Source organism: Lutjanus erythropterus, chromosome 2 (assembly GCF_056507025.1).
Source record: "Lutjanus erythropterus isolate fLutEry1 chromosome 2, fLutEry1.hap2, whole genome shotgun sequence".
NCBI classification, from domain to species: domain Eukaryota; kingdom Metazoa; phylum Chordata; class Actinopteri; order Lutjaniformes; family Lutjanidae; genus Lutjanus; species Lutjanus erythropterus.
The window spans coordinates 23,444,223-23,507,857 of NC_139318.1; the positions used below are offsets into that span (position 1 = coordinate 23,444,223).

Consider the following 63,635-nt stretch of genomic DNA (forward strand, 5'->3'; position numbering starts at 1 on the left):
ACGCTGAAGATTCAACCCAAAACAAACAGAGCAGGGAGACGTTTACCATTCAAGGACTTCCATGAAACCAAAGTTCATCGGGTCGCATGAAAGCACTCACAGTTAAGTTTCAAACCAAGGAGCAAAACTGAAATATAAACACCATCTTACAATTCACAGAATTTATCACTCTACAAGTTTTAGCAAGCTGAATTTAAAACTTTTTTAGACCTTTTAAAACCATTATGACTGCAATTGAAGACTTATTTCATATCCATACAGTCGAAAAAGTACACGCAGTTTCCATTAGTGGTTATTAGTTCAATGTTGGTTTTGTTTTGTACTGAAGTTTTTATAGCACAATCAATACATTTTTTCCGCCAAAACACATTTAAAAGTGGGACTGAAGTTAAATCCAACTTTCAAAAGTAACATTAACTTCATAATTCATTTTTTTAAGTCCTGTCAAACTTGTATTTAAGACATTTTAAGACCTAAAATTCAGCAGAGGAGGCAAAAGTAACACACTCTTTGTATAGACATAAAAAAAAAAACTAAAAGTGAAAGTACTGATTCAATTCCTTTACTCGAGTAAAAGTGAAAGAGTACAGGCTCTGAAATGTACAATAAGTATAAAAGTAAAAAGTAGCCCTCTGACACTTCTACCAGCTGTTTCATCATATCAGGTCGTTTTTGTCTTGTTACATATTGTGTACAATATACATATTTATGTCTTTTATGTTATTTTTGTTCTGTAACATCTTTTTGCATCTTTTTTATCTTCTTACATCTTTTGTCTTGTTATCTCATTTTAATCACTTTTGCCTTATTTGTTTTCATTGTTACATCTTGCTTGTCATTTCATTTTTGTCTTGTTATGTCTTTTACGTTAATTTCATCTTGTTACATTTTTTTGTCCTGTTACATCTTCTGTTCCATTTTGCTACATCTGTCACATGTGATATGCACTGATGGATACACCAAGGCATCGTCTTTTTAATGTATTATGGTAGCGTGCATTTAGGTTGAAAGTACTCTTGATGTTGGGAAGGCGGTGCACAATGATTAAAGTACAAACCTGTTTTGAAAATTTAAGGAGTAGAACGTACAAATATTTGTGATAAAATGTAGGGGATACAAGTAAAAAGTTACTCAGATTAAGTACAGATACCAGCTCTGAAATTTGGATTACTGGATTTAGTCTTTAGCTTCGGCATTGTAGCTCAACCCCTGGAGATTAATAGTCTTATAAAGTTTTTGCAATTCTCAAAACACTGTATAGGATGAAATGGAGTGGAAAGTGGATGACTAGTCAGGTCATGGAGTTTAGTCTTACATCTAGGACAAAAACTACACCTGCTTGTCCTTGCAATTCAGATAAATGAGCACAGATAAAATGCTGGCTTTGTTTTTTTTTTTCCTGACACAGAATTTGCTACTGGCTGGTAGAAACTACAAGTAGGATTCCTTTTTAGGTACAAAGGTCAAGGACCTTGTCCTCACCACAGTGCGGTGGTCTCACTGTCAAGTACGCTCTGTTGTACACAAGTTGTCTTTTTCCAGGAAAAGTGGGATAGACATCATCTGTTAAAAGTCAGACCCAAGACTCCTCCCCATTTGGCTGTACACGAAGACTGTGTTTTTGTTTTCAGCCTGCAGATGTAAGGTCTTTTGGAGTTCCCTCACATATGTGTGTGTGTGTGTGTGTGTGTGTGTGTGTGTGTGTGTGTGTGTGTTTGTGGCCTGGGCTGTGTGAGCATGCCTGGGTTTTGCAGATGTTTGAGAGAGTGGGAGGAGTGTATATAGGTCCTGTGTGCTCCCTCTGTGTTATGTAACAGTTCAGTGAAGACTGACTGTATCTAAACCCCATGACATTATATTGACATGGAGAACAGGCTGTCCAGAGGTGATGTTTCACAACCAATTTAACACTAACCATCAAAATAACAAGACTCTAGTTGTAGAATGCAGAATGTTTTCTGCTGCTGGAAAACACAGCACTTACATATTGTTAAACTAAAACTGGAACCCTAAGTGCAAGCAAACATGAAAACTGTGAAAAGGATAATATATGTTTAGTTTCTTGTTACCAATGCTGATAACTAGTCTAAAATTTGGTTACAATGCCTACGTACCTTAAACAACAACAACAACAACAACAAAAACATTTTCATGCTTCATGTTAGCTTATAACGTCTCTTTGCTTTGTCCTCTGGTTGATTCATTAGCACTCAGTAGACTATGCAGGTCACTGGTTATCATAGTCTGCTGACCTGTATGACTGGGAGAGCTGCACAGATTCTCTGGCAAATTTAACTCTCGTGTTGGCCCATGTGAACACTTGTGATTATTTGTGTGTGTGTGTGTGTGTGTGTGCGCACATGAGTGATCAACGGATCTGATACTTGAAAGCAGCCAATCTTGCATACTACTAGACTGATCAGCCTAATTTTTTAGAGATGCACCAATTCCAATTTTCTTGGCCAATCCGATTCCAATTTCCAATTTTTTAAGGGCCCGACCTGCCTATACCAATTTTGGCTGATTACGATTTTCTTTCTGAGAACTACAGTTGACAGCATTTACAAACATTTTTGCAACTTTTCTTGTAAAATTTAGTTGAATGTTTATAATAAACTTCTCACTATTAAATATTCATTAAAAACTATTTTACATTTTCTCCAAAAGTCCTCCAGGTTACTGCCTGCCAGGCCTTACTATATTTATTTTATTAATATTATGTACTAGAGGGAACACAATCATGCATCCTGCGAAATCCCACGAGATTCCATGAGATTTCACGAGACGTGATTTCATGTGATCTCATGTGAAAGCAGATGTAAACAAACCAGAGACTGACACGGTACAACGGTTTGCTGTGGTGAAGAAAAACTGACAGAAAAGTTAAATGAGTCTGGATGAGAAAATGTTTGAGGAGACGCATCATCACAGGTTGTTTATTCTTCAGCCAGAACAGAAGGTGAAGTTTTTTAACTGTCAGCCTGTGAACAGCAGTCTGCTGCTGGCTAACATTAGCATGAAGAGCTAGACAGTTTACAGCTGTTCTGCAACATCATCAGCTGCTCAGCAGTTGCGTCTCCTTGTAGACAGTCTGTCTTCTCTTTATCCTGTTCTTATAACCTATCGCTAATGCTGACTTTATGCAAGCTGTGTCTGCTGAGTGTGTGTTGCTGACTGGCTGGTCAGTGGTCAGGGCTGGTCATGCTGAAAACCATCCAGTTCCTGTCTCTGGCTGGTTGATCGCTGTACCCCTAATTTTTTTGTGCACATCCATGACTGTATCCTGAAGGTGCTCTGTGATTCAGAATTGTTCTGGCAGTTGTGGTGGCATTGCAGTAGGTGCTTCATCTGACACTCTACTTGTAGCCACATTTCCATTTCTCTGTGGTAGTTTCCTGGCCTGGGAGCCAAACAAGTCTGCCAAGCTCATATTTTAATTTGTTCTGGCAGGATAATAAGGATAATACATGATAAATAAAAGATTATAATGTTAATAAAAGTTAATAAAGTTACTACAGATAATGTACATTTAGACTGATTAAACAGACTGATTAGTCTGTTGAGTGTAGCAAAGCAGCAAAGACGGTGACAGGATAACCTGCACTTGACCCACGTGTGCGCAGTCTGATTGACATCAACCACAGCCCTGTCATGACAGCCTTCCTTGCTTTCATCACAGCCAATGGATAAAAGCCAGATTCTAGAAAAGTGTTTGTCCAGCAGTAGTATGACTTTTGAAAACTAGACCCAACGAAATGTGGGACATGGTCTCAGTATGTGGGACAAGGGATAAAAACACTGTGCAGTCCCACATAAAGTGGGACACCTGGTCACCCCAATAGAGAGTTTAGAAATTGTGGGTAAGAGAGATGGGAGAGCCACGCAACAAAGATGTCAGGACAGATTCAAAATGGGGATCTTGCAATTATATGTTCAGTGTTTTAGAACCAGAGGTAACCAGAACACTTCAATGACATTGTAATTTTGGCCTAAATAACTAAATAAAACACACAAGAAAAGAAAGTGAAAGGTTATTACCATCATAGATCATAGATCAATCAGATTTCCTGTCAAAAAATGTCTCCAAGTTTAAATTTAGAGTATTTGTTGTGTTAATCAAAACTTTAGCTATCTGGTTTTTATTCAGGTGCCTATGGTGGCATGTGACTGAAGCTGAGCTTAACTTTTCCAGAAACCTCAGTTTAAAGCCTCTGGAAACAAAACAGACTTCAAACTTGGGCTGAGACAATAGAAATATCTCCCAATTCGATGCTAACACAGAACTTGGGTGCCGATTCAATATGCTTTCTGATTTTACAAGTATTTTTAATTAAATATTATGATTTTTTGAGATTTGTGTAACGCTAGACCATGGGAAAAAGTTGCATCATACTCTTTTATACATATACTTTATACATATAAAAATCAATTCAGCCATCAAAAAATTCAAAAAATGTAGGATTTGTAAAGTAAAAGAATCATGACACTTAAGAGAATCAATTTCTTCTCCCACCCCTACTTCTGACTATGCAATTTAAGGTCTTATATTCATGATACTAAGCATCCAAAAAGTATTACAGATGAGTTTCAATCCAAATTCTAAATATTGTCATTTAAGATTTCTAACACTTTCATGATATTGAGTTTGACTTGGGCATAATTATGGTGGGACATTTATTACAAAAATTAGACAATAAATTCAGTGAACCAATAATAAGAAAAATCCAGTTTTTGCACCCAAAAAGGTGCAACATAACCTCACTGCTTTCGCTTAATCTACCTCTTTGAGCTTGAAACAAATCAACAGTGCGAAACTGAAACTTCTTCATCGCTCCAAATTTCTTTCACAGTAGCCTAATTTCTCCTCACAGAACATGAGAGCAGCTGCTCTACTTCTGCCTCGATCTGGAGTAAGTAACTTTAGTTTGGACACAAACTAATGTGTCAAAACACCAAAGTCAATAATGGAAACAAACGATCCAGTCGAGGCAGCGCCAGACCAGCAACAGCAACTATTTTCACTCATGTTTTTTGTGGATACTCAACTTTGATGTTTACTATTTTGGGCCAAATTTCCTTTAAGTAATAATAACCAATATGCACAGTCAGACTGCTGCTGTTAAGTTTTGAGTTTAGCTAACAGCTAGTGGATGACTTTGCTAATGTCACTAGTCTTAAAGGAGCCTTGTCTGAAGAAATAAATAGCAATATAAATAAGACTTTTGACATACTGACTTAGCAGAACAACTGCCTCTCTGCAACCATAGAAGACCTCTTTGTATTCGAACATGGGACACCATGTTAGCTTCCTCGTCTCCACTCCCAGACAGTACTGCAGCATTGATTTTTGCAGGCAGGCCAGGTCTGGAATACACCCAACGCTCAGTACAACTCACAAAATATTGAACTTTAATGTGCATCCTTTAATACGGATCACCGCTGTCACTATGGTACCAACTTAGACAAGACCAAACTAACTGCCACACTAGTCTCATGTGTTTTTAATTAGCGTCGAGTCCAGCTAGTACTTCAATATCACTAATTAGTGCTATCATGGTGAGAAACCATCAATATGTCACACAGTCAGAAGCACATTAGCTTAGGCTACTATTGACGCTGCTGCTGCTGCATTCACTTTCTGGCCTGAGAAAATGGATGTTGGTCAGCAGCAGTGAGACGGGTCAATGCAACAGCTCAGGGTCGAGGGTTTTGTTCTCATCATGCCACCATGTGCAGCCACTGTTCCTTTTTTTTTTGAGTCCTTAATGAGTTGCTTAATACACTGTCCAGATGGTTTTGTTGACTTAGAGTGACTCACTGCTGATCATTCACATCAGTAATCTATCTGAAAATGCCATCCCAGAGTTTTCTGGTGTGAGTTATGAGGAAGGGAGAGGTCTTGGCCTCATGTGTTCCCAGGACCGTTGACAGAAAAGAGTTATAGTGCAGCACTTTGAGAGCAATCACGCATTCCCCAAACTGCCATTAATGATACAAAAAGCATAAGTAGAGTTCCTGGTATTACATTACTTGGAATTGCTATTGAGATACAGCATGTGGATGTAATCCAGAGCTGCATTTTTATTAGTTTCAACATCAGGGTCCCAGAGTTTATGAGGGATCTGGGTAAATGTAAACAACTTAAAGTACATGAGTGCCTACATTAGCCCGCAGTGCAAACTACTTTGCTTAGACTTCTCTGTGCTTATAATAGGAGGGAATGTGATAGACTTGAAGTGTTGCCCGGTCTAGACTCCAGACATTAATCAGAGGCCATCCAGAAACACACAATGACATCAGTATCTATACAAACATTTCCCTTTCTTAACAGACTTAGTGCCTCTGAACAGGCTGGAGAGACTGACTCAGAAACTAAGATTGGTTTGTGAAGGTTAGCTGCAACAAGAGCTCAGCTGTTTAAGTTTCGGAGCACAACTGAACTGAATAATTGACAGCTGTAAACTAGAGGCTGAGCTGCATTGCCATAATGCAACTCAGCACACAGCTGTATGCATAGGAATAATAAGCAGGGTTTCCCCTGGCAAAGTCATTAGGTTTGGTGACAAGTATCTTTAGACGGGCCTGGTGTCGAGGTGTCATTTTTGATGGGGGTCTTGTGTCAGCCAGCGACAGACTGATGGCAACATTAAGGTATCGTCTTATAGTTTCTGTTGTAACATAATCATAACCAGGATTGCGGCATTCAGAAAAGCCATATCATAAATATCATACGGCTCTACATTAAAAAACTTTTTAAAAATACATCACCTGAAAATAAAATGTCTTGATGCTTAGGCCTGGTGAGCCACTGGTCTTATAACACACTGGGGTAAACTGAATAAAGTTGGTTCCAACAGCTAGTTTAGCTATTATTATGGTATACCAGCTAGTAACCTATACAGCTAGTATTTTGGATGTGGTTTAAACTTTCTAACATAAGATTAGACTCTAAAGGATGTCTCATAAAATCTTTTATAACATTGTTCGGGGGAACACAGAATTCTGTATTAGTAGTTCCAATGAAACTGTCTGTTCACTGTTCTAAATTAATGCCCTAGAATGAGTAACCACAGGGACGCAGTCAAAGCCTCAGTTTACAATTATACTGCAACACGCCAACAAGCTAAATCTTATTACAACGAGTGACAATGAGTGACTTCAATACTCTTTTAACCTCTTTGGGAATAAGACAACATTGATGACTGGGATGCAGCTGATATTTTGCATCACATGAGCAATCATCTCACATCCCATTCGCATTTCAACTCATTACTTCAGGCTGCAGCCAACAGTATAGAGTGTCATCTGCTCATGAAAAAATTGATGTTAATTTGGGGACAAAGACATGGATGGATGGACATCTAGCAGGTCTTGTTGCTAAACACACTGTCAAATAATACTTACTGTTTGTCAACTGCATATTTGTTGTTACTGACTTTGAATCTTGCTGGCTTAACATTAACTTTCTGGCTCATAGCCGAGCCAAAGAGTCTAGATTCTCCTGCTCTCCTTTTGCCAAGTTGTAGCTAAGGTTCGTCCTTTCTACTCGAGTAGTTAACAATGTTTACAGTGCATTAAAGTGATGTTCCAGGTATTATTCAAACCTTCATGTCAGGGAAACTGAGTTATGGCTTGTGAAAAACTAGCGATTTTGAAGCATGAAAATATAAATTAATGTCCTTAATTTTTTTTTTCAAGTGACCATGGTTTAAGCAGGATAATGCCCTTCAAGGCCTCAACCACCAGGAATTATTGTACTGTGTGGCCTTCCTGGCTGGCCATGTCATTAGGCATTATCCCTTACTTATCTCCTTCCTCATTTAAACTAATATAAAACATGCATCTGGCATAACTTTTACAGTTCTTAAGGTTTTGTTTTGTCGTACCTGAAAGTGGCTTACACATACACACTTATGACTCCAACTAAAAACTATAATAAAACAGAAAATATAAAGCTCTGTATCTTGAGATCATAAACTTGCAGATGTCTTGCTTCATATTTTCACTGTGTATCTGAGTCACAGATGCTGTTCTGTTCCTGCAGTAGCATCACAAAAGTTGATTCATTTCTCTGAACAAGCCTGAAAGTGCTGACTCAAAAGGCAAAAATTCCCTGCAGCACGAATGACTCTTTGCAAATTAAATCGGGCCTAAAAAAGGCTCTGCTATAAACTAGAATGAGTGGCACTTAGGACATAGCCTCATTAGAAATAGAAGTGTCTAAAAATGTGGACTGAATATAATGAGCGCTGACGGCACACACCCATCTCCTATTCACGTGTCACAGTCTTCCCTAACTTTCCAACCACTTGCCAGTCCATCTGCAACTGTGTGATGCTTATCAATAACACATTAGGCTTGTTGTTTAGAATCAATCTGTATGGAACAGGTCCCCAAGGGAGGTTGATGGATTTGTGACATTGTGACGTCTGTTTTGTGGCACTTGGCCCTGGGTGTGTTTCAGTGTGACACTGGTATCTCGTCTGTTGGAGTTTGTCAACAAAGTCAAACGACAATGTGAAAACAACAAGACAATGAGACAATGTGAACGGCAATATTGTACAGTATAGATGTAGGTCATGATATATTAACCTTATACTGGCCTACTGCATCCTTGTTTTGTTTATCCATTGTGATATTTACACTTAAAACTCACATACATTTTTAGCAATTAGTGTTTGAATAGACAGATGAATACAAATAAAAAGGGAAAATAAAAGAAAAGCATTTCCATACATCTGTGTCGGTAATCTAAGTAGTGTTAATAATTTGTATTTAAATGCAGTAGCTGTATGGAGGTGAGGGTGAGCATGGAGCTGCAGCTCTGTGTTAAGTGTTTGTGGGTGCTGGCTCTTAGCAGTAGTATTTGGGCACTGCAGTGCTTTTCTGCTTATTCTCAGTGCACGTGATGATGGATGCACGTTTCTGCAGAGGTGACCAAAGAGCTGCTCTTCTCTATCACTCACTCCGTTACATACAGCTCTCCCTTCTTCCTCTTCTAACACAACTCCATAGCTTATAACAGTAAATAGCACATCATTATTTATGTGTCCTCTGAGTTATAACTCTGTCCTCATTATGTCCTTAAATGTTGACATTATGCTGTAGAGGTAAAATCTTCAAAACATAGTTCATTCAATGCATTCATTTTCCTCAACCTTGCTGTGTAATGGTTTCCCCTCATCATCTGCATACACACTTATTCTTAATTACAGATGCACACACTCACACTCTTCCTCTGTCTCCCTTGTCTCCCATATCTCACACACCCTCATATATTTCAGTGTTTGCATCATTCAAAGTGTAAAAGTGTGTTACTCCTCCCACAACATATTGAAAACTCACATCATCGATTACTCTCCTTGTGCATATTCTTCACCCTCACCTCCCGCATCCCACCTGCATCTCTCTCCCTCTCTCTCTGCCACCCCTCTCTTTGCTGCAGTGTGGAATTTTCCGAGCACAGCGAGCGCTGCAGTGCTCGACGTAATGGCGTAAAAGATGATGAAAAGGAAGGAGGTAGGATGAAGGGTGAATGCTACTTAACGCACACCACAAAAAAAGGGAAAAAAACTGAGCCATTGTGATGAAGGACCCACCACCTCATCTTCCTCCACAAATTCAGTGGAAAAATACCAGACAGACATTCAGATACAGAGACGAACACACTGAGGAGCTGGATGTGTGCATGTTATGTGATAATGTGAAGCAGTGCAAAACCAGACAGTGTTCAGTGATTTTTTCTGTATCAGCACTGTGTGCAGATTAGTTAGTGTGTGCCCAGGAGTTTTTTTTCCCTTTTTGTTATTGTACTGAAAGCACTACTGAGTGTTGTTTTTATATGCTAGTGTATCAACATTTAAAGTTCTGGTATCATGTATAAGAGTTTAATGGCCACTGTAGGTTCTACACGCTTGGAAGGGGAGAGTCAGATGAGATGTTTGCAATCTGTAAGCTCACCACTAGATGCCACTAAATCCTACATACTGGTCCTTTAATATACAAGTGTTGACATACATAAAATAAATCAATTTAAAATATACGTACGTAAAAAACAAACAAACATAAACTGCCTGCAATAGCTTTTTGCTCACCAAATGTGTGATAAAACAATGTAAAAGCCAAAATAGTAAACAGATGAAGTACAATTAATGAATTGTACTGGAATAATAAATACATGAATGAATGAACAGTCTACATACAGGACATTTAATCATAGATTTTGTCCATTTTATTAGCCAACTGCATTATTCTGTCTTAGTTTAAATATCGTCTTGCCAATTCTCAGCAGATGGCCTTTTGAAAAATGCTTTCCTTTTTTGCTTATTCTTTTACTCACATCATTTTTTCTAAGTTCCAAGAAACTGGACCAGAATTTCCAGAGAAATTAGTTTGTTTTTATTTTCTGAAGGGCCAGTATAAAAAAAGATGTGGCTCCCTGCCCAAAATCCCTCATGCTTCTGTTCAGTAACAGTGACAATGACTATTAAGAGAAGATTGCGACAACATAAAATACAGCATCATTTACAGGAAGATGTGCGTTAATTCTCAGCAGTGGATAGATTAGTTTCTAAGGATGAATGGTTCCCAGCAGTGGATCTGACAGTCATGTCACAGTCAGATACTGCAGCAATTTGGTGTGAAAGTGGAGGAGGTGATGGGAAATGTGTTAATGGCATTCTGTGACGACGGTGTAGCCGCGGGCTCTGGTGGTAATATGGTTATGGCTGTAGTTGAGGTCACTTAGTGGGTAAATGACTGGAGCAGGGTTTTTGGTGCAGTCTGCTGGGACAGTGTGACGGTGATGACGTTGTAACTGGTGGTGAGGGAGAAGGATAGTAAAGATATGTGTGTGTGTGTGTGTGTGTGCGCGCGCGTTACTATGCCCCACATCACTGTCCTGCGTCACCAGTGATGTGTGGGACATGACATCATTTACCTGCTACTGGGACTGTTCAAGACCCCTCATCTCCAGTAACCTCAGCAAGGACATATTCATACAGCATTACACAGAGGCATGCCGTCTATACACTCAACACACACACTCAATATAATTGTAAACAGTTGAATTAAAACAACAAAATAGAAGAGTGCATTCAGTAGTGGCATGACAACCAGACAAATTGGATGTAGCCCCTTTGTACTCACTAAGATTTTGATGAGAGACATTTATTTTGGAATGTAATTAGTTGTAACTAGTTACACGTAACTAGTTACTCTCCAGCACTGCTAGTACCCTATTAAACATTTGTGTGAAATTTTGTCATATTTAGCCTAAGAATTCTGGAGTCACTATGACCTGTGCCAAAATCTAATCATTTCATCTTTGAATCCAAGTGGACATTTATACCAAATTTGGAGAAATTCCCTCCAAGATGTTGCATTCATGGAAATGGGACGGACATGATCTGATGAGCCCAAGTGGTCATTTGTGCCAGGTACAGCTACAACAAAAAAGATTATCTCATTTCAGCTTCTTAAATGTTAATATTTTCTGGTTTCTTTCGTGTTTTATGACAGTACAATGAATATCTTCGGGTTGTGGACCAAACAAAACATTTGAGGACATCATCTTGGGCTTTGGGAAGCACTGCTCAACATTTTTCACCAGTTTCTGACACTTTATAGACCAAACAACTAATTGATTAGTTGAGAAAATAATCGACAGATCAGTCAGCAATGAACATAATCTTTGCAGCTCAAGTGCCTAGTTTCAAGAAATTCCCTCAAGGTGTTCTTGAGATATTGTGTTCACAAGAATGTGTTGACCCACAAACATAATGCCTCTGGCCACTGCTGTCACCTGGGTGGAGACATAAAAATAGGATTTTCAAAAATTGTGACTGACAACATATCTCTCAGCCATGAATGTGCACAAAAAAATAGGCTGACAGGTCCAGTAGGATACGAGATTAGCTGTGGACAAACCTCAGGTCCAATGATCACGCACATACACACGCAAGTGATCACATGATCCCCTCCAGGCTTTTGCATGGCAGAGATAATAATAACACTTTTGTTCATAAGAGCAACTGTATTACACTAATCTACAGAGAATGACACCTGATTCAAGAAAATTCGTTCACACAATTCGTATTGAAGACTGGTAAAACTTTTTCACCATAATGGCTGATTTCTTTCACTTATTTTAGAAAAAAAAAACTGGACTTGATGATGGATTTGTTAAGGATGTTTTTGCATTAAGTGTACATATTGAAATTTGAATCATAAAGAGCAGGTTAGAGTAAGTGGTTCAGTGGATGCAGAGTAATATAAAACCCACTCAAAACTGGATTGGAAATCTTAGTGTAATTACTTGGCACCCAGCCCAGCTTGTGTTATATCAGGGGTTAGAGGTGTGGGCCAACACTACGGATGAGTGGAGCATAGGCAGACATTAATTAAGCAAGTTTGACATATATAAGATCTATCCAGAGTAACAAGCACCGACCACTATGGATGTGCGCCACTCCTCCCTGAATCCGCCTATCATTTGTTGCTCTCTTTCTGTCACTTTCTGGTGCCAAAGGAAACTAGACCCAGTGAGCTTTAGTGACAGCGGGTGTTTTATGGGAATCCCGAGGGTCCTGGGATCTGGGCCAGAGGAGGCCACTGGCACAAGTGCCACTCATCTGTCTTTGTATGCACAAGCAAGAGACACTGTAAAAACAAACCAAAAGAGAGGGACGAAGGTAAAGAAAGGTTGTAGCTAAGTAGCCAGCTTACAATGCAGTTATTTTGTAACTCATTTATGAGGACAAATAAAGCATCTTTACATAAATATTATGTAATTATTCTACATTAAAACAGCTTTAATGCTAAAAGGGTGATTGGTACCTCTGTCATTCTCACCCTGTAGCCCTGTGCATACAGTATATTCCTCCAATTGCCATATGTTACATTTTCCAACCGGCCACAGTTGGCCGATCAACTATGTAGCCCCCCTCGGATGTATACATCCACGTTAGATGTGAAAATAATCTGGATTCACAGGTTTTCCTCTCACTCTCACTGGCTTCCTCCCACTGGGTGTGTACTGTGCTGTGGAATAAGTACAGAGCAGTGGATTTCACTTGAGCGGACCATTAAAATAGCAAAATAAGATAACAGAAATTGCCTGCCAATACATTCATCCAATCGCTCAACCCTAATGGCTGGGCTGCAAAAAGTGCATAACACTTTACGGCCCAAACCTCGAGCTCAGACGACCAGGGTGTGTTGGTGTTCACCTCGATCACAAGAGCTGTGGAACACCAGGAGGACGTTTTCAGGCACAGGGAAGGGGCAAATGCTGCAAGAGGGCAACATAACTGGGCTCAGTCTCCATTATGGCATGAAGAGAAGAGACTGAAGAGGACGCTGACGGAGAAGTTAAGAAGAGAAATGACTGAGCAGGAGGCCGCTGGACAGGAGGAAATATCAGACTGGCCTTAAGGCCTTGGTGATAGCTTCATTAAATAAAAGGCTACCAGACTTCTTGCTGTTGGACTAATAAATAATATCAGCATGCTTGCTATGTTGTGTCTTGTTGCACAGTTTTTGATCGAGTAATGTGATCAATACAAACATGCATGGACAAACTTTTTAATGTAATCAAAAAGTACTGACACACTTAAATCAGTTTACCAGCTTTTATACTGAAAACCTTTCAGCAATTTGAAATGGAATCATGCTTTCGTTGACACAAAACAGATCAATGTTGCTGCTGTGCATGTGTCTAGAACTCATGTTGCTAACTTTGGTTGATGACGGACAGTATTTACCAGTAGTTTTTCAAAGCACTGTAATAAAACACAGTCTTTATGATTTGAAACATTTACTAATTGTTAGGAATTTTATCATGGTTATCCCTATTTACAACAGCTATGTATAAGCAATGAATAAGTGGATCGCACTCATAATGTTGCTTTTAAACACTTCTTCCCAAGAACATACCATTCTCATTACAACATGGGGGGGGGGGACAGAATGAAATTTACAGGACAATATCATGCTTTTCAGAGTTTGGAGGGGAATCTGTGTCTAGGCCTCAACCTATCAACTTCTAACATGAAGTGTATCCTTTCCTCTGACCAGCTCTATAGGAATGTATCTTCAGCCTTCAGTAGTTTCAGCCTGTCTGACTCAATTTGTCACATGGAATAATCCCGGGGGTTGCATAACCCTGACCCTAGAGCCCACCATCATGACTACCAGCGGTAAATCCCAGAGATCAAGAAAGGGATCAGACAAAAGGAGGACAGAAAGAACAATGAAGAGACAGGATGAAATAAGAGGGGCTGTGGATGTAAAGCTGTTTGACTGGCAGGCGGCAAAGGCCATTTGGCCCTCTCCTCTGAGAACAGTCTGGGTGAGAAGACCGTGGCAGTAGACGGAGGGCACTGCCAGAAAAGAGAGTGGCTTACACTGTGAAAACAAATGTCAACACAAAGTCCCAATGAACGCTGTGTCCATTTGCCTCGTGCTGTCAGGAACACGAAGGTGGCAGGGCTTAAGCAAACGAGTCAAGTGAGGAGTTAATTATGCCAGTGGGAACTGCACTGGTATGAGATAATGAAATGGGGCAGATGAAAAGTCCGGAGATTTTCTAACCTAATCCTTTCCCCCTACCTATTCTACCTGACGGCTTGCTTCTTCAGAAAGAAGTTCTGCCAAAATGAGAGCTGGGAATTAGGGCAGGTCTCCTCGGGCGAAAGGTAAAGTATCTGAGAGAGTCTGAAGTGGAAAAAATGAAAAACGACGACCCAGAAATCTTCTTAGGTCTTGCAACATGGAGGGAGGGATGGTGGAAGTAACCTTCAGAGATGAGGCTAAAAACAGCCCAGCCTTTTAGTAGGAAAGAAAGAGAGGTAAATTACAGCCTGTTCCAGAGGATAAGAGGACACATTTGCTCTTAACGAGAACAGCTTAAATATAGCCAGAGGAAGGGGGAGTTGAGACAGAACCTTTAAGAATTTGCAATCACTTCACTCCATACATCCCTTGGAACATTCTCAAGCTTTGCTCCCACGCAAGACACCTGATATCCTGTGTCAGTGAACTTACATGGACAGTACTATACCCTGATGGAAATGCCATATATGCAAGAAGTGATCCCCCACAAGGATGTTATATAATCTCCACAATATTACTCTCTTCATCAAATGGGAAACAATCTCTAGCGAGTTATAGATTTGTAAAACAAATATTTAAAAAAAACTGTCAATGGGTCACCTTATAAGGGTGTCACAATTAGGCTTGGTTGGTATTTTTTTACTCCCACCTTCATACCTTCCAGATATTTCACCGGGGTAGTATTTGAAAATCAAAAACTGACTGAAATGAGCCCTCCCTTTCAATATCAAAGGCAGAATTAGTGATTCCCACCAACTAGTGGTGTCTGGTGCATGTCCAAAGACAAAAAAACTTCAACTACGACAAAATGTGAACACCAGCGATTAGGCCTGGGCAATATCACTGAAACACCTATCACGATAGTTAAGTTTCACATTAGTCGAGAATCAATTTAAAATGAGTAAATATCACAATATTTTTGACCAAACGTCGATGTTGCAACAATATTGTATTAATGTCTGTGATTTTTACAAAATATTTGTATAGTGGTATTTTTTTCACTTATAAACACAATATTATAGTTCAACAACAAGCAATAATAATTGCCTCTTTCCAAGGACATTTTGACATTTTGTAAATGTTAAAACCCTTGACTGAATTTGACAATCAACATTAGTCTCATTTGATAACTGCCAATAAATACAACAATTAATACAGGGGTAAGTGAAAACTGACTTTGGGCAAGTAGATTTCTGACTGGGCAAATGGGTCAGAAAAAAAGGCAATAACAACAAAGGTTGAATAACATCTAAAACCCCCTCCACCAAAACCTTTACAACACAGGAATTGGAGGAGATGCATCTGACAACTTCTGTAACTTTTCGCACCCGTCAATTCGCCATTAATGCTCAATTCAATCGGTGTCGAGGTGAGAAAGCAAAAGCAAACAGTTTTTTTTTTTCACTCTTTACGCAGCTATTTCAGCTATTTCATCTGACCAAATAAGTGCAACACTATGAATGCCCTCCCAGACAGATGATCTGAAAATGTGTACTGTACAAATATTTGAACAATTATCACATCTCACCCCTTTCTATTTCAACCTGTCTTCAAGTCTGGGTATTTGAAACAGCTGTCAACCCATTCACCCTCTGACATGGTTGGACAACACGTCATATGAACTAGTTATTACAAGTGTACCCCAGCCTGAAGACAGACAGATCAGCAACAGGGTGAGTATTTACAAATGCATGGCTCCATCTCCTCTTTCCAATCCTTATGTCTGTATCCCTTCCTCCTTCGTTCTCCCCATGCCACACCTTCCCCCAAAAGAGCATACTCAGACCATCAGGGAATACCCTCAAGTCCCTCTTACATAACAGAGATGAAAATTGAGATGTCAGATAGCCTGTCACCAGCCAAAGTCAACAACCAACTTTAAAACATATTTAATACCTTTGGGTTGTATTTATTCACTTGGTTTTGATAAATGCAACAAAAAGGCTTGCATAAGTTTGAATACATGTGTACCTCTATGAAGTGTTGACGCCTTTGCGTGTGTGTTGTTTTTGCACGCGTGCATGAACAGCTCTTTATCAGCCATTTATCTTCTGTGGCGAGCCAGTGTGTCAGCAGAGCCCAGCTGACCTGGAACCCCTGCAAGCATCATCATCACGAGCAAACGTAAGCACAAGCAAAGGGTCAGCGACATTGTTGACATGAGCTGCACAGAGACATTTTGCTTACATAAGATTCAGGGAAGCTGATCTACGTCTGCACGGTAGAACTGCACAACTCCCAGCGAACACGCTGAGGGAGATCATTGATTCTTTACAGAATTACAGGCTTGAGAAAGAAGAATGAAGACAGAGCTGAGTAGCCTCATATTCTGTCTGCAGTGGAGGACGAGAGATTATTTGAATGGGATAATTATGTGTAAGATATGTAAGACTGTCTAATGCTAAAATACTTTAAGATAACGATTATGAACAGGCCTAGGCTTATAGCTATAATAGTAAACCTATTATACTTCGGTGGCATGCACAGGCAAGAGCTTTTTAAGAGGCCATTACATTATACAACTGTGACATACTGGTTTGAATTCAGCCTGGGACCCGTCACATGTCATGTCCTTCCTCCTCTTCACTGTGAGCACTTTAACAAAGGTAGGTGGGTTCAAGGACCCGCTTCCCACAGGAAGGATTTCTTTTTTTCTCATTACGTAACATTAATTTCCTCTGTGCAAGTGTATTCTTCAGGGGACAACACAGTTATAATTTGAACTCTGAGTGAAGAATATAAAACTCAAACATCTAAACTGAACAGAAAAGTAAAACTTTACTTTTGAGTTAAAAAAAAAATGTTTCAAGCATGCAATGTATATCTGTATTAAGTAAGGCAGTTTCCACATTATAACAAGGCTATCCTCTAAGAGGAGCAATACTCCTGAGTTTGGAGGGTGGCGTCTTTTTTTGTAGTCCTTCCTAAAATCTGAAACACAAGAGCAACCATGTTTATCTGTAGGCTGCCACTGTTAGCATGTCGGGCTAACTAGCTTACTACATGCAGTAACGTTACCTCCAGCCAGACTTGTATTAAATGTCTCATCTGTCTCTAGCTCACTCTCTCTCTGGTCTAAGACAGGTTAGTTAAGCTCTTCCCCCAGATCTTTTCCTGCTGCAATCACAGTCCGGCAGGCCTGCTGCACTTAATCTCATCCTTGCCCTTCATTTTCAAGCATTAATCAGTGTATTTCTGTCGTCCATTGTGTACATGAAGTTAGAGTGTTTGCTTGGATGTGGCTTTAGCCTCAATCAAAGGGTTAATTTGCCAACGCCTCAACTAGGAATCACTGTGGTCATGCACAAGATGTATTGTGTTTCTCTCTATATATATTTTCCTACCAGCGTCCAACAATAACATTTTTTCGCCACTGGCCAGGTCGAGCAATTAGGTCAAGAATCTGCAAGCACCGACAAAATCTTTTACTGGCTCTGACTGGATTTTGGCCACCTTCTTTGTCACCACACAGAGAGAATATCAAGCAACTGTTTCCAAAAATAATCCATCCCTTTAAAAATGGTCCTGACTTATCAGACTTTGTTAGGTACTTACAACAAATCCAAAACAAATTTTTACATTTCAACTTGTGTGCTGGTTTAGTGCCATTTCATAAATGAAGTAAACAAGCTTGTCTGGAAAATTATTTCAAGGAAATTATGTTTGTAATAATTTTTTTGAGCACTAGCCTCATCTGGCAAATGACTGACTGTGTTTTCTGGCCTGAAATAGCTTTTTACTGGACTGTGGACATTGGGCAGTCCTTATTGTTGAACCCTGCCTTTTTTTTACACTACTGGACTCAGTCCTATGAATATATTTCATCCATCAGTTAATTTCTGAGAGTTTTTATTAATCTATCAAACACATTTTGGTGCTAATTTATACTTGAAACTCCAAATTTTAACATTGTTATGTTGCTTCTATCTGTCCATGTGACGTAAGGAGCTCCAAATGTGTTAACGTCAAACTCAAACTCAGCACAAAGGCTTTTTGGACTGGAGCAGTGGCTGGAGTGCTGCAGGTGTTACATGATAGTGTGTGTCTGTGTGTGTCTGTGTGTGTCGGTGCTCCTCAGGGCCTGAGTGCTTCACTTATTCATCCTCACCCTTTCACCTTGTGGTCTGAGACGCAGAGATGTGGTAATCTAACACCAGGCAACGTCTGATGTGTGATGGCTCAGTGGGTCGAACAGGCCACTCAACACCGCCAGGTTCCTCACGCGATCAATGTGTCCATGTACTGCCGTATGCCTGTCAGCGAGAAACGATAGAATGAGTTCAGAGAGATAATAATACCGACCCAGAAGACCAAAAGGATTGTTTTTGAGCCTCCCAGGGGAAACTGTAAGAATAGAGTGAAATGATCTCATCTCATACTGACCTCAGTTATGTCCCAACACGTGCGACAGATGAAAGGACCTCTAGGCTTTGACAGTTAACCTCATAATGGGGACATAGCTGCTGCAAGTTAGTGGTCTTAGCAGAGAAAACTAATTTCAAAAAAGATGGATCACAAAATGTTAACAGATGCAATTAGAGCAGGAATTTTACTGGCTAGAGTTGATGTATATAGAGGCACAAAATGTAATAAAGCTTGCAGAGGGACCATAACATTATAAAAGATTTCAACCAGAAGAATCTAAATTATGTGGAGAAGAGCTGGAAGATAACTTTACCTAACTTTAATTTTGGGGCTGCCCAGCCATTTGCCCATACTGGCAGGAGGTAATACATTTATAGAATAACATTTTTGTAAAGTTATACAGAACATTTTGTTAAGTAATACAGAATATTTTTGTAAAATTATACAGATTTTTTTTTAAGTAATACAGAACATATTTGAAGATAGATTTGACTGTTTTTTTCACTACTGTCTATTCTGAAAATGTCATCTTTTGGTGAAAGAGAAGTATCTAAAGATATTATAAGCAGCCAGCAAGAAAGCTGTAACACAAAAACGGTTGCAGACTGAATGCTCAATAAAGATTGACTAGATAGATATTGCGACTGATGTTCAAAATGTAGAGAATTAGTTTTTCGTTACGTCTAATCTTTGTATCCTGACTACAAGTGAATCAGACACATTTTTCACTTGCACGTCTCACGCAACAGAAACGCTCTCCTGCTGTCTGAACCAGCTCCGTGCATTCGCCTCTCAGCTGTGCCACACAAGCGTAAACGCAAGACGATGTATTTGTCTAGAATTTAAGTGTATTTTTTTGACAATACATGTATAAATATGAGGCTGGTGTCCAGTAAAAAGACACTGAAAATATATTTTCTTAACATTGTGTAACCTAGGCAGAACAGAGGGCGCTCAAAAGCAAGAGAGCAGCTCACTCTGCTCTGGTTTAATCACACAGACTCTCCCGTCACTTTACCTAACAGCAGGAAAACAAGACAGGAACTTCTTGAACATTTTCTGCAGTGTTGTTGTGGGCAAACTGTGCATTTACTGCCACTCGGAAATTCTACTGCTAAACTCCTGTGCTCTGAGCGATCACCAACACCTGTCTGCTTTGAGTGCAGCCACTGACACTGTGTTTCCCTTTGTGTCTTTTGCTCATCCACACCCACTGCACACACAAAGTGCCGTGCTTCTGGCACAATCACATAAATCATGTTGATCAAAAAACAGATTAGGAATATTCACCCATATCGAAGGCAAACTCCACACTGCACAGAAAGTTTGACTGCTCATTTGCTGCTGGAGGCTTCAGTGTGGCGTGAATGCTGTCGTCATGCAAGTATGACGCTGATCTGATGTTTGTAGTCAAGACAAGAGGTAAAAGCTGATAAATTCCACCAACACTGGGAGAAATGGATTGTGCTTGTGAAGACGAACGTTGACCTGTATTTCCATTAGTATAATGTCTGTATGAATGCATAAGTAGCCAGCTGTTTGTTCCAATGTGTTTTTTTGTATTCAAACAGACAGAGAAAAATAAAAGTAGGAAAAAGAATGCTCTAAACTAACTATTGGAAACTTGAAGACTATGTCCTGTTGCTGTGTTTCATTAGATGATAAATTACTGTCTACTGCTGCAGTGTAGTCTAGTCCTTTCTGGCAAACATAGCCAAACATAATTGAGCTCTCAGCCAGCTCTCTCCTTCTTTTCCTGGCTCGAGAACCTGTCTGATCTGTGTAAATAGCAGAGACGGCCGGTGAAAATATGACATTAGGTCTACATAAACACACGCGGGGCGGAGTATGATTGGTAGGCTTACGAAAATGTGGTTGTTTCACCTGGTGTTTATAAAACCTCATATCTGCTGAGCTAGATATGAGATATACCACACTTAATGTCACCTGGTAATGCCAGTGACTCCCTGCCGGCCACAGGTGTTTAACAGATGACACCCACGACTCCACGAATCCCTGAAACATCAGTGTTGGAGTATCATTGGGACTTGGCTGGACTAGACTCCCTATCATCAGAGGACTTAGCGGAATCATCAACCGTTTATCTATGTCCTGTCAAACGATATACAGTACTTTGAGGGCTTTTCTTTTCGCTGGAGTCAGTGCTGAGTAAGATCCTTGTTAGCGCCCTTCTGATCTGAGCAACAGGACACAGCTATGAGAGGAACACGTTGATCCAAGGGTCACAGCAACAGTAACCCCCGACACACCGCAGCAGCCCCTCGGTAGCCAGCACTCTTTAAAGGTTCATTCTCAGGCTATAAATAAAGACTTTCCAGCACGCTGGTCAATGGGAATTCTTACCTCATATAGATGGCCTAGTACTGCAAGTCCTTCTCAGTTGTGAGTTTGTACCACTGCAGCATGTGTCACACTGGATTGCGTTACACTTCTGTCCATCAACAACTGGAAAAAGAAGAGCGGAGAGGAGCAAGGCTCGAAATTAAGGTTTTTCCTCGATGTCCCGCAACTTTCAGGAATTCCACTTTCAGCTGTCCCAGATTAATGAACATTGTCCCGAAATGTTCTTTTTTTTTCTATTCTAGATAGGTTAATAAATATAGTTTGATAACTCTGTCTCAAACAAACAATGTTTCTGAATGTTTTTAAATCAATTTATGTCAAGATTTATAAAACAGAATCAGGTGCATGTGTGGCTTTATAAATCTGATGAAAAGAATGCATCTGCATATTTCTGTCTTTATGTGTACACTCAGTTTTATGTATCTGGCCCTCGTGTTTGTGCTTTGTGCACAAAGCAGATGTGTGATGATATTCCCAAACAAACCTGGACCGATACCTGCACTGTTCCCTTTATCTCAGGTCATCATTGCACACATTATTATACACATAATAATAGTAATAATAGTAACAACCACCTGACCCGACGCCTGGCGGGCCACATACTCGCATACAGACATTATTTCATTTAGCTAAGGAAGGCAGCCCAAGCACATTTCACAGTTCACATAGCTAGCTGGCGCTTGATGCAAAAAATGGCTAATAAGATGATTGATTTTGTGAGTGTAAGCAAGCATGTGACGTAATATGGTAGTTGTGCCATTGCTACCTTAGTTTATTTTAATTCGAACAAAATTAATTATATATATTCCATGATGCATGAACATAATAATTTAATTTGTAATGGTAAGTTTCTCTACAGGCCCAGGATTGTCACAGATACCAAACCTTTCTGTACGAGGTGCTATTCTTATTGTCCCTCTGCTGGAGCAGAGACATCTCAACAAATGCTTTGAACCGAGGGACATCTCTGTATTTGTACAGTCATATTTCCAAGTGCGTGTCAGAAGCTGACAGTAGATCAATTGCTAGATTTGGTGGCAAGCATAGAAGAGAAGATTCAGACCAAATTTCCTGGCATCAACCCAGCTTTCCAGAGGTGTTTCATCTTACTGCTATTCTTTCTGCAGGGCGTAGTTTGCACATTGTGTTCCCAGAAGAATATTTATCATTCTTAAACTGAATCCTTGTCTAGACCACAAAAATGCAAAGGTTGTGGACGCCTATGAACATTACAGAAGACAAAAACTCCATATTCCTTGTGTCGATTAGGAATAGTAACCTGAAATTCTGCAAATACAACAGATATAATCAGACAATGCTGTCTTTCCCACCCTAGGAGCAAAGATACTCTTTTTATAATTTGATTTATGTTGAGATGACAACAGGAGAATAGGAGCTGCAGCTACACTGTAAACAGACCTTAACTACACCTTTCATTTCATTGTTTGTTGCAGACAGGAAACATTTAAGCTAATCTGTAATTAAATTTGTGAATGCACTGAACATCCTGCTGTTTTCCACATCAATTAAATGCGAGGAAATTTTGGGCATGTTTCCAAAGACACAAGTATATTGCTGAAATAATGAAAAGCCCTGCACACTACTGAAAACTAGTTCCTTCAAAGGAAAGGAAAGGGAAAGCAAAAAGAAAAGGGAAACCTGACTGAGATTGTTTTGCCCTGATTTACAATAGGAAACAGTTCTTCATACAGACAACAGATTTCTTTTTTCATTTTGCTGTCTGTCTGGGATGAATGGAACATAACAGACTAAAATGACTGGAAGGACACCAAGACCTCCCATGCCACCCCCTGCTTTCTTATCTATCACATATAGGAGGAAGAAAAAAGTCTTTTAACAATGGACCAACTGTACTCATTGTTAAATTTCACAGCTCTGAAGAACTTGATATTTCCTTTTGGTTGGTAAAACAAGCCACATGGACTTTTTTGTTGTTGTTATGTCAGACATGATCTAGGTTGCAATCAAATGGTTAAGTAACCTTTTTGAGATTTCTCCCTCTTTAAACGAGTAAGTGTCTTAAGTTATTTTTTCACAACTAACTTCATTTTGGTTTTACTAGACTTGTTTTAGTGGTTTCTTCAGCTAGAATGATTAATCTTTGTGATCTGTACACTGTAATATTAGATAAAGAGTGATATTGATTGATATTGAACTGTCAGTTGGGTTACTATGGATCATATGAGATGTGTTGCTTCACAACCTCATAAATTTATCTTTTTTTAAGATTATTTAGGTTTTTTTTTAGCCTTTTTTTATTCAATAGGACAGCTCTAGATAGACTGGAAATGGGGGAGAGATTGGGAGAAAGACACGGAGCAAAGGGCCACAGGCTAGAATCGAACCCATGGCCACAGCTGAGCCCTCTGCACATGGCGCACACCATGCCACCTAATTCAGTCTCTTGTCATCTACCATGACTGTTGACTGGAGGGTAAACTAAAATGTCAAGGACGTCAGCGTCGTAGACCAATGAAAATAGGCTGAACTTAGCAGAAAAAGGATCAGGACAAGCATTTTTTCAAACAAGCTTTGCCTGTTTACTGACACATGGAGTGGATTAGGACATCTTCATTGGGAAAAACTGAACCAATCTGATGTTTGCTCATTTGCATCACCTCTAGTTAAGAAGCTGTCTTATTCTGGGCCAAGAGAACATGAAATGTAGCTAAGAATATGTGAGTTATAGGAATGGATCAAGAAAACTGTAACGTGGTCAGCAGTCATGCTTGTCAGCATTTCTCACCAAGTCTCACCAGGTTTAGAAATCAGATAATCAGATAAGCACATGCTCCTATCCTGGATAGATAATCCCACTGGCCAGACCTTTAGTTTCTCTTTATGACTGTTGATTATGATTTGCATGTGTGGTATCATGGACACAGTAGCTGATTGTACACTGTCTGGGACAGGTGGGACAAGAACAGGTAAAAAGGCCTTATTCTCTCCTGACATCAGAGAATCGGCTGCTCTTTGTGTATCTGGCACCAGGCCTGTTGCTAACAGAGACACCACAGTCTGCACATGATGACAGCACGTTTAAAAGCAACAGTATCTGACTCTGGTTCTTTTTGTGCGCCGGTCTCTCACTTTCCCTGACTTCAGTTCATGAGTTACTTCGGGGGGTGCCAGTTATCCTGTTTCCTATTCAAGTTCAGTAGCCTGTGACTTCTTTAGGCCAGTACACGGAAGACTTCTGAAGGCTACAGAAGTGCAAGCTGAGGTCTGAAAAGAGGAAGCGCACTGGGGAGCGTGTTGGGTAAATACAGGAAGTGGGACAATTTTGAGTATCTGTACAGCAAAACAAAGCACTCATCCTGTTCTCTCTCTGGAGTGCTGACGTTCAAACTCAACAGAACTGCTGAGCCCACATCTGAGTCGCCTCGTGTCTTCATCATCACACTGACTCGTCTCGTGTCTTAGTCACAACACTGGACAAACAGAGAACAGCTTAGCAGCTGGAACAAGAGAACACAACAGGCCTTTTGCACAGCAGAGATTCTGTCATAGAAGAAAAACAAGGTGCAATTAACATTAATTATCAATTGCCTGCATTCAATGTAGGTGTTCCACTTCCACAGCCTGGTATTTTGCATGCTGGCTCCTGCTTACTGGCACACTTGAAACGCCACCGTCAATATAATTAGTTGCACCTGTGCTTTACCTGCTCCAGCAAGTCAAAATGTCAGCTGCCACTTGTTCAAACTACCTACACTGAGTTTAATCTATATTTATAAGTAATGTAGTTTCAAGACAATTACAAATCAATATTTTTCACCATCACTGACAGGTGTAGTGTAACAAAGAGACCCGCAAAACAATTTGTCAGTTAATCAATTAGTCAACAGAAACAACATGAGTTCTCAACTACTCCAATAATCGATTAATTATTTCATATTTTCAAGCTAAAATGTCAAATATTTTTTGGTTCCAGCTTCTTAAATGTGAAGATTTTTTGTCATTTATGACAGTAAATGAAGAGTCTATGGGTTTTAGTCTGTTGATTGGACAAAAGAAGCAATTTAGGCTCTTGAAATTTGTGATGAGCATTTTTTTTTTTACAATTTTTTGACATTTTTTAGACTAAATTAATTGTGAAAATAGTCAGATTAATCTATAATGAAATGATCACTAGTTGCAGCCCTAGTCACAAGACTGTAATTTTTTACAACTTCTGTTCACACAATGGAACTTAATTGTTTGAGTTTTTTAAGTAAGCGGCCAGTGATTTCAGCTTTGGAAGATATTAGGTTAGCCTTTTAAGTTCTACAAATGACATTAGATTGCAGTTTATTTTTAATCATTTTACACAGTCATACACACATTAACTCTTTCAGTCCCTGGTCAAAAACTGTTGTTGTATGAAGGTACTTTTGTACGAAGCATTTCAGCCTGTCAAAGTATCTCGTTAGCTTAAAATATGGATGTACTGCACATTTTCTTTCTTTTTTTTTTTTTTTTTTTTTTTACAAATAATCAGAACTATTTAAAAATGAACATAGTGAATTGTTGCAATCAATTCAATTCATGACAGATTATTCAGTATATACAGAATTTAGGTTAGCCTTGATAAATAAAGTTATTAATGTGAAAAGTTACAAAATGCAATACAGTAATCAGTGACATTTGTACAGTTTTTGGTGAAACTGACAGGAGCTATGGGCCAAAATTGATAAAGTAAAACCTGCCTGACTTCATCAAGGTTAAAGGTCAACTACTAGAATGTGAATAATTCACAAAAGCAGCATATCCAATAAAGAAGACACACAGTGAGCTCTTTACAGCCTCTTCGGCCTTTAAGCTTCACGCTCACATATCGATTGGATTATCAACCACTTTAACAGTGAGAAGGACTCTGGCCTTCTGTTGGGACTGATGGGGTTAACAAAGTTAAACACAAAGTTACATAAATATCCTCAAAATCTCTGCTGACCACGAAGTGTCACAGTTATGTGAAAGAGGTGAGTTGCATCTGAATCATAAATCCCACCATGTGTCAGTAAACTCACAAAGGATTTGTAAAACATTTTTGCAACTAAATCCAGGTGATGCAGTTACCAGGGACCAGATCACATGACTTCATCCTCAGATGCAACAATCAAATAATTATGGGTTACAATACCACAAAACATCAATACTTTTTTTCATGTTTTGCTGGGTTGTAAATTAACACGCTGTTTTGGGTTAGGGTTAACTGCCAGAGTTTCGTAACCACTCCACATGTTTTACCATGGTCTGTTACATAATAACACTACAGTTACACGTTAGGATTCAGGCTATACTTTGACTATTAAAACGTACATACAGAATATCTAGTTTCTCAGCTTTTTCTGTGTCCTTTTTCTGCTGAACATCTGCATGTCATTATTAACACTGAACGCAATATAAATCTGCAAAGAATATTAGATTGTTTTACAGCAAACCACTTCAACATAAACCCTGGTACATAATAACTGTGTTATTATTATACATAGTCGTTATGAATGAGAGATTTTTTCAGGTGTAAAAAAACAAACACAAAGAAAACAAAACCCTATTAATGACTGTTTGTTTTCTTTTTTATCTTTTGAAGAAAAACCCTGTAAATAGTGTTTAAAAAAGAGTTTAAACACACCCTCCTTTTCTGCCCCCTTCACAAAAACACAGACACACATACAAAATAAACATGTCACGTGTCAAGTGCAGAGTGCACTGGGTTCACTCTTCCCTGGGAAAAGGTGTGTGTATAAATAAACTAAGGAGTGGCATCTTAACTGGTGGCCTGTCACTGGCAAAGAAACAGTAGCGAAATACTGAAGGAGAAGTGAAGATTAATAGACCGAGTAGGTACAACGGTCAAAATACACAGACACACATGGTAGATAAAAAAAAAAACAGGCAGTTAGAGAGTGAGCGGGTCCTTGAAGAGCATTTTCTCTGAAAATAATGTTTAGTTTGTGATTAAAGATATGTTGCAAAAGGTGGACAAATGAAAGATTGTGCAAATTTAAAAGACAATTTCTAAAACAACAACAAATCATGGTGTCAAATCAACACTTATGAAGGAACTACCATACATGGTAAACAGAGAAAGAGGGGGGTAGTGGGTGCAGGAGGAGTATCAGGTTGCTGCTGAAGAGGAATGTATAGTATGAAATATGTGTGAATTGAGAGATATGATGGCAAGTTATATAACAGGCCTACACACTTGGATCTTGGATTTGTGTAGCCCTTTCCAGATGTGTTGGTCTTCATTTGAGCTCTGTGTACAAGTACACGTGCGTACTTTGACACACCGGGGGAAGACCACAACTTTTTTCATATAAATCCATTTTGAACCAGAAACTTCTCAAACAATAAAAACACAAGTCTACTAGTCTTAGTCCTGCTAAGATTCAAAAACATGTTGCTACTTATCCAAAGGGTTTCCTCAGTAGTAGTGAGCGGTGTTGAATTTCAAGTATTTAACCTGCACGTGTCATTCTTGTCACAACCGAACTAGGACTGAACCCAAATGCACGACTCTGGAGACGAGGTCAAATATAATATCTTTTAATAACAAAGTATCAAAGGAAAATCACTCAATCGAGGAAGATCTCAAACTAACAAAAAACACTCTGATGAGGAAAAATACTATAAACACAGAAGAAATCAAAATCACTCTTTTGAGGAAAATAACAAGGCAAAGTATCAAAATAACATAAGGCAAAACAAAGTATCAAAGAATACGAAACCTGACTTGACAAAGGTTGTGGAGCAAACAGGCATGGGTTCTCTGGCACACAAGACAAGACGAACTGGCACAGGACAAAGGGAAACACAGACTATATACCCACACACATGAGGTAATGGGAAACAGGTGGAAACAATCAGGGCAGGGCAGACAATCAGACCAGTGGGATCACACAAGGGGGAAGGAGCAAGTTACCTGAAACGAGAGGAGAGTTAGGTGTCAAAATAAAACAGGAAGCCACGAGACAACATAGACACAAGACAAAAACTAAACATAACTTATCCTGACTTCTTGGACATGACAATTCTCACCATGACATCACACAAGAGACAATGAGGTCACATGGTAGTCATGTGAGTCACTAAATTTCCATCAAACTGTTGGGATGAGACCGTCTTTACACCAACAACAAGGTGACACAACAAATCAAGGGGCTCCGTTAGTGGGGGCAAGTCACTACAAGGTAGAAGACTAAATATAAACCACAGTCTCCAATTTGAGGGATCATTAAAACATCAAGACACAGCAGCAGGGCGGGTTTATAGTCCAAGGTTCCAAAGCCTTTTCCAAAGTCAAATTCAAACACTTTTCATGCATTTTCAGGGTGTATTTTTAAGGTTTTGCACCATCTTGCAGCTATGGTACATGCCATATTTATGTACATATACACCTCTCAGGCATAACATTATGACCACTGACAGGTGAAGTGAATAACACCGATCATCTCTTCATCGTGGCACCTGTTAGTGGGTGGGATATTAGGCAGCAAATGAACATTTTGTCCTCAAAGTTGATGTGTTAGAAGCAGGAAAATTGGCCACGCGTAAGCATTTGAGTGAATTTGACAAGGGCAAAAGTGTGATGTCTAGACGACTGGGTCAGAGCATCTCCAAAACCACAGCTCTTGTGGGGTGTTCCCGGTCTGCAGGGGTCAGCACTATCAAAAGTGGTCCAAGGAAGAAACACTGGTGAACCGGCAACAGGGTCATGGGCGGCCAAGGCTCACTGATGCACGTGGGGAGCGAAGGCTGGCCCGTGTGGTCCGATCCAACAGACGAGCTACTGTTGCTCAGATTGCTGAAGAAGTTAATGCTGGTTCTGATAGAAAGGTGTCAGAATACACAGTGCATCACAGTTTGTTGTGTATGGGGCTGCATAGCTGCAGACCAGTCAGGGTGCCCATGCTGACCCCTGTGCACCGCCGAAAGCCCCAACAATGGGCACATGAGCATCAGAACTGGACCACGGAGCAATGGAAGAAGGTGGCCTGGTCTGATGAATCATGTTTTCTTGTACATCACTTGGATGGCCGGGTGCGTGTGCGTCGCTTACCTGGGGAACACATGGCACCAGGATTCCTTGGATCCTGCCATCCATGTGGATGTTACTTTGACATTAGCATTGTTGCAGACCATGTACACCCTTTCATGGAAATGGTATTCCCTGATGGCTGTGGCTTCTTTCAGCAGGATAATGCGCTGTGCCACAAAACAAAAATGGTTCAGGAATGGTTTGAGGAACACAACAATGATTTTGAGGTGTTGACTTGGCCTCCAAATTCCCCAGATCTCAATCAAATCAAGCACCTGTGGGATGTACTGGACAAACAAGTCCGATCCATGGAGGCCCCACCACGCAACTTACAGGACTTAAAGGATCTGCCGCTAACATCTTGGTGCCAGATACCACAGCACACCTTCAGGGGTCTAGTGCAGTTCATGCCTCGACGGGTCGGGGCTGTTTTGGCAGCAAAAGGGGGACCAACACAATATTAGGCAGGTGGTCATAATGTTATTCCTTGTTAAGTGCACATGCTCAAAATGATAAGGCCCCATTTAATTTCTTCATCACATTAAATCAGATATTATGGTGCTATAAACAACTAAAATTACGTTCTGTGCTTTAATTGTACAGAAGGCTGACAACTTAAAGGAACACAACAAAGTTTCAAAATGACAAAATGCAGACTTGACATCCTATATAGCCTGGTTGAGACAATATAAAACAATCACTCAAACAATTATTGGACAAATAACTTCAATTTCAGTAAAAATCCTTCACATTTTTTACATTTTCAAGCCATCACTCAATGAAACAGCAACCTCCCAGCACGTGGTCATCCGTTAGCATCCCATTTACTGTTCTATCAGAGGGCCACATCAACAAAGGCTGACAGATCGCACTCAGTGTAGCCACACATGCAGGCAAATGAGACTTGAGCAAAGTCATGTTCACTTTGTGAGAAAGGCTAAAGCAATTAGACTCTGACTTATTTGACATGTTTATTTAAAAAGTAAATTATTTAGTCAGACACCAATTTGTTATGAAAGTAATACAGTGACAATTTCAAGCACTTTACCCAAAATCCAAGCAGAGTCCATTCAAGAGTCCATTACCATGAGCACATTCAGTTTTTTACTCTCATAAAATGTTGGTTGATTAAAAAAAAAAATGTAGCTTTGTCTGCCAACCATCATATTAAAGACATGTCACTCCTAATGAAATATAGTATTTTCTTTTACTAAACAACTAAATTTGCTTTTTAATGCTCAGTATATATTTGAACTTCTCAGATTAACTGCACAGTGTTGTGTTTTTTATCCCTAATGAGACGCTCCAGTCCAGTGATTTATTGGACAACATTGCCCCCTGGTGAAAATATATGTGAACTCCTTCAGTTTCAGTAGAAGCCCACTGACTGTGCTTGGTACGCATATGTTCCCTCTAAATGTGGCATAAGGCAAACTGTTACGCACTGAACACGAGAAAAGGAACTATAGACCCAAACGTGACAGTAACAAGGTAAATGTGCATGACGTACTTAACATTACCTCAGTATTTCCTGCTTTCACACTTCCTCTCAAGTGCTACATTTCATTCCACTATTTCTGTAATAGTTTTGTTCACTTTGTTACATCACAGATAAAAAAATTCCATGCAAAACATTCAAGTTTATAAACTCCCTAGGGGGTCCTGTGATACAATTAGAGAAAGAAAAAAAACACACACACACCACAAAGACCACAATTTAAAAACACCTTGGTGAAACATAAATATACTTCTATTTGTTTGTCATTCTGCAATCTAATGCAATACAATTAGACAAAAGCTAAAACTTAAAAAAACAAACAATAGAACTTAATCAACTTGTGAAATTCTTGACAAATGTAACATTTTTGGGGTTTACAAAGCAAACCACAGGTGACTGTCATGAAATAACAACTGTGGCCTATGAAAAGTTATGACAATATTACGAATATGTTGTAATTAACTGCTTCAACTACCTGACCCAAAGTAGTTACCTAAACCAAAAAGGGATAGTTCACTCAAAAATGAAAATTCAGTCATTATCTACTCATCCCCATGCCGATTGAAGGTCAGGTTTAGATTTTCAGTCCACAAAACATTGTTGGAGTAAGATAGTGTTGCATCATCTCCCAATATAAATGAGTGGTGACCAGTTTTCAAAGGTAAGAAAAAAAAAAAAAAAAACACCCAAAAATTTAAAATGCTGTCATACTGCTCGTCTGGTGTAATCCAAGTCTTCAAAAGCCCCAACATGCTACAGTGACTTGAAATACATTGTTTACACCATATTTTCAGTCCAAATCTTCACTATTGATCCTTAGTTTGAAACCACGTTCATGTTGGTGCCTTAGGAAACTTGGATTACTGCAGACGAGACCCCTCAGTCAACACGAGAGTAGATAATGACTGAATTTTCATTATTTGGACGCATTATCCCTTTAAATTAATTATTATATTAAAATGTTAAACAATTCTGTAAAATAGCTACATAGTTTTATTTCTGGGGAAGTTCCAATAAATCCTGCTAATCTTTCATACTCTTAAGCTTATTGTGTTTTGCTGCTAGTACTTACTTTAAACTAGGTAATCTCTGAATGCAGGATGTAAACGTGTTATGAGTACTTTTCCATTGTTGACGTTTTTGTCCCCGTAAATATCGTTATATGTCTCGTAGGAACAGACTTCGAGGTGGCTGGATGACAGGTTTGTAATTTTTTATTGTGAATAGCAATGCTCCATGCTTACCTTGTTCGGAAGTACAATCACAAAATAAAAGGTTTCCCATTCGCTGCCGAAACCCGGGATCGAACCAGGGACCTTTAGATCTTCAGTCTAACGCTCTCCCAACTGAGCTATTTCGGCGCGTATGCAATCACAGTGACTCAAACGATTTATAATCCTAAAATAAAATAGATAGACATATCCAAAGTTGAATAAACTTTTCCCTGTAACGATGAATCTCCTCCGGACAGCTAACGGTTAACCCAGCAACGGCTAACGACTAGCAACACAACGCTGGTAGCATCACAGGACTATTGAACAGAATGGCGAGATACCGTAAAAAGTTTCTTAGTCAATACAACCACGACTTTCGAAGGAAAAGCGACAGCGATGAGGACAAATTAACGATATCGGCAAGAAAGCAGCAAGCATCGTCAGAGGAGGAGAGCAGCAGGTTAGAGAAATACAAATTCCCTACCTTTAGTCAGCCGTGCTCAGACAAGCCATCTGTAGTTCAGCTACAGTTGTTATAACTATCGGTTAAACACAAGATGGCGCCATTGGTGCCCATAACACTCTGGATGACAGCAGTCCACTGCGAAAACCTCTGCTCTCTGAAAAAGACAATGGATTAATAATGATTCAATCCTATACGACTTTACTGAATTTCATAATGAGCTCTTGTTGGTCATTTTCTTTCAGTTTCACCTCCTTGATGCATAATCAGTCTAAGCCTCAGTTTCAGCAGTCTTAGCTTATATACTTTGCATTTAAAACGTCGTTTATATTGCTTAACATTTGTTTGCTCCCACAAACAAAATCAAAACATGTAAGTATACTTAACACAGTTTGTACCATTTCTCTATAGAAAGCATGCATCATCATACTGTATACTGTATTTTAGATTTTACGAGCTAAAAAAAAAAATCATATTGCAATTATTTTGACAGATGTCACATTTGCAGTATTATTCATGCTTAGTGAAAATGATCATTTTTGCATCACAATTTTCATTTTCTCTGAGGAAAACCATTAAAATCCTGATGAGGTGACGTTTGTTGGGGTCTGTACCAAACAAGCATGTTTCCTCACATGTAGAGAACAAGATATGTAGATCAGGGCATCACTGCAACACTATAGTATGTTATTATAACACTATTTTCTAATACATTTTTTAAATAAACAAATTGCAACCTCTGTGATTTGGATATCGCACTTGGCCATTTTGCAGTTTTTATGATATTTTGATTAATTGTGCAGTCCTAGTTACTTTTTGACCACATCAGATCTGTATCAATAAAACATCTTAGCATCAGGTAACTTATCTATTACATATCAAATACAAGACAAGGGACCTGCAGGTACAATAAGTCATGTCAAAGCACTGCCAGTCTATTATTGTTTATCCCCATCCATTACTGAGCGCAGACAGTGGCCAAAACATTTGTCAAAGTCACTACTGGTTGAATACTTTGCCATAAATCACAAAAGAGGAGGGAAAGGGGGGGGCTATAAATATTTGTTGGCTATTCTGTCTCATGACTTGTGTATTTTTTGGATGACACCCAAATCTGAGGACAGTTTCACAGTATGATGCCCAGGAGCAATATTATAAGACTCTACTGGGCCAACAGTGGCAGAGAGCAGTAAAGCTCGCTAATCTTATCATTCTGCACTTAGTGTTTTTCTCTTTTTTCTAATGGGGCTCTGCAGTGATGCAGTGCTGTCCCTTTATTAGTCATATTATGTCCCGTTGCCAGCTTCTGTGCCTCCCATCTCTTCTCTCTTTCCCCCCTAATCTCCCCTCCATATTGCCTCTCATTCTCTCTCTCTTCATCCCTCTCTCACGTTTTTGTTCCTCTGTCATCCCCCAAGGTGACTTTCCTTCCTTCACAGACACTGCAGCTGTTCCTCGCTTTGTTCTGGAGGGCCTGAGTGTGGATAAGAGATGAGAGAGATGCAGGCCGGCAGAATAAAGAGAAGGAGAATCAAGGGAGGAAACGAGGGTGAGAAAGAAGAGGGGACTGATGAGATTATCAAGCAGGATGGAGGAATCTACAATGTTGATTCACTGCACAAATCAGTAAGGCAACACTCACACACCACATGTGCAGACAGATTTGTTCTGGTAACATCAAGAGATTGAGCTGTCTTGACAGATGCTTACCTGACTAACAAGTTTCATCTTCATTAGTACTGGTGATTAGCACAGTTGTCACATCACTGTGATGCACCGTGAGGGTTCACTACAGTCAGCATTAAATACTGCAAGTATCTGGGACGGAGTTTCTAAATTTAGGGATCAGAGAAACGGGGAAAGGAAACAGGAGATGTAGAAAGGGAGGGACAGCTGTAAAAAAAAAAAGAGACCAATTTGGACTGTACGGTCCAGAGGAAGAATGATGGAGGAAATCCCAAGCTGAACTGAGCAGGATGAGTCCAAGCAGTTCCCTGTCACAGGGATAGTTTCGTTTTTCTGATTCGGGGTTGTATGAGGTACTCATCCATCGTCATATAGAACCAGGGTAGGAAGCTAAACAATGTTCTGCTGTGGACAGGGTCAACAATAAAACATATTTTACTCACCTAGAAAAAGGCTGCCATTAATAAAATCAATACCAATTAAGTGCACACTATATTTAGAATATTTTACTGTTTTACCTTACTGTCAGGCACCTCTCCCTTAAAGACTGTAGACATACAGCCGCAAGTGTGATGGAAGCCCAGTGACAAACCCTCTATTTTAAAGGGCTCTCACACATAATAACAACATTGTTATATTGTGAATTCTTCAACAGTTCAATGATCGGAGACATCACTATATATAAAGAGTTTTTTGACCTTTTGTTTATGGTATAATTTCTTATTCTGTATTGTCCTCTTTGTTCTATTTTTCATTTCCATTCTGTTAAGTGTCTGAAAGGTCATACAAACAGAAGACACCCTTATACGTATTTCTCTTCCCTCCTATAGGCGTATTATAGCAGATAAAATGCACCTAGACATAAAAATATAACAGATTTATCTGTATAATTTCCCAATATGTAAAAATTAATATTTGAAAATGGACAGCCACCAATAAATTGAATATGAAACGTCTCTGAATTGACACAGTGAACTGAGATGGATCAGTTCTTAGATAGATCACCTTTTTAATACAGATTCTCTTCTGTTCTATATAACAACACATAATATAAATCTTATACAATACTAATATTTCTCTATACACATGGTCATAAATGTACAGTACAGTGTACACACATACAGTATTAACACAAATACACGTAGTTCTCTTTACAGTAACTTCCCAACTCACTCAGAGTTTATCACAATGGCTGATTTTCTGTCCGGCAGATGATTGTGACCAAACGAAAAACGTTATTATTTTGTTTGACTAAAACCCAAAACAGACACTTCAATATTTACATCCCTGAAAAATGTACATGAATACACAAGAATTATTGTCTTCTGTCTGGCTCACAAATAGTGTAAAAGGGGTGAGGATGAAGGAGATAGCCCAAAGCCCAAGAAGCTCTCCGAGACTTGAGCCCATATAAAGTTTAAAGTGTACTCTATCTACTTACTGACATAAATCTTTACCTACTGTTAACACCCATAATATAACAGCTGATTGAGGGCTGATTTGTTGTTTCAATGTCCAGCACGTTTGGAAATGAGACATGAAGCCCTGAGGAGAAAGAGACACAGATATAATATAACATGTCCAGGACTCAGTCCAGAAGCCTATGCAGTCATTCATAGTGCTGTCCAAAAGCAGTGACTCTGCCCTCCAGAGCAGGAAAAGCTCATGTCCCATGTCAGAAGTTGGGATTTCTCAGGTTTGCAATGCTAGTTTACCTGCAGTGACTATAGAGACAGTTTTCATAAAATGTCGCCCTTTGATTTCCACTTTAAAACTGAAGTGATACAATTTCAGTAGTATTGCAGTTGCCTGTGTAGTGCTCCATGTAATTTGCTTTTATATTAAGCTGTTAATCAGATTATTAAGTCCCCGTTCTCCTCCTTCCCCGTGTAATCTAAACCATAACTAGAAAACCAACAATTCAGTGTTCACATTCTTTGTTCACATCCTAGGGGTCATTGCTTTGCTCATGATTTATTGCACATAATCATGGACACGCACTCGCGCACGCTCATTTATTCATTTACGCATACATGCACACATGCAAACACACAAACACAATCACACATTCTCATCTACATCATCATGACTTTTACAGCTTATTAAAAAAATAAATAAAAATAAAGTCATGCCTTTTAGCTTTAACTTGCACACATTCTTCTAAAATATGGTGCTTAGTGTAAATGAAATCTGTTTTTTGTTTTTTTGTTTTTTTCATTTTTTGCAATTTCCGGGTAGTTTCATTTGAGCCTGTAAACTTTGAATCTGAATGCTTGCTTGCTTTTACCTGCCATTACTTTGCTATATACCATAAAATACAGTATGTGCAAACACTGTCGCTCTGATGCATTGTTGTAAACATACAGCAGGACATTCAGCACCATGAGAATATATTGACAACTCAATTAAGGCATGACAAAATAAAGGAAAAAAGGGAAACAAAGACTTCTAATAATATTTTTCTCACTGAGAATATCTGTGCAGGTAGATATTGGTGTGCTTTCACAGATAATGACTAAATATAAATCAGTGTGCGTAAAGTATGTATGTTTGTGTCAGTGTGTGTATGTGTGTTTCTGTCTGTGCATATTTACATGCACATGCAAATTGAAAGTGCACGCAGGAGCAATAATGTATACTTTTGCTGTTATCTAAACCTCACCCTACTTGTGGGGTGCACACTAGTGTTTTCAGTAGCCATGGCTATAGCGTCGTCATGATGCATGGCCCATGTTGCCATGGAGACTCAGTGACCACCTTGTCAGTCAAGAAGTGGACTAATGAGGGCCTGTGTAGGGACAGCGGAGAGCAGGCTCTAATTAGAGCTCAGGACTCACCTGTCTCCACATCTGCATGGAACCAGAGGTCATGGGATTTGTCCTGACCTTTGTAAATTAACTGGTTCTTAGCACAAATACACACACCATCCATCTCTAGCAAATTAGTAAGATACGTACAACACTTCAAATTCACACACATACTTACACATTCACACACACTCTGAAGACCAGCCTCATTCCCTCACTGCCTCCGTGAGGCATCGATCAGTGCCATCGCTGGCCTCCACCCTTGGCTTGCGAGTCTTCCTCTGCCCCCCACCCTCCACCCAAGAGTTATGAATAACTGTCCCCCCACTGGGAGCTGGGTCCACCTGCAGAAGGGACACTACCCTTTTCTTGACACGTGTTTTGAGGGCACGGCGCAGCTTCTGCCTGGTGAACGCGTAGAGCAGAGGATGAAAAATAGTGGTTCCATAAGCCATAGCCAAGAAGCAGAGGCGCAGCCGCACTAGGCTGTCGCTGGGACCCAGACACAGGATCAGAACGTTGACCGCAGACAGAGGGGCCCAGCAGCCCAGGAAGGTGGATATGATAATTAGGGACATTTTTAGGACCCGACGTTGACGCTCTCGACGGTCCCTGTGCCTGCGCACCGCTCGCCTCAGGGCGATGATGGCAGAAACCGATGCCTGTACACCCATGGAGGAGGCAGGCAGTGGTGAGGTGGCGTGGGTCTGGTTTGAGGTTGAAGCTGGGGTCGGAGAAGCAGGGGTGGCTGGTGTGGTGGCGATGGGGGTGGTGGCAGCTGTACTGACAGTAGTGACTGTTGCTCCACTGTCAGACATCCCCTGGGGCATGGAGGAGAGTGGTGGGGGTGATGTTGGCGTAGGTGTTGGGGAGGGAATAAGTGGAGGATGGTTGAGGTTCTGATTCTGGTTAGAGGACACCACCTCTGTGGGCAGGCTCAGGTCCTTCCTCTTCTGCCTCCTGCAGCGTATCCTGCAGCTGGAGTCCTTTGCACGTGTGCTCCTCATCATGTGGGAGCCAATGCGAATATTGAGGGCCTGCAGGATCCTAGAGTAGGTGAACAACATGACGGCTACAGCAATGAAGAAGCACGGCACTTGGAGTAACAAGTGGTAGTACATAGCCAGGCCTGTGTAATACCCCTGCCCTCCTACACACAGCAGTGTCCTGTTCTGCCATGCTGGAGGCAGGTGGTGTGAAGGGGTGGACGGATGAGTTGTGGGTAAAGAGGAAGGAGAAAAGGAGGAGAAAATGGGGGTCAGTCCAGTGGTGAGCTCAGAGTTAAGGGTCGGCCCTTCCAGCTCCTCATCCTCACTGTCCTCAGCGCTCGAAGAGAAGAAGTCTCCCTCAAGGAAGGGCAGGAAGAAAACAGCCAGAGACAAGGCCCACACTGCTGCCAGGAGCAGCGCTGCACGCCTCGGGGTCAGCAGACGGCTGGCTGGACGCACTGAGATGTCGTATCGGTCCAAACTGATCACCAAAACATTGACCGCTGTGGCCACGCTGGTGAATGTGACACAGGCCTCGTGAAAGCAGCACAGCGTGGCCAGGCTGCTGACTCCGCTTCCATTAGCTGGCACCAGGATCACAGCCACAGTTAGTGGCAGACACAGCACACAGACCAGTATGTCCAGCACATGTAGGTTGACTGTGACCAGGTTGCTGACTGAATCGACCAGGTTGGACTGAGCGCAGTAGAGCACAAGCACGGTCAGGTTGCTGCTGAAGCCCAACACCAGCTCCAGTATCAGCACAGTGGTCAGAGACACCTGGAAGCCCAGAGGGTAGGGTGTGCTCCAGCCCTCCTCCACCCCCACCTCGCCCCCTCCATCCAGCAGGCCTACCCCCTGACCATCGCTGGTCTCCAGGAGGTCACGATAGCCTTCGGTCTCCATTGACGCCACAGCACCCCTTCACACATAGCAACAGTGGCTGCCACACCAGACCATGCTCTGTCTTTTCTTTTCCTCTGGCTCAAATGAGGCAGTGATGAGGATGATGGCCAGATTTGTGGTTGATTCTGTGTGAGAAAAAAATAGAAAGAGGCATAGAAAGGAGAAGAGAAAGACAGAGGACAGAGAAAGATCAAGCAGTTATCAGTCAGCTTGTCTCATATTTACTCAAACATAAAACTGTACAACAAGTACAAGTCAAACTTGTCAGATTTCACAAGTGAAGGGAAGCTATGAGTTGACGCAGCGAGGTGAAAGTGATCTTGGCAGTCGATTGAAGTCATGGGGTGCAGTTCAAGCTGCTGCTGATGGCCCATGATGTCTAACTGGGCTCAGGCGGTTAGACAACAACATGCTTCGCATACACAATGGTAACAGTTCAGACAGGAATTGGAGCAGGGGGTCTCTTGGGGGACATTTGCAGGTATGAGAGCATTAAGCAGGGGCTCAGCAGAGGATCACCGAACAGTCTACACATTTTAACAAACCAACAGGGATTTATTTTCTGGCTGCGCTTGCAGTTCATGTACTGTGCTGAATTCTGTTACAAAGATGTAACTGTGCTTCTCATGAGCATGAGTGGGTGGATGTTTGATTCATTATTACACAACATACATTATATGGGTCAGTAAAGAAGCTTGCAGGATAAAGCATGTGGAAACATACAGATTCCAACCATAACTTTTCTGCTTAGAGATGAAACAATATGAAGATTTTACATCACAATTATAGTGACCAAAAGTATTGAGGTTATCAGTACTGTTGCAGTATTGTTAATATGTGCTGAAAATGATCAGAAAGTACTGATACGCACACTGAAATAATTTCACCATTATTTCTATTGAAAACCTCTCAACAATTTGAAATGGCATCATGTCATTGACACAAAACAAACCCATGTTACATACTGCACCTGCGTCTGGGAGACTTTTGCTAACTTTGGTGGATGCTGGACAGCATTTACAGTGAGTTTTTCAAAGCAAGGTCATCAAACACAGCTATCACGATGATTAAAATTTGAAATGATTGTACTAATACAGTTTATCTTGAAACTGATTACTATTTTGTCCCTTCTGCAGTTAAAGGTATAGGTCAGATTATTTGAAGTGGGCTCATTAATAGTCGGTGTGTTAGTCTTATCAATTTAAGTGTACACCATATTTAGATTGTATTTTCACTGTTATATAAGCCAAATATTGCCATTTCCAAAACAACCAGACTTCATTGGCAAATCTGGTAACTTAACTTCACAGAACACAGGAATCGTTGGTCTACTGCTGCCTTAATCAGTTAGTTTGTTTGTGTATTTGTGTAATTTCAGTTTTAAATGTTAGTTTGGAGCCAAACAGTAACACAAAAAACTTAACAAATTGAGACAGCGTTAGACTAGTAACTCCTGCATTCTGTGATGTGAAATTTGCAAGGTGAAGTGGTGAAAATATTCTAAATATAGTATACACTTAAACAGATATTGACTTTTTTAAGTGGGTCTTCTTAGATGGCTATAATATGTTTTGCTGCTGAGCCTGTCCACAGCAGTACACTGCTTAGCTTCGGTGCTGGTGCTCCTCTCTGCCTCTCCAAACTGGGGAACCATCAACCGGCATCTACTGCAGGTAATACAGCTGATTATAGATAAGTACCTTGTACAGCCCTGTTTCAAAAACATCCATACAGTCCCCCCAGTAAGATCTACCTGTACCCATTCCCTCATGATTGACAACCCACATTTTGAAGACAATAAATGCCTGTACAGATCCAGTAAATGCCATTTTAAAAGTCCTTCTGTTAATCCCCTGTCTTGTTGTTTTTTCCACGAGCAGTATAAACCTGTCAGCTTCTACCTCCAAGAGGAGAGGTGGCAGGGACATTGGTGGGCTGGTAGAGAGGCCGTGCAGTGAATGTCAACATCGCAGGCACCCAACTGAGGGTGGCAGCAGTTAATAGTTCTCACAGGGGGATGTAATGAAGACGAATGGATCAATGATCCACAGACAGTGGCACATAAACAATGCTATCAGAGAAAGACCAGCTCCCCTGGCATCCCCTCCCTGCAGCCCCTCTTTCTCATCTGCTCCCCTACATCCCTCGCATCCCTTCCCACTCTGTTCCCTTTTCAGTTTACTGGCGGAGACAAGCTGCTTTGCATGTGGAGCATGTTATTCATGGCTGGCTGGCCGCTCGCCTGTGCTTGGGAAGGAATTATATAAAGTGTTGCTTGATTAGATATAAGACCCCTTGTTGATCAACAGTAAGAAAAATCTGTTCCCCAAGTCTCTAAATGAAGAGCTACAGGTGAGTCCTTACCGGCAGTGTTGACCCCAGCCTTTGCTGTCGACCTTTCCTCCACCACAGCTTTTGTTCTCACCCTCTCGTTTGCCCTTTTCTCTTTGTTTTTATTTCACAGTTTTTCCTCCCATTTGTCATGTGGAAAGGACCTGCAGGCAGAACAGGGCTCAGTGTGGAACAGTGGTCTATCTTAATCCACTAATGGGTTCCATGGGGTTTGCGGTGTTGCTGGAACATTGATTTAAAGCATCATCGATCTGCCAATTTAACAAGCCTGAGGCAAGGGAGCACAGAAACACACTCCCTATCTCATTCTCATCCTCTCTCGGGTACCTGTGGTTTCATTTTGAGTGCTGTATAAAATACTTGCAAGTGAATTTGTTTTATTATTTCCTTTAATCACCAACTGCAGTTAAAGAACTGTTTTTATTCATTTACTTGAGCGAAGGTCACAGTATCATGACATGTGTGACAACAGTTGAATGTTTCAAATATTCAATATAACTTAAGTATTTATAGTATTTCCTCTGTCACAAAAAATGCCAAATAAGTATTGAACTGACTATGAAAAATAGGTGTCTGGGTTACAAAATTACAGCGTAAACATCAGAATTTCACAGGTCCCGGGAGTAAAAATGTATTAATTTAGATCCACACTGAGCGTCTGGCACAAGAATATTCAGTGGGCTGTGACCTTATAATGTCATCAAAATCAATTGTGTTTACAGTCTTTGTTCAATATGGTTGACAACACGATGCTACAGAGAATAATGGAGCAAACAAAGGAACACTTTATATTTAACAGTCAATCACTTACACCAATCACAGGGGCAATATATATGTCAATATTGCATTGACAAAGTGGTGTCTTCCATCTCATGTGAGGGTTGTTTAAGGGCACTTCAGTAAACTGGGATCAGGAAAAGCTCTGAGTTGTGTGCTACCACAAGAATGAAACTACATAAATAATCTTGTAAATGTAAGTATGCCATGATTGACACAACTAGGGATGTGAATGATTAATAATAAATCGATTAATCGCTGTTAAGAATTTAACTGCTTAAAAGTGTATTGACTGATAATGCCTGTTTTGTGGTGCGTTTCCCCCAGGGCTCACAGGTTTTCTCACAGTTTGGTTTGGTCTGACTTGTTGGTCTAGAAATGCCGGTAACTGCGCCTCATTTGAGATTGTTTGGCTTGGTGGAGCCATTTGTTGAATAAGGACAGCCTTAATGTTTTATTATTGTTTGTTTAGATTGTTTTCCAGTGAAATACTTTAATATCTTAGGACCTGGCCGCATGGCCCACCAAGCCCCTACATTTGTTTGTCACAGTACATTTTTGGCCCAAATGTAAACTTAGTAAAACCAATTAAAGGCTAGTTGAAGAAACTGGTGGCACAGGCCACAGTACATTAAGTCCCGTGTCATATTCTAGCCACTTAACACCATTTTGTTTATTCATAGTTTACCTTTTGTCTTTTCTGGTTCTTTGGTATGGATCGTGTCAGCAGTTTGGCCTAATAAATCTATATGTCAAGCTTCCCATCCCAGTACTGAGTACTGTTTGCTGTTTTCATAGAATGTTGAACTAAAAGGCGCAAAGAAATTGGGACAACTTTAATGTTGCACAGATAAAAGTTGCTGGCTACATTCATGAATAATGTTCCACATAACTAATGATTATTCAAATAAAACTTAAATGCACAATAAACAAGTTTTGCCGCTCAGAAAACAGTAACACATATATATATGTAGCATATGTAACATATGTAGTTTGTGAAGTAGTGTGGGATCATGGGAGTTGTTCATTATTATTAACACAACCACCACTGCAGATGAAAATTTATCTAACATGACTCAGGCAGAAGTCATGTTAAGAGATGAGATAATATTTATCCCATGTTTCCATGGAAGTTATAGCAAGTAGTGGCCAGTAGGAAACACGCCATTACCTTGAATAAACAACGGATTTCTCTGGGTTTGAACGTTGGTGAACACATTTAGGATAAAGTAAGTACACAACTCAACTCTCTTTTTAGTCATTTTAATGGAGACAGCTTACATATTATAGCTTTAAACTGAGAATAAGGCGTGTTTTGTATCCAATTGGTGAAGGAAAATGCACTGTTCAACGCACAACAATCTAGATTTTAATATTTACAGATCTTGTGAAAACAAAACAGAGACATGTTTGTTTGTTCTTTTTGACAAGAGTAAAATTGTGATATGAGACTAAGTATCTTCTCAGCTTTTAAATGTTGTTATATCATAATTTGATTCCAGGTTGTTTCCTAATTTCCTGAACTTACCAGACTTTATTATTTGCCTTTACCCATTTTAGTATTTAGTCAAAAATATTGTAATGTCTGATGTTGTCTGTGTTGCCCAGCCCTACTTTATAGTATACTGCTGGGTAGTTTAATCTATAGCAATGCATCATATTCTATATGATCATCACTATTTGAGAATATGATGAGATAGCCTAAAAATACTGAATTATGTTTAAGCCATATCGCCCAGCCCTAAGTTAAGTTATCAGAGGTATTTTGCACTCATTAATTTGATCAGTCTCATCAAACATCAGACCATCTGCTTCTCTTAACAATCCTGCCAATAATTACAAGGGGATGATTGTGTGCTGGTGAAATGAGAAGGCTGAATAGCTTTCAACAAGAGTAATTTATGCTATTCTATGACTAAGAGAAACAATGCAGCACTATCAGTCCAGTGATAATGGATACTTAGTGCTGTGTGATGAACTGGTAAGAGATACAAAGGGCCAAAGACAAAAAGTCTGTGTTAGCATGTGGTTTGGGGGCAAGACAAAATGTCAGAAATGCTTTATATGAAGAGCTGTGACTCTGACCAGCGGCCAGGAATAGTTACAATATTCTTGTATTTACAGGGAGGGAGGGAAGAAGAAAATTAAAATGTGCAGACAGAGCGGTGAACTTTGGGTTGTTTCTCTAATGATCACCAGTGTTGTGTCGTGGGGATTGTAATTATTCAGGTTCATCTGAGGTTGCGGATCAGTCTTGTACAGTGTGTGGTCCTGAAAAATGAGCTGCAGTGCATTGTAGTCTGCCATAATGTTGTTTCGGTTCTGATAAGTGGATTGTGTTATTGTGACATTCTTGCTGCAATCAAGTATTGTGAGTGTTTGTGAGTGTGTATTTGTTTCTTGTGTAGTTTATTGTGGTAACAGAAAATAGCTGGAAACAAGGTGAAACATCCTCAGCACAAATTATATACAGCATGTCACTGACAAGTCAGACAGAAAGGAAATGGGCAGAGGGAGCTTAAGGCATGAACAACACAACAAGTTATATTAAGAATTGGCCTAAACAGCAGAAAAATCTAAAAAGTGTTATGGGTTGTCTGACAGCTCTGCTGTCATAGTTAATGCTGAAGACAAACACATTTCAAAGATCAGTGTTTGAGCTATGTTGAATGATCATCAAAGTGGATGATTTCATTTCAGTCACAGAGTCTTAAATTGGTTTTGGTAAACTCATGTGGCATCCCCTCAGTCATTAATTAACAGCATCATTTACAATCATGTATTGAAAGCTTACTAATGTGACTGGTTGGTGGGGTTTTTGTGATACAGTTGCTAGTATCAGAGATGTCTCTGATACAGCCTAAAATGCTGAATCGGGTATCGGCTAGTACACAAGTCTATGCATCATATTAATTGTTCCATGACTGTCCTCTACACCTTTTTTTTTTTTTTTTTTTTTTTTTTTACCTGGGTTCCAAATATATTGCCAATTGCCTGTTGATGGGCTGACAGTGGCTGGTACAAAGACTTTGACATACTGCCTGACCCTAGTATACAGCTGTTAAAAAATAATAGATAACTCATATGTCTTTTTTTTAGTATACTGGTAATATATGCAAAGTTCAGGTATCAGAATTCAAAACAGTGTTGGAATGCTTCTGCTGGTTGGTTCAGTGTGGACTCAAATGAGTAACTGTCAGTTATAGATTACTTTGGCTTTAGATGATTTTATCAAATCTGGTGTCTTAATAACTGTAGATTCTGTGCTTTGCTCCAAAAAACAACAACAACAAACTGACAGTGTCCCAGATTGAACCTGAACAAGATCCTGGATCCTGCTGTTAGGGTTATTATAGGTGTTAGGTAGAAGATGACAGGCTGTCAAGCCCCCTTTCAAAATATCACAGGGTAAATGTTCAAGCAGATCCTGTTGTCGATCTTTCCTTTCTAGCAATCTTGCATGCACTTTGCACACATTTTTATCGCCCGGGGTGACAAACGTATGGTCTGCAGACCAGAACTGGCTCACCAAAAGGTCCAATTTAGTCTACTTGATGATATTGCAAAGTAATTCTAGACCAGAGTACACAAAAAACAATAGCATAGTATTGTGCATAATATTGTCCATTAACAGCTTCAGTACAAAATAATCTGAGACTTTTATCTTACAACAATATTGGTGAAACCCTGTTACTATGTCACTACCAAAATATTTGATTTGTAAATTGTTTGTAAGACAGGGAATAACTTAACCATCTTCCTGATTAGTTTCCACTTTAAATGTTTTATGCATTTGTGGATCAACTGTAATCTGTAAATTGTAACATGAGTGAATGTGTGAAATTGCACTTATTTTACTTAAGACATCTCAGGCTGTTAAACATCTGTTTTGGATGGATGGTTCATTAATTGAAATGTTTTCAGAATATATTTGTACTTCTTATCACTAAAAAAAGGAAACATTTGGAGGTGTTTTTATTCATAGGTTATTATGCAATGGTCTTACTGGCCCAGTAACTACAATGAGTCTGACATCCCTGCTCTGCGCTATCTGTGTATTTAGTTTATTGTCCTGATGACATGTTTCCTGCCAGAGGCTAAATTACTTCTGCCCAACACAAAGACAAACAGTAGGCATGCTTTCAGGCCAGACAGTCTCTAAAACAACACAATATGTCATTATCTCCACATATTTGGAAGGCATGTCTTAATGAAAAATAACATTGCTACATTGAAAGTGTATATTAGAAGAAAAGTACAGTGTATATACTGGGAAATGAAATAATAAAAGCTGCGTTGACATAAAAAGATGAAATAGGATGCAGCTGGCACTAATTTGGTCAATATCTCCCTGATCTTCAAACAAACTGCAGCAAAACACTGCAATAGTTTTATCGAACAAATAATCAACATAGTGCTGCAGCATCTCAGTGGATGCCAAGATCAAATCCAGTTAATGTCCCCTATGTTTAGTCAGAAATTGTTTCTCATTCACAGAAGCAGTTTTTCCTTACTAATTAAGTTTCCACAATGTAATCTTCTTTTATTAATATAACCTGCACCAGTTGCACCTGAGAATATTCAACAGAAAAACTGACTGTCACAAACCACACAAACTCGCATAAATACACTATAATGTAATTTCTGTTGCTCTACGTCAATGGATAGAGGCACACTTCACTTACAATGCACCTCAGATGACAAGTGCACTTCCAGACCAGTGCACCTGTCTGATAAACAACTCACACACACACACACACACACACACACACACACACACACACACACACACACACACACACACACACACACACACACACACACACACATACATTTCCTGGCACGTCTGAAATGAGGCAGAAACAGTTTATTAAATCTGGCCCTTTGTGTCATGACTGGTGTCCAGTCGTGCTGCCGGGGGCTGAAAGTGCTGAACCTGCATCAGGACTGAGTTCTCGCTTGCGTTTTCACCTCAGTCATCTGCAATCTAGATGTGACAATGTGGTTGGTACATGTGAGACTTCAGCCTGCTAATTATTTAAATGTAAGCACCGCCTGTGCCCTCTATAAAACTTTATGTGCTTAGTTTGCATATTTTATTTCTTAGGATGTGGCAACTTTTCACTGAAGACGAGGCTTGCTGAATCTCTGTCTTATAAATCATTTGTGTACTTGATTTTTAGTATTTTCTTGTGAAGTGTCAGGGTGGATTCACACTAGCCTTGTTTAGTCCAGTTGAACTGAACCCGAGAGTGTTTTCCCCCTTGGTGCAGGTCGTTTTTGTTGGTATGAATGCTGGACTTAAACTCTGGTGCTCTCTGCTCTGTATCGATTGTATGTGTCATTTCATTGGTTAAAAACACATTGTCGTTCTGTTTTGGTGACTGGTGACTGACATTTGCTACCAAAATGTTGCCAGGGACAAACCTACCTAATTTATGTAGACTTGTTTCATTTCAGCTCACTGTGAGAGCAGCAGATCACATTTTTCTCTCTCTCCTCCTTTCTCTCCTCCTCTGTGTGCTTCCCGAATGACACAAGCGCAGCAGCAACATTACTCGAGTTGAAAAAATTTGTTACCTACAATTCTTTGATCTAAAACCAAAGATAGACATATGTCGACCCCAAACCACCAAGCCACAGCTAGACAGCTACTTCAACTCTAATAAGTAAGTGTTATTTGTGAAATTTGTGCTGGAGATCAGAGAGAAGAAGGTTTTTGAAAGGGCTTTTTTAGCTTCTAACTGAATCTCTGTGGTCTGAAGTTTAGTTTCTCTCCTGTATCACTGCTTCTACTTTCAGGTATCTTCTTTATTTTACTGTTTGCTTTTAACTATATAGGAGTTGTGCTAAGTTGCTGTTATAAAAACCCAACATTTCCAGATTTTGCTGCTTCGCAATAAATGCTTTCAAATAACAAAACAACGGGGAACTTATTGTAAAGATTTTATAGGAAATGAAAAGTCCATCATTTTATAGCTGTTTGGCTCAAGACAAGCACATCAAGTATGGGTCAGTATAGGTTAACAATTTCTGGACTGTTTCGGTTTTGCCTTTATGAACAGACGGGACCAGTTGGAAAATTGAAAAGTGTATCATCCTCACATTGGTTCAATTGGTTCAAGGAACAGCAGTTGGAAATGATCCAGTTCTTCCATGAGTCTCTGCGCTTGGGTCCACCTCAGGCACGATGATCATCAGTGCTGTTTACATGGGTAGATGTGTATCAGTTTATTCAAAATGAAATTGGAAGGAGATGCTGTGGTAGTAAGCGGTGTCTGGTTGTTCAGATAACAAAAAAGACTTTTACAAGAGGGCATTGTGTCTTACTACAGAACAAAGTGCAGCTGCATTGTATTATGGTTTATTTAGACTACTATCCGTGGAGAAATTCTTATCGGTTTCTTCCTTGATGGATTTTTCCCTGTAAAACTGTAATATGTCAGTGCAAAATAGTAAGAATAGAAAGACAACTTTGCTCTTTGATTCTATGAGACTGACACCAAAGGTTGACATTTAGGGAAGAAAGGGAAACTGATGAGAGAGACAGGAAAGTAGGGGGGGTGAAGGAGAAAAAGAGGGGAAAGAGAGAAAGCAAGCAGGATGATGGTGCATGCAGCACGCTGACTCATGGCAGTCTTAGGTATTCCTAACGTCCGCAGTGAGACAATCGATCAAAGGCTTAATTTTCCCACTCAATTCATCCAGCAGTGCTAACAGCAAGCAGCCACCAGCTGGGCAGCAGCATCCCTGGCAGGCGTCCAACAAACCAGCCTGGACCAGCCAACAACACAACCCGCTCAGTAGGAGTGACAACATCCTAACCTATCTGATGTGTTTCTGGTCAGGAGAGCTTCAGGAGCTTCAGGAGAAATGCTTTTTTAATATAAGAACAAACCGAATACTGGATTTATGTTTCAGGAAGTGTTAAAGTGGCCATATTTCTGTTCTTACTGTCTTGTGACCGAAGATAGCCTGAGATAAAAGTCTAACAGTGTCAGAAATTTACAGCCTAATGTCTAATAACAAATCATACTATAAATAATAAATGTATCAAGCTCTCTTTACAAAATTGGTGTCCCAAGTTTGCATCTTTTCCCTCAACTGGATTCACATTCTCCTCCACGCCTTCTTTGGATTTTTTTTTTCATGTACATAAATACCACTATTGGAAAGTCTTAATTGGATGGATGATGTTTTCTTGTATATTGACTTGTATTGTAGCCTACAACTCAGTAGGTGTGATTATCGTAAAGTCTACATCTACAAGTTTATTATATCCATGTCACACAGTCCAGCTTTCAATTAGTTTATAAAGCAGCTGAAATCTCACAGTCTGTAGGACGCTTACCCTGGGCATACACTGTGTGATTTTAGAAATGGTGGTGTTCAACCAATAATGCTAACAAGGTAGAGACATGCTGCCTTGATCACCTGTGCCATTCTCTATACCAAAAACTTAAAAAAAAAAAAAAAAGAAAAAAAAGAAGAAGTGCCAGCATATATGGACTTGTGTAGGAAAAGGAGGACGCCTACAGCGTGGCGCTCCGTTTGCCTACACAGGTGCTGTGAGAAAAAAAGCCCTGGGGAATTGACTCATGGCTCGGCTTCAACTGTGCAAGAGCCTGAAAAGATCAACCAAAATTTTGGACATGTCGGAAATTCATCTGACTGTCTGATGGCTGTGTGGGAGGAGTTGGTTGGTGCTTGCTCGTCCCTGTATACTGTACGCCAAATGACACCAGACAAAGCTGAAATTTGGCCCAACTTTAAAATGAGTCGTGGGACTCAAAAAACATGGCAAAAACGATCTCAAATTGTACAGTGTGTGCCCAGCTTCCAAGTAACAGAACAAAGGCTAGATTAAAAATGAGATGTTTCAGGCCGTTCAGGAGGAGTGTTTCCCTTTGGCACAGGCTTTGGTCTTTGTAATTTCACAGACCTTTCACATGAACAAAAAGGTACGGCAGAAACTGAAACAAAGAGAAAAACAAAAACAAAAAGCATAATATGCCACTTGAAAAACAACACTGCTACCCCTGATGAGAGGCCAAGCAACACTTAACACTGTAAAATTTTAAAAATGGGTTATCATAACTCAAGCCAAGCTTGCTGAAGACACACACCATATAGTCCGCGATGTATCGCTAACTGCCGTCTACCCACACAGCCACCCACTGCCAGCCGGGACTCTGCACACACTCCTCTGCACATATGCTCTCCACAGATACGGCGGAAGATGGATCGCCAACTGAGGTGAATGACATCTTGTGTGTTTAAGAAACTGCTGAATCCCATCTGCACTTCTGCCTGAGACAAGTTAGGGAGAAAGGGACAGGGGTAACAGGAGGTAAGATGAAAGCGGGAGGTGGGTGCTGCGAGGGAGTGATGGATGGGAGGGAGGCTCAGGGGTGTGCAGATGGATGCTGAGTCGTGTGCTCGCTGGAGGGGAATGTTTGTTCCCTGCTCACTACCTCTATCCATCTCTCTTTTGAATTGTCCCAGTTGCACCGCCTCGCCTCCCCTCTTCACCATCCATCTTACAACCAGCACGTGGCTTTTTACACTGTGCAATATCATCGTGTAATCCCCCCCACAGATCATGTGGACCGACTATTCTGTGATTTTTGAATATTAAAATAGCACTGCATGATGCATCAGTGCAGGCAGCTTCACACAGATTGCTGTCACAATATCAGAGACCTTAAAGGCTCATCTGTCCAGTCACTTCATATCCCGCAATTCTGACAGGTTGCTACCAGAACATCAATAAGGAAGCTATAGAAGGCAGGTTAATTATCCCAGCCTGTAATCTATAGGAACAGCTCTGTACCGAGAGAAGACCTTGGTCTCTAGACAGCTCTGGTCCACAGCGTGTGAGGCATCATTATCACCTGACAGCATGTTCGATGGATTTCATTTAGCTCCGCCATTCATTAAAGACACTCCTTGGTATCCTATATCCAGCTATGACGTCCCCAGCCTGTAATTTTGCTATTACACACGCCACCCATCAATAAGCGCTAATCAAGGCTGCTGTGCAATCACAGTCCTTTAAAACAAGAAGAAATCAGAATTAAGTATGAAAGCTTGTGAAGTAAAACTGAGTCAGAGCATGTGGAGATGGTTACGTAAATCAACACTTTGGAAGGCTGTTCACTGGCCCATCGAAGAGAATAGCAATGATTAGTAATAATGATGATAAGACAGTAAAACAGGATAAAATGGAGAGTTAGAACAGTGCTAATTATATTTCTATTCTACCAGTAATTACCTCTACATTCCTTATGTGTTCTAAAGTGATTAGTTGTGATTAGCAACATCTCCCTCCATCTCTCCATTTCAACAGCACTCGTCATCAGGAGGTAATGGGTCCAAATGCAGTCGACAAGTAGCCTGTATGCTGCACTCACCAGTGTTTGTGTTGTGCTCTGTTGTGTTGTGTAGGGGGTGTTGTGAATAAATAGTGAAGTCACAGTGAAAGGCTCGTGGTTGTTTTAATGCTGCTCTGGTGACAAAGCACCAGAACCAACAGCTGTTGGTGTGATAACAGGCCTGACTGACTTTTAGCAAGAAAAAGCTTTGACCCGTGATCACATTCACAGACCTGCACTGCTGTGCTGAATATATCCACACACAAACACTGAAAATCTCCCACACACAAGAGATGTTGACTCAAAATAGTTAGATTTCTTCATTGTATCTGTTTCTTTCTTTCTTTCTTTTTTTGCACTGCACTGATTTTACACATTAAAGGTCCAGTTTGTAAGATTTACAGGGATTTATTGGCAGAATATAGCATTAATGGAATGTAATATTATAAATATATAATGTTTGTTTTCATTAGTGTTATATCACCTGAAAATAAGGACTGGTATTCATTACATTAGAATAAGCTCTTTATATCTAGAGGGCGCAGGTCCTCCTCCATGTTGTCCTGCCATGTTTCTATAGTAGCAGAGAATGCACAAACCAAACACTGACTCTAGATACGGCCTTTCCCATTTTCATGGTAGAGTTGGGCTATATGTTAAAATTTTCCAGATGACCATCCACAGCCCGTCCATCCATGATTGGCGACATTTTACCCCACCATCCTCTCCAGTCTTACGTGGGAGATGTGTGCAAGCAGCGAATTCACAATGCGTATGTTTACTACATCCAATAGACTAAATAAACTCACAGAGTATCAAAAAATTAAATGTTCTCACACTTATTTTCCCTTTTAAATGGCGAAATACAATGTACACCTTCTGAATTCAAGTTTCTCTCTTACCGAACTAAGACATGCTCAACTGGCTGGTTAACTCCTCTGAAAATACACTTCATCCAAACTGAACAGAAAAACCTGTAAAACTCACAAAAACCATCTTTGTTGGTCTGTCCACTCTTCCAACAATCACCAACTCTGAAATAAATCCTTAATTCACTGCGTGAAAAGAGTGCAGAGAGTCTCTGCAGGCTGTTTATCTCTCAATCCTGTCCCAGCTCAGCACACTCAGGGTCCGGCTGAGTGGGTGTGCACTGTGTTGGTGGATGAGGGCGCAGGGCGAAGCAGCACCTGTCACTCTGCAGACCATTACATTAGCAAAGTAAAATGACAAATATTGCCCAACAAATCAGCCAAAAAAAGCAACCAGCAATGGATTCAGACCATCATCAATGGATGATATATTTGTCCAATCGCCCAACTCTATTTCACAGCCACCATAGTTTCTGCTAAATGCTTGAAAAGGGAGAGGAAGCCACTAAATCCTGTACACTTGTCTTTTAAAATGAGTTTGCTTTTCTTAAGGAGTGTTATTCTGACTGTGAAAACACTTTTATAGTGTCTTCTGTGGCTCTAGAGGAAGCTCCACATGATGATGTAATTAGAGTAATCTCAAATTAGGCTTGAGAATGGGAGGATTGAACAAAAAATGCTATTGGCTTGCATTATGGGATGTGCAGGATCCATTGCTTTTGTAGCTTGATTATTACCAATCTGGGAATCCATCAGCTATTGTCTGATAATGATTTAGCCTCAGGTGGCAACAGTCAATGTTTTGGGACTCCTGGATATCCAGTGGTGTATACTATCAGATATCCAGTAAATTGTTATACAGGCAAAGACTTACTATTCTGTGCTCTGGTTATTGTTTATACTCTCTGAGACTCTCTACTGCTCTAGTGAGACTTTGCTAGTGCTTTTTTGGGACTCCTATGGGATTCCCACAGGATAGGAGTCAGTTTCACTATTCATACACAGGACTGGGACAGGACAGGAAAAACAGTAAAGAGGAGCAGGCAGGATGGGAATCATCACAACAGTAGGTCAGTTTTTATATATAAATATGCTGTTCTAATATGAATAAAAATGATTTTCCTGATTTGAAACAAAACGCTAGTCATTGTGTTGTTTTGAAAAAATGTTTTTTTATTCTCTCCTGTCTGCTCTGGTGACTGACTGCAGTGTGGACTGTGGATTGACAGGAACGGGATGGGAGGTTAAATTTTAGGTCAGACACTTTTTAATCTTTACATGCTGCCACTTGGAAACGTCATCAGGAGACACGGCATCAGTTTCCACGGTTATGCTGATGACACACAGCTGTACATCGCCATGTCTCCTGATGACTCGGGACCAATTGATGCCCATTTAAATTGTATTTTAGACATCAAGTCCTGGATGGCAGAAAACTTTATTCAACTCAACCAGGACAAAACAGAGGTCTTAATTATTGGTCCTGAAGCTCAGAGAGAGAAACTTAATGCAAAACTGCAAGAACTGGCACTAAAACCCTGTCAACAAGTGAAAAACCTTGGAGTTATCTGTGATTTGAATCTTAGTTTTGATCCACATATTAGAAGCATAAAAAAATGGATTTATCATCTTAAGAACATCACCAGAGTGTGACCGTTTCTCTCCCAAGCCAACACAGAGACACTGATGCATGCTTTTATTACCTGCAGAATCAACTACTGTAATGCTCTACTTTCTGGTCTTCCTAAGAAAAACATTGCTCAGTTACAGTTATTACAAAACTCAGCTGCACGAGTGCTGACAAGGACCAGAAAGAGAGCACACATTAGCCAATTTTAAAGTCTCTACATTGGCTTCCTGTGTGCTTCAGAATCCTGCTATTGGTTTATAAAGCCCTTAATGGTCTTAGTCCTACTTATTTATCAGATTTGCTTTTATCATATGAACCCTCTAGAACCCTCAGGTCTTCAGGTAGCGGCTTTCTGATCATCCCCAAAGTTCTGGTTTTTCAACTTCACTTATATGGAAAGTGTAACCACAATCTACAACAAGTTTTGAAGTTGCAGAATGTAAAAAGAATAGTCTAAATGTAAAGAATCAAAGTATCCCCACACTTCTGTCTAGTGCATGCACCCAATTTATTGTCAAACCGCTCAGTTTAAGGTATGCTGACAGTCTGCTTGACCAAATGTGCAGACAATAAATTGGGTTTATGCAATGGAGACGAATGTGCAGTGGCACTGATTTCTTTTCGTTTGCCATACGGACACATGAAAACATTTCATTCTTACGGGTGCCCTGTGAATTTTCTTGAGAAAACTAAAAAGGATGCCATTAACAAAGCATTGCAGTGAAACAGCAAAGCAGGAATTTGTGTTCTTGTAGTGTTAACCTTCAGCTAAAATTTAATCAAACCTTGCCTGAACAGATCAGTGCCTGCAGAGAGAGGAATCTCTCTATGTACCAAAATATCATGTTCTACAGCTATCTGAAACAGCATGCTCAGTGTCCATGGAGGATCGGGGCTTGAGAGAACTGGAGAACAGATGAAGAGGCCAGAAAAACTAGAAAAATGCATTTTAAGGCAAATGGAATAAAAGCAGAGGAGTAAGACAAACTGATGGGGTGCTAGACAAAGAAAGACTGAAGTTGTCTGCAGCAGGTTAAAATGATTAAGTTATTTCACTCCAGAAGGCAATTAGAGCTCAATTAATGCCATTTATCTCCTGCAGACAGGGCATCATTGGCCAAGAGAGCAGCACTGCGAGAGGCTGAACTATCACACCATAATGACTTACAGAGGTCTAACCCAAGGAAGAGAACACACTCATAAATTCACACATACAAAGAACCCAAAAAATCTGTGAGTCATTTTCTGTTCTCATATGAAGAGCTTTCCTACCAAAGCTTGGAAGGGCAGTTTTGCATTAACACTTGTACCTTGTGTCTGTCAGCATCCAACCACTGTATTAGATGCGTCAACAGCATGAATGTATTAATGTAATTATTTAAAAACACACCTAAATATACAATAAATATGTAAGAAAGCAGCTGCTGTCAAGTTTATGAGTGGCCACTGAGTCTATAAAGGTTTGTACAGCTCTTCTCTTCCATGTTGCCTCCTTCTCCTCCTTCTTGATAGTCTATTTCAGCCTGGTCACTCCACTCTGCTCCTCTAATGATTTATCATTCCATCTCTTCTCTCTATTTGGTCTGTCTTACATTTTCCACCATCATCCTCCTATCTCACACTAAGATCTTCTTCACCTCTCATGTTTCCCTGCACTCACACACTTCGAGGAACACTGTTATTGACTGTATTATCTAAGGGAATTACAGTAAGTGCAGTGTGCTTTTAATTTTGCACGGAGAACGTGAGTGTGCTGACAAGAAGGATGAGCAACCTCTGCTATCAGTGATCGATAAATCCACGTGCAAGGCAGCGGCTGGTGTTTATTATGTTTTGACTTTTTTTTCTCTTGTTATACTACTATAGTTGAGAGGTTTTAATGATTTTCTGCAAAGATGTATGCACTTGTATGTTTAGTGCTCAAAAAGAACTCAAAGGTTTGACATCTTCCACAGCTTGGAACAACTGGGATGTTTTAAAATAGATGTGAGCAATCCAGTCAAAACTGTGCTTTAATTGGGACAGTACAAATGAATTCACTTTTTCATCACAATAGCTGATGAAAATCTGTCTGAGATGATGTAGAAATCATGTTCATGGATGAATTAATGTATCAAAGTTTTATTCACATTACATTTAGTAAAGCTTGCTAGGTTCCCTCACTTTCTGACATAATCCAACATATTCTGTGTTTTACCAGGTTATAGCAACTAGGAACTACTCTGGATAAAATACAGATTTCTCTGGGTTGCACCATTGTTCAGAACATTTGGGATAATTTAAGTTTTTACACATTTTAACACAGAAATATAAAATTTTATAGCTTTAAAGCCTGTTATTGCAGGCTTTTACAACAATAAATGTTTTTTTTCTAGTAGCCTAACTACAGTGACAGTTGCTCATATTCTTTCAACACCTGCCATGCTTGCAAACAGTCCAGCCATTTGTTTACAAGGCAATTTAAAGATACAATAAAAAATGAATGGACATAATAGCTGAATAATTTGAGTAGTCAGTGAAAAATAAACATTGGGCGGTAATTGTGTCACATTACTGTTGAAACACATTCTCAGCCCTCCAAAATGCTTCCAAAACAAAACTAAGAAGTAAAAGGTCTTTAAACCATTAATTTATATTCAGAACAAATCTAAAACAGACAGAGGCTTTATTGGAATTTTTTATGATAATGGAACAGCTCTTACATAAACCTTGTGTGCTATTCCACACTGTTGTCCTATAACACCCCCAGCAGGACTGTTATTATAAGGTAAATAAGACTTCTCAATCAGCGCGTCAGATCAGAGGTACAGCGCGCCTTTGCACATATATGGCAGCTTCCCTCAACTACGCTGCAGCATCTAGCAGGAGAGTGACACGTGTGGTGGAATATTTCCCCACCAGCAGCATCAAAGCTTCTCTATAAATACATGCACAGACACAAACACACAATGACCCATATGCAAAGCAAACACAGTACACACACTGCTGCCATGAGAGTGAGTGGAAATACGCTAAAACAACCATCCCCGTGGGATTCACAGCAGGGATTCTACTGTACATGGAAAAGAGAAGGAAACATACACGCACAGACACACGTGTACAAACACACACAGCCACAACACATTACAGGAAAGCTGGGCTTTAACTCACTCCTTTTAATCTTTTGCATGTTTGTACTGAGTCTTATAAAAAAGTTCATTTGGAGGTGAACAGTCCTGATGCTACATAATATCAAGATGAGGTAGTCGATACTTTTAAATAGCTTGTTAGCTGATTGTTGAGTCTCATTCCCAGGGCATCAGATGGATTGGTAAAGTGTCCCGAGCACAGCATAGTAATGAGAAAACAAGAAGGTATGAGCAGAGGTTGGGATCTCTGTGGATACAGGCGCCACAACACACTTCTGATGGGTCGTGGATGATGATTGAGATGGATTATTTTTAAATGAGTCTATGCATTGTTTTCTGAGAAAATCCTGCATAATTTACAATTAATTAAATGAGGTACTTGTTAAAAAGACTAATTTATATAAGATTGAGGGGACAGTGCTTTTTCTGTTAAATCTGATTGTTTTACCCAGCAAGCCAAAACCTTAATATCAGATTTGGTTTTTAATTTTACTGACTAGACTGCATCCTTCAGCAGGATTCAATAGTAACCACAGCCCAGTGACCTGTGGTCACAAAAACTTACTCTGTGGTCATCAAATATTCCATGTAGCTGACCCCCACTGACCATCAGGTTTTATCCCCATACTGCCAGCCTTCACCCACACAATGCTACAAATCCACAAACATCTCAGTTTACCTTTCCTGAGTCCTGGCCCCCTTTTGATCTGTGCTCCAATAACAGTTAGGTAAACTTGGTACCTCAGTCAACTTTGTCCTGTCCTGTTTCCTGACGTTGCTATGGTAAAAACACATTTTGAAGATGGTTACAAGATGTTGTTATTGGATCAATAAAGGTGACATGTGGCACATCTTAAGTTATCTAAAGTTCATCAATGATTGACCAGCTACTTAACCTGGCTTACTCAGTGTTTTGTTAACATTAACTAACCTAAGATGTGACTCTATATGTCACTTTTACAGGAAAAGGAGAAAGTTGACCGAGGTACCAAGTTTGCTCAACTGTTATTGGTGCACAGAGCAAAAAGGGGCAGGACTTGGGAAAGGTCAATTCCTTAACACCTTTTAGTTCAACATTTTATGAAAATGGCCAACAGTACATGTCGCTGGATAGCTACCAGTATGTCAGGGTTACTGAACTATGGTTTACTCAAACTGAACCAGAAACACAAAAGCCAGAGTATGAAAAAACAAAAAGACAACAAAAATGTAAGACTGACTAGAAAGAGATTAGGTGGCTAGAATATGACACATCTCCCGATGTACAAGTACTGCCATATGTGCCATCAGTTTCCGCAGCTAGCCAAAAAAAATCTACCTCATTTTTCATCCGAAATGATGCCCTCACCAACAATTCATGAGAAACATGGACAACAAAAAAGTCACAATTAAGGAAGGCTATTGCATTAAATTATATATGTGTATTGATTTTACATAAGTCCACATCTGGGCTGCCAAAAATGTACTTTGGCCACTGAATTTTGGTAGCCCATAGGGCCAATACTTAAAATATTAACATCTGTCCCAGTCTAGATTATAGGATTTTTTAGTTTACAAAATCTCCATAATCTACCAGTTGTTCTCAAATTACATAACCACACTCATAACAACAAGACTGCATCAGTCTTTTAGGCCAAGATGAAAGTAAATTCATAGGTTGATGCATTATTGTGGCACAGGACGAGGTGTATGAGAATATAACAAATTAAAATAATTCATAAAGTATGTGAAAGTGGGAGAGTGTTACAGGGGCCACAGTGAGTGTTCTGAAGGGAACCCAAAAGTAACGTGAGCAAACAAAAAAGTGAATGATCACAACACGTTAAACAACTCTTGTATGAAAAACATCTATTATAACTTTAACAGAAGCTGCAACAAGCAAAGCACTTGATCCCAAGAATTTGATTTGGGATTGATCACAAACAGCACTATCCCTTCATTCATATGGCACTGAACTAATGTAAACAGACAGCTGATTGATATTAGACTAATTGGAACTGTAACCATAACTGGAGAATATGTTGCTCTAGTGTTGAGCTGGGAGAAACCCATCACACAAGACTGCTCTAACACCTTCCAACCAAACATGTTCCCATTTCACATCTCATCAACAACAGAGCCGATCGAAACAGTCTTTGTCACACATGGCAGGACAGGGCAGGATAACAAATAACACAGTGGCCTCTGGTATTCGTTGATGTTAACACCATTACTTTTATTACAGTGGAGGAAAAAATGAAAAAAAAAAAAATAGTTTATGCTTTATGAGCTTTATGAACACTTTGCTACATTGTGACACCACTCATATTTCAGATTTAAAATTTGCATAAAAGCGGAAGTCAGGCAGAAAATATGCAAATTTGCTCTCAAGCTCTTAAAACATAAATTCCAACTGCTTTTAATGTCTTTCTAATGAGGGTAAATAGATGCAGAGGAGCTCTAATAAACAATCCTTTGAAATCATAGTCTCATGGGGTTATGACAGTTCAGACCAGCTAATGATGTGCACTGTGGAATAATTTCATGTGGTTAAAACATTAAATGTCAAAACATGAGTTGGTGAGCTGAGCCAGTGCTCTTCAACATGATCAAACGGGCCACCTTCATGACAAGCGTGGCGCATCCATGTGACTGAAACATATCAACAATCACTGTGGGTCTGCCCGAAAACCGATCACAATTACTATAAGCCCATTTGGATCAAAAGAAATCACTACAGGTCTGTTTTATTTCTAACAGACATGTTTAGATTTTCTTTTCCTCGCTGGTACAAGTGTTGTCTGAACGAAAAAGCCAAAATGTTCAGGAGCTGCTGTTTTTTTTTCTTTTCTTTTCTTTTTTTGTCCCACAGACGCTTTATATCCAACAATGGATATGATTAAAATCAAGTCCGGAGGCTGTTTCAGTCCCTCAGAAGTGCTGCTCTGACAATGAGATGATTTGTTATTGTCGCTTCTGGTCCGGAATCCAAACAGGTTTGGACTGTCTTCACCCACCATTTGTTTAATTTACCAGAAGACTGTATCCCATTGAACAACATCTCTTCCAAGTCCAACTGTCTTGATTTAAATATATGCTCATATAACACAAATAAAGATTAAGATTTTTACTTGAAATTTAAAAAATGAGTCTTATTTGAAGAAGTACTGTAGTCGAGTGTTAAACTTACCAGTTTGGTGAGTGGGAATTCCCTTTACATCCTACTGCAGGTGTCGGTGCGCTGCGCTATCACCAACACTGGACTCTGATTCACTCCAACGCTCTCCCTCTCTCCAGGACAGCCGGCTGTCAGCCAAAAACGTGACCAGAATAATTTGCCTCCGTTTTGTCATAAATATTACAGCGGGAGGGGGGGAAGCCCTCCACGGCTGCAGATACAGAGCGCAGTCAGCGGTGGCTGGTGCCCGCTCACAAAACGGACAATATCACAGTTTTTTTGGGGCGTTTTTTCTGTTAATTCCCTCACTCAACAAAGCGCGCCTACACCTGTCCACTTTTTACGCAGCTGACTTGTACAGCAGCATCGGACCGGCCAAACGCATGATTATGCGCTAACCGCTCCATCCCAGCGACCAATACGGTGATCTGCAAGCAGAGGGGGAGGGAGGGAGGGAAGGAGGATGGAGAGGGTTTTTGTTGGAAGGGGGAGGAGACAGGGATGCAGGAGGAGGAGGAGGAGTGGGGGGCTGGGGTGTGTGTGTGTGTGTGTGTGATGGGTAGCCTTTCACAAGGACGACCTGAGATTCCTCAAGGGTGAACGCTCCTCTGTAGTAATTCAACGAAATTTAGCAATTACTTGCGTCCCCCCCTCCCTCCCCCCTCTCCCCAAGCAAATTACACACACTTCATCTGATCTCCTGCAAAAGAAAATGACTGGATTTAGGCTTGACTTGATAATATCAGTCTCCCCCGACTGTGGAGGAGGCGTTTGGAGGCTTCTCTCCATGCTTTGCTGCACACTGGAGGCTGTACAGTGAGGGAGCGTCTGCCCTGCTCATGTCAGACTTTAAATTTCCATGTGGCGACTCCATTGAGCTGGTTAAAGAGCAGATTCATGAGGCTTGAAGCTATATTTTACCTGCAGATTACCATCTTATTGTAAGGTGCATCCGTCCACCTGCTGTACAAGGAGCACTCTGTCACTATGAGCTGTGTGCTGGGATCAAGGTCACCACTGTTAAATTTGTGACCTTGGAGACACTATAAATACAAGGTCCCTGTCACTGCAGCTGGCATCCACAGTCACACACTGTTGTTTTAGCAAGGGGCGTAAATTACTGTGCAGGTGAATATGTCAGATAAACTGCACAGAGGGAGATTTAGATAAAAGGTGTGAACACCTGTGGTCTCCAAGGAGAGCCAGGACAGCTGATGTCAGCTGTTCATAAACTCCTGTGGTGGAATGTGTGCTGCTAAAATTAAAAAAAAAATCCCTGTTAAGATTTTATAGGTTATATTTGCTTTTCCCAACTGGATGTATTAGAAAAAACAGACCCTGAATATTAAATTTATTTTGAATTGTTAAATGGTTCTCAGAACCCGTTACACCTGCATTTGAAAAATTCCTTGTTTGACTCTTGTGTGCTAATAAACAGATGGTGGAATAATGTTGTTTATTTAACCTTGAACAAGAAACATTTCTTGCCTCTAAAACAAAATTAAATCAGTGCAGATCCTCCTGCTCCTCCACCCACCCCCCTACAGTAGGTATTTATTTTCCATCCTTATCTTTGCATTTGCCTAGTTGGTATTGGTAAGTGGTATCGGTATGTTTTATGCAACAGTTTGACATGTTGGGAAATCTGCTTTCTTCCTGAGAGTTAAGCCCATTTTTGTGAGCTTTGGGGGATTTTTCTAGCTTCAGAGCCAAACTAGCTGTTGCTCCCTGTTTACAGTGTTTCTAATCGGCTGCTGGCTGAAGGTTTAATGTACATTTACTGGACAGATATAAGAATTGTATCTATCTCATCTAATACCATTTTACACCAGAATTATTGTGTATAAGCAGGACTTTTAAAATGTGGCAAAACCTGCTAAAACTTGGTGATGGACTCCTTTCTTATTGCCAGTAGTTTGCCTTTCTGCCTCTTCTGTCTGATGTGTGCCAGAAAGTTGAGACTCAACTCATGTCTGTTCAGGAGGAGAGAGAAAAAGTCATTTTTCAGCCTCTGTGTGTTCAGCTCTCAGTAATTTTAACTGAATCTCCATTTGTACAACCAGGTATCTGCTTTATTTTACTGTTTGATGTTTGCTTTCAGTTGTATAGGAGTCATGTTATGTTATTGCCAATGAAAACCCAACATGTCCCGATTTTGCTGCTAACAGGAGACTTTTCATGTAAGGAATTTACAGGAAATTAATTGTGTTTATTCACCATGTCACGGCTGCTCAAGTCAAGACGATTGTGATTCAGTTAAAAGACACACCTTGAAGTGGGTAGCCATGTTGTAATGGAGATTCAAATCCCTGCCTCAGTGATGCAACAAGTCAAATCAAGTCAAGCCAAATGAGCAGACATGTATGGAAATACATATTATTTTTTATTTTGTTTATCATGTCCACCCAAGTATGAAGTTTCCATCACTCCTGGTTAGAGCTGAAGCTGATAAATAACTGTGACTACTGCAAAGAATGCCAGCTGTACCCTTTCACATGGAAGACGAAAGCCAGATGTTTGATGGGTTTTCATGGTGGACAAAAACCCACTAACACCCACTGACAACTTTTGATATCTTTTTTTGTCCTCAGTGGGAATGAGTACAACTGGCACTCTGTTGTGTGATTTGGTTGGCTTATGGAATAATTGTCTCCCATCCCGATCCTGTCAATCCACAGTTCAACGCACGCTATGCACCAGTCAGGTGGCTGCAACCAGCCACTAGAGCAGATGAGGGAAAATATTAAAAGAATAAAAAAGACAATTGAATGACTAGCATTATGTTCAAAATAAAGTAATTTCTGTTTATTAATATTAGAACTGCATATTAATATATATTATATAAAAATTACCTATTATTGTTATTATTATTTCTGCTCCTGTTGAATTTTTTCCTCTTCTGTCCTCTCCCCCATCCCCTGTAGGATCACAAAAAAACTGTCACCCTAAAAGACTGCAGCAACCCAACTGCAGTGTAAAACTGCATCTATAGTTTCTTTATGGATTGAATAAGAGAGATTTTAAGTGTTAATTAGTACCTTTAGAAGTGCTGGTAGGAGGATTTTGTTGCCTTTGGACAAAACCATACCAGCTGATTCCCCTGCTTCCAGTCATTATGTTAAGCTAAGCTAACTGGCTGCTAGCTATAGCCATGTATATGTACTCCCAGACAGACATGAGAAGGGTATCTATCTTCTCATTGAAGTCTTGGGTTTGCACGAGCTTAGATTTTAGGAGGAGAAAACAGTGGAACATAATTACTTTGTGTGATCCTTCACAGATTGTACTAAACACCTCATGGTCTGCAGTGTAAAGCACAGTTTTTCCACAGATTTGTCGCCCCCATAACCCACTTCACACCCCACCCCCTCCATCACCATATTTTCTCTGTGGCCTGCC

The 63,635-nt window shown here is 40.0% G+C and overlaps 1 protein-coding gene and 1 non-coding gene across 2 annotated transcripts; both read right to left on the reverse strand.

Annotated features, from left to right (window-relative positions):
* Positions 1-32,172: 32,172 nt before the first annotated feature.
* On the reverse strand, positions 32,173-32,245 carry trnaf-gaa (transfer RNA phenylalanine (anticodon GAA)). The gene has a single exon. It is a non-coding gene; the product is annotated as a tRNA-Phe (tRNA).
* Positions 32,246-35,917: 3,672 nt separating this feature from the next.
* Positions 35,918-60,644, reverse strand: LOC146331610 (G-protein coupled receptor 22). Its single transcript, XM_084733503.1, has 2 exons — positions 60,249-60,644; positions 35,918-39,074 (listed from the first exon to the last, which is right to left on the reverse strand). Exon 2 carries the CDS (start codon positions 38,947-38,949, stop codon positions 37,261-37,263), a length of 1,689 nt encoding a protein of 562 aa, XP_084589629.1. The 5' UTR covers positions 38,950-39,074; positions 60,249-60,644; the 3' UTR covers positions 35,918-37,260.
* Between the last annotated feature and the right edge of the window lie 2,991 nt (positions 60,645-63,635).

Coding starts and splice junctions, on each gene's coding strand:
- LOC146331610 (XM_084733503.1), bottom strand. CDS start 38,949: ATGGAGACCGAAGGCTATCGTGACCTCCTGGAGACCAGCGATGGTCAG.